Genomic DNA, 72089 nt, shown 5'->3' on the forward strand with positions numbered 1-72089 from the left:
TGACAGCATAATAAGGCGCCATGTTGACCAGATCATAGGGTCATCCACAAAGAGCCAACCTACTCCACAACCTTACACGGCTAATGTAGAAACAGAGATACCCAGAGCACCTACCTCCGATCTGGTAATACTGGAATCAGATGATCCTGACACTGTCTTTCAAGCTGAATCGGCCTTGCCGGAAGAACCTACTACCCCGCCGAAAACTACTACACCACCGAGGCGTTATCCGGACAGAGTCAGGAGACCTCCAGAGAGACTGAATCTGTGAACTGTTTTACATAATTTGTATATATGTTCTAATGATATGGTTAATGGGGAATAAGTATGTTGTAAGCTAAAAAGGGAGGATTGTAGTGTATGTAACTGTTCTACCTTTAAGAGAACTATCGTATGTAACCGTTCACCTTTAAGAGAACTATTTTAGGTGTGGCACTAATTTATCTTGGCTGCTGTATACTGTAATACCGACGGTGACCACACCAGTATATAAGTGCTGTGTCAGGATTTATTGGGCAGATTCGCCCTGACCTTCGAATAGTAAAGTCCTGTTTAAGTTACTCTTGTAGTCTGTGTATTACTTCGCTATACAACCCACAGACTTTACACAAGGCTTGCTGTGGACCTTAAAAGCAGCAGCAATGATGACGTCATATTCTGCGACTTTCTGACTGGAAATACTCAATTGCCAAGGCTTCCCACACGCTGGAAATCAATTGGCCATTTGTGTTAAATTTGCATCAATCTCACAGACCCATTTACAATCGTGTCGGAATCACTAAATTCGGGGAACCCGCCAATTCCCGGCACCTGAGATAAAATCGACCCCATAGAGTACAAAAGCAAAGAAGTTATGCTAGACCTTTATAAAACACTGGCTAGGCTCCAGCTGGGGTAATGTGTTCAATGTGTTCCAATGGCAGAAGGGTCGGTAACCAGAGGACACAGATGTAAGATAATTGTCAAAAGAGCCAGGGACGACATGAGGGGGAAAAAAATCACAGCGAGTTGTTGTGATCTGGATTGCACAGCCTGACAGGGCGGTGGAAGCAGATTCAATAGTAACTTTCAAAAGGGAATTGGATAAGTACTTGAAGGAGAAAGAGTTACAGGGCTATGGGAAAAGAGCAGGGGAGTGGGACTAATTGGATAGCTCTTTCAAGGAGCCGACACAGGCAACAATGGGCCGAATGGCCTCGTTATATATTTTTGATGTCATGCATTGCAGCACCTGGTAGTTTCACGTGTATGTTGTACACGTGACATGTTGTGTTGTGTGTGCTGTGTGTGCCTTTCATTTGTGTTTTGGTTCTGTGTGATATAAATGTGGTATGTGTGTGCTGTGCATTTGTGAAGTATAGGTAGCCTCTCTGTGCCTGCAAGTTGTATATGTAGTGTGTGCTGTGTGAGCTTTGTATATACATGTGTGTGTATAATGCATAATTGGGTATATGTGCTGTGCATATGTATGTGGGGTGTATGTGTGTAGTGCATGTGTGATGCATTAATGCTCTTCCTGGCCTTATAAAAATTGTCCGTCCTGCAGAGGACCCTCTGCGGTCACCCTCTGCCTCCCACCAGGATCGCCTCCCTTCCTCGTTAGTCAGAAAGTGGTGGTTCTCTCGGGACTTTCGCTAGCGCCATTGGGCTGGTAACCCGATCGCTCTGCCCACCACCCGCCTGATGTGGTCCACACATTGAAAATCCATCCCGTGGTATTTGGAAAGTTGCAAATAATGTCACAATATGTATTTGCCACAATTAAGGAAATGCTACATTTTGTGCCTAACAGAAAATGGGCATTTTAAAGTCAATGGAGGTAATTTTGACTTTGAGCGATAATGTAAAATGGGCAAAAGCGAATCGGCTCAATGGAGATGAAAATCGGGAGATATGTAAAATGGGCTGCCGATTCTCTATTGCCTATTTTACCCTATCAACCAAAGTCACAATGAGCCTCCATTAATCCTGAAAACCCTGCAAATATCATTGCATGTCGATCAAAATCATCGCCACAAAGAGCAATGAGATAATGAGCAAATAGTCTGTTTTAGTGACGTTGCTAGTGGGATAAATATTGACCAGGACACCGGGGATAACTCCCCTGCTCTTCTTCAAAATAACACCATGGGATCTTTTACGTCTACCTGAGAGGGCAGACGGGGCCTCGGTTTAATGTCTCATCTGAAAGACGGCATCTCCGACAGCGCAGCACTCCCTCAGCACTGCACTGAAGTGTCAGCCTAGATTGAGTGCTCAAGTCCCTGGAGTGGGACTTGAGCCCACAACCTTCTGACTCAGTGGCAAGAGTGCTACCTCTGAGCCCAGGCTGACACTTAAGTCAGATGCAATTTTTATTACAGGGCATTTTGTGATTTTTGCAGGTACTTTGGGGATTGAACTCCACAATTCTATCCATTTTTCCACAAAAACCATAAATCTGTGGTCTTGCCTATAGGGCATTCATAAGGTTTGCATTCAAATGGCCATAAATGAATTTCTGTGCTCACTATAAATTCACCACCAACCACATGGTTGATTATTAGCAGGAATTTCCTCTTTGCAAGCACGAAAAAAATCCAATGTACAAAACTCCTTATGTGCAGGCATATGTGTTTAATAATAAAAAGGATGGCAAAAAACACAGATTGACTTCATGGCAGATTTTGTTGGTTCAGGAGAACGGCTAATTCTGGTCAAACCAGACTGTCAAGTCGCATTCCTTCAATTTTTTAATTTCCCCCATTGACTATGACTCAGCTCAGGTCCCATTGGTTATCGCGTGCCCTCAGGAACAGTCTGCTTTGACTCGACCCGCCCTAGCTAAAAAAAACAGGTATCAAAACTCACCAGCTAGTACATACAAGTAGATGCTGATGTTTTTGACCTATGCGGACACAAAACAGCGAACTATTGGAAAGATCTTTCTATATTTTGGCCAATAATTCAGTAGTAAATGTTGTCACGGGGGCATCTGCTCTCTTTTTTTTGCCCCCTCGCCCTTTCTTATTGTTGCACTAAGTGCATGAAGAGTGTCAGAAGCATAACCTAAGACAGTCTCCAACACACAAAGCTTTAGAAAATATGTCGCTAGGAAGATCCTGCTCTTGGAACTTTGGATGTTAAAAACGCTGTGTGCCCTGTACTGCCATTTTCAGACTAAAACTCCCTGCCCTGCCAAAGCGCCGTGCAGAAGAGGTGGAGTTGACATATCAGCACTTATGCCTCATTTTGCTCTCTCATGGATGAGCAGTTGTCCATTTAGCGGGGCTCCCAGAAGTTGTGGGCCTTACGCTCTCCCCCCAGCCCCACTCAGATTGGGATATCTGCGCAGAGCCTGGGGACCAATGCTTGCTTAGTTCCCAGGAGTGTTTGCTATTAAAACACTTACTCTGCTGAAATGAGTTGCTATGCTTTCATAATTCTTACACAAAAGCTTTGCTTGGGGAAATTGTCAACATAAGAGACTTTACCAGCTCGCTGCTCCTGGACAGGTGCAGTGATGCAACTACTGACACACAACATCACTGAGCCACGGGTCACACGTCTATCATGGGCAGCTGTATGCCGACTGGGGTCGAAATGGTGAAGCTGAGCTGCCCTGGTGGTGTGACTGTGTTATACCGACCAGGAGCCTTATTCCCGGGTATGCTCTGAGCTTGCTGAGTACAGCCAGGTCGCAGTTAAAGGTGCTAGAATTGGCCTCTGCCCCTTGAGTTAGGGCATGTAAAAATAAAATCAGACAGGGTTCCTGTTCCTGGTTATTATCCAGTAACTCCTCCTGTGTATGTGGGCATTAGGTGAAGAGAGGAACGGGCTTGCCTTGGATGCATCCCATGTTAAATGGCTTGCCTACACATTCCGTCTGGCTCACATATGGAAAATGGTCACTTAAGTGAGCTCACTGGAGGGCAACTGGAATCATACCCAAGCCTGAGTCAGTGCCTTCAGGAGAGGAGTCGGGCCAGAACCTGAGGGGCTATGAAAAGTGCATTGCAAAAAAATATAAAGGGTAATTCTGCAAAGGTTCCACTGCTGGCATGGAGCCTTGCATAGATATAAGCATGAGTTGGAAATAGGACAACAACATTATAGCCCTGATTCTCCAGCCCACGCTCGCCATGAGCGAGACTGCACTGGCAACAGGGCCTTACAAAAATATTCTTATAGTATCTGCTGCAGCATGAAGGCACCATGGTGGTCAATGTTGCAGGGTTGCAGCCTGATGTGCCATCGATAACTCAAAGACAAGGGCCTAGAAATTCACTAGCCTTAGCGCCGCTTTTGAGGCGCTAGAGGGACTAGCGCCAGAGTTATGGCCAGTTAAAAAATTCCCTGGGGCCCTAAATCGGCGTTGCACCGGTAGCGCTGCGCCGGCACCGATGACGTCATCGGTGTGCGCAGCGTCCCGGTTGCCGTGGTAACCCGCCCGAACTCCGAAATTGAGTTGCGGCCGCCTCGCCCGTGGCAGCCGCAAGCAACGTTCTGGCAGAGGTGCCTTACTCCAGTTTGCGCCGGCGCATTAAAGGCCCCGTGGCGGCCGGCCACTTTCCCGCCGGCCGCCTGCCCGCAGCTCCCTCCCCGGACTTCTCCCCCCCCCCCCCCCCGGAACAGATGCAAGCCCGGCACTTGTCCGAGGTGCCGGGCTCATTTTTAAGCTGATTTGCGCGGGCCGCGGCCGGGTGCAGGCAGCTCCTCCTTAACGGGAGGAGGAGGCCTGCACGTCCCCAGCCTGCCGCACCGCATCGGGTGCCGCAGCGCCGGAATTGCGGCGCGAAACGGCAGTTAGCGCCGATGTACCGCCGCAAAGACCCTTCAGTAGCGCCGGCAGCCGTTTGGGCGCGGCGCCACTGAATTTTTGGCGCGCGCAGGGGACTTAGCGCCGGCACTAACTTCCGGCGCTAAAGCCCTGGCTAAGCCAAAACCCAATTTCTAGGCCAAGGAGTTTAAAGGATTCAACTAAAGGCTTTTAATCACTAAGAACATTGCAGGTCTTTACACATCGGGTTCGTCTGATAGAATGACTCATACAGCTCTTGAGACCTTTATATGACAAAAGACAGGGGCGTAGCCAATACACACAATAGGAAAAAGGGGGCGGTACACACAATACAAAGCAGGTAAAACACAAGGGCTGATGAAGGCATATATTTCATCACACAGCCGACCTTCCCAGGAGTTGAATCTGACCCCAAACCCCTGCCTACCCCTCCTCTTCTCAAGGCACTGACTCAGGCTGGAGTATGATTTCAGTTACTCTCCAGCCTTAGTAACCATTTTTCTTCATATGTCAACCCAGACAGTGAACCTAGGCAAGGTATTCCCATCGAGTAATGCATTTGCGGCCAAGCCCCATCCTCTCCTCACTGATGTCCACTTAAGGATACTTTCCATCAGGGGTCATTGATAATAACCAAAAACAGCAACCCTGTCGGATTTGTTTCTTTTACACACACTCCCTAACCTAAGGGTTCAGAGTTAATGAAAGTGACACAGAACTGGTTTTAATAAAGGAGACGTGCAGCAATCATTCTGGTAGCAGTTGTGGAATTATACAATGGGTATAAAACTGATAAGATCACATATAGCGTTAAATCACAATTTCAACCTATCGTAGTGATATCAAGCCTTTTATATATATTATATACATACTTGTGATTAATGTTTCTCTGCATGTAATGACAGAAAGGAGCTTGTTCTTCACCCTCATTTAGTATTTGATGAATCAAGTGCAAAAGTCCAAAAGCAATGCTGAGGAAGATTGAACTTGAGAATGCTAAAGTGCATCCTTGATTTCAGTAATAAAACAGCAATACTGACAGATCTGGCCAGATCATGAATCGTATGAGGTTAATCCCTAGCTGATTATTTAGTGTTAAAAGAAGAGATAGAGCTGATATAGCTGCCCGTGCACATTCCCCTCATTGTTCGGCAGGCTCCCTCGCTTAATTATAGCCTTCTTTTTGACCACGATGGAGGTGACCTTTCTGAGTCAGATAAGGTGGGAAAGTCCTATGTTTGACTGCTAGGCATTTCCCTGAGGTCATTCCATGCACTGAGTGGGAGGTTTGATCCCAGATTTGGCGCATTGTCTGCTGCGAGGAGGGAACTATACATGAAAGGACATCTGTCACCATTGAAACAGTTTGCCCTCCAAAAGACCTTTGTGTTTGGGGAGCTGATCTGAACTGTACTGCACAAAATTAAGAGTATTGCCTGAATAGGGTGTGCAGGCTCAAGCATCGCTGTTATAAATGTATGTATATATATATATATTTTAAATGTTCTTGCTTTACATTCCAATCCTTAGATATTTTCACCTGTTCTCAAAATAGCAGGAACAGTCCAAGGCCAAATATATGCAAATCCCTTCATGCCTTCAATATTAGTGCATTTGTAATACAAGTAAATCCCAATTTACTTTTGCCATAGCTGTCTGCTCCAGTGGAGTTTTTTTTTCCAGATTAACGAATGCACATTTTCCCACAAATAATGGGATCTTTCCACACACAAAAAAAATCAGCAAATGATTATTCGTGGCAAAAATTTGCAGACGCTGCATTTTTGCAGAGCTGCGAGGGCTTTGCAAATCGCACCATTATGTTTAAGCCGATCCTATCACATGCCAATCTGATTATAAGCACAGGGTCTGTGCGTCTCATGCCTTATACTTCCACTATCCACTCTATTGTGGCAGCTGACCATTCTGTGGGTGAGCAGCAGGCTCATTTCACAGTTTGCACAGTTTTTGAAGTTCCATCCTTTCAATCAAAAGGGACAGGGAATCGTTCTGCAACCACCAAGCTGTAGGAAGCAGGGTCTCCCAGAGATGTCGGGGAACATAGGGTCTAATGAGAGGGAGGAACTGAATGAAATCAGTGTTTGTAGGGAAATGGTGTTCGGAAAATTGATGGAATTGAAGGCCGATAAATCCCCAGGGCCTGATAATCTACATTCTAGGGTACTTAAGGAAGTGGCCCTAGAAATAGTAGATGCATTGCTGGTCATCTTCCAAAATTCTATAGACTCGAGCACAGTTCCCATGGATTGGAGGGTAGCCAATGTAACCCCACTATTTTAAAAAGGTGGTAAAGAGAAACCGGGGAATTATAGACCGGTAAGCCTGACATCGGTAGTGGGGAAAATGCTAGAGTCCATTATAAAAGATGTAATAGCAGAGCACTTGGAAAACAGTGACAGGATCGGTCAAAGTCAACATGGATTTACAAAAGGTAAATCGTGCTTGACTAATCTACTGGAATTTTTTGAGGATGTAACTGGTAAAATAGTTAAGGGAGAACCAGTGGATGTGGTGTATTTGAACTTTCAGAAGGCTTTCGATAAGGTCCCGCATAAGAGATTAGCGTGCAAAGTTAAGGCACATGGGATTGGGGGCAAGGTACTGACTTGGATAGAGAACTGGTTGGCAGACAGGAAGCAAAGAGTTGGAATAAACGAGTCTTTTTCTGAGTGGCAGGTAGTGACTAGTGGGGTACCGCAGGGATCGGTGCTAGGACCGCAGCTATTCACAATATATATAAACTAGCTGGGGGGAGCCCGGCTTTGCCAGGGCTGTTTTGGGCCGGGCGGTTTAAATCGAGTGCCAGGCTTTGGGGCCTCTCTGTGTCCCTCTGTGAATCTGGTGCCGGGCAACATTTTAAATCGAGTCCCAGGCTTTTGGGCCCTGTCTGTGTCCCTTTGTGAATCTGCTGCCGGGCAACATTTCTACCTTTTAATACCTTGAAAGATGAAAGTGAAAGTACTTATAAAACGTTTTTGGTAAATCTTATGTTATTTTTAAAAGAGATACTAACTTTCAAAGTAGTTTGAGCTGGAAGCTGCAAGCACTGAAACAATGGCTGCCAGATCCCCGAGATGAAAACGATTCGTCCCGCCCACACACACACACACCGATTGGCCAACCATCAGGGGACCGTACTGTAGGATTGGTCAATCGTGACGGCACAGGATTGGTCGAACCTTGACGTCAGTCAATCAATGCTAGCAGATAATGAGTTTAATTTTGAAGGTTTTTTGCATAAGGTGTGAACAATTTTCGTCCTACCGAAAAGTAAATACGCTTCCCAGCGTCCCGGAAGCGTAAGCTTTCTTCGGAGGTAACGCGCGCGTAGGTACGCTGTATAACTTTAGAGCGCATAGCCGGACAGACGCACACCCGAGGACAGACAGAAGGACAGACAGACAGACAGATCGACCGCTTTATATATAGATAGATAGATAGATATATATAAATAAGTATGTCTCTCTGTCTGTCTCTCTGTCTGTCTGGGCCCTGTCTGTGTCCCTCTGTGAATCTGCTGGCGGGCAACATTTCTACCTTTTAATACCTTGAAAGATGAAAGTGAAAGTACTTATAAAACATTTTTGGTAAATCTTATGTTATTTTTAAAAGAGAAACTAACTTTTTCAAAGCTGGATAAGGAGAGTAGTTTGAGCTGCAAGCAGTGAAAGAATGGCTGGCAGATCCCTGAGATGAAAACGATTAGTCCCGCCCACACACACACTTAATACCTTGAAAGATGAAAGTGAAAGTACTTATAAAACATTTTTGGTAAATCTTATGTTATTTTTAAAAGAGATACTGACTTTCAAAGTAGTTTGAGCTGGAAGCTGCAAGCACTGAAACAATGGCTGCCAGATCCCCGAGATGAAAACGATTAGTCCCGCCCACACACACACACCGGTTGGCCAACCATCAGGGGACCGTACTGTAGGATTGGTCAATCGTGACGGCACAGGATTGGTCGAACCTTGACGTCAGTCAATTAATGCTAGCAGATAATGAGTTTAATTTTGAAGGTTTTTTGCATAAGGTGCGAACAATTTTTGTCCGACCGAAAAGTAAATATGCTTACCAGCGTCCCGGAAGCGTAAGCTTTCTTCGGAGGTAACACGCGCGTAGGTACATTGTATAACTTTCGAGCGCATAGCCGGACAGACGCACACCCGAGGACAGATAGAAGGACAGACAGACAGACAGATCGACCGCTTTATATATATAGATGATCTAGACGAGGGAACTAAATGTAATATCTCCAAGTTTGCAGACGACACAAAGCTGGGTGGGCGTGTGTGCTGTGAGGAGGATGCAGAGAAACTCCAGTATGATTTGGGCAGGTTGGGTGATTGGGCAGATGCATGGCAGATGCAATATAATGTGGATAAATGCAAAGTCATCCACTTTGGTGGCAAAAACAGGAAGGCAGATTATTAGCTGAACGGCAATAGATTGGGAGAAGGGGAAGTGCAACGAGACCTGGGTGTCCTTGTGCACCAGTCGCTGAAGGTAAGCATGCAGGTGCAGCAGGCGGTTAAGAAGGCAAATGGTATGTTGCCTTCATAGCGAGAGGATTCAAGTACAGGAGCAAGGATGTCTTGCTGCAGTTGTACAGGGCCTTGGTGAGACCACACCTTGAGTATTGTGTGTAGTTTTGGTCACCTTATCTGAGGAAGGATGTTCTTGCCATGGAGGGAGTGCAGCGAAGATTCACCAGACTGATACCTGGGATGGCAGGAATGACGTATGAGGAGAGATTGGGTCAATTGGGCTTATATTCGCTGGAGTTTAGAAGAATGAGAGGGGATCTCATTGAAACTATAAAATTCTAACAGGACTAGACAGACTAGATGCAGGAAGGATGTTCCCAATGGCAGGGGAGTCCAGAACCAGGGGTCACAGTCTAAGGATAAGGGGTAAGCCATTTAGGACTGAGATGAGGAGGAATTTCTTCACCCAGAGAGTGGTGAACCTGTGGAATTCTTTACCACAGAAGGCAGTGGAGGCCAATTCATTAAATATATTCAAGAAGGAGTTAGATATATTTCTTAAAGCTAAAGGGGTCAAGGGATATGGGGAGAAAGCAGGGACAGGGTACTGAATTTGGATGATCAGCCATGATCTCATCAAATGGCAGAGCAGGCTCGAGGGGCCAAATGGCCTACTCCTGCTCCAATCTTCTATGTTTCTATGACATACGTGTACCATTTAACAGGCTGCTACATACAGATAATATTATCAGGACTGAACACTGCGAGCTTTTGAAGTTTGAAACTGCAGTAAATGTAACATAATTCTACATCCAACGGAACACTTTTCTTTTATGATGATTTGTGATAAAGTGCTGGCATGACATGAAGGAACGTGACCATAATACCGTAAAAATATCTTTGTGTGGTATTTTTAGGCTCATATTTGGATTCTTCAGTTTCTATATTGGGGTGGCAGATGCACACTGTTAAGGTGCGACAAGATATATCTCAGTTGAATGAAGTAATAAGTTCTCCTAAATATATATTTTACTGTTTTACATAGAATTATATAGAATTTACAGCACAGAAACAACAACAACAACAACTTGCATTTATATAGCGCCTTTAGTAAAACGTCCCAAGGCCATTCAGCCCAACTGGTCGGTGATAGTTTATGCTCGACCACGAAAGCTACAATGGACGACCAGGAGACCTCATGCGGCAACTCATCCCCGTGTATACAGCAGTACTTGTGGAAAGCTGTCCCAGTCATAGATGAAGTTTGTAGGTCAGACCGCATGAAACAGCAAAGTTCCAAGACCGCCTCCCTGGCGAATCTCCACCTCTGCCATTATCGTTGCAAATAATACTTGGAATTTTAAAATAAATCTATAAACAGAATTTGCTCATAGGCCTGGCGAACAGAATAACAGAGCAGCTTCAATGTGTTCTCCTTTGTGGGCCTATGGATTTATTTTGCTAAGTATTTTGCAATAATATTTTGGTATTTAATAAGTGTTCAACTAGAGCTCTTAAATGACAGTGCTAGGCAATTTAAATAGAAAGAAAGAAAGACTAACTGTACCTTTTGAAGGCAAACAGCTCCATAAATATTTTCCATGTATAATTCACTTCTGTTTGAGAAGGTGAACATTAACATTGTCTGGGTTCCAATTCTTAATTGACGAAATCCCCAAGGATATTATGCTAAATAGGCTTTTTGTTCTTTCTTTTCTAGCCGGTTATGATATTTAAATGTTTTCTTTACTCCAGATAGCACAGCTAATAAATAACCATTTATAATGTTGTTTAATTTAATGTCATTTTATATATTAGGTGATAAAAAATAATGTCCGCAGGCTTCAATATGCAAAATAAATTTGGTATATTTAATCTGGTGATGGTGGCCTCTGACATCTCTGCCTGAACCCAAAGGAGGGGCAGCTGTCTCTAAAGGATGAAATCATAGCACCTGCAGACTCAGTCCTTCAAAGGCACATATATCATGTGTCTATTCTCTCTATAGATCATATTTTAAAATGTCTTACTGCACCAAAGAGCCCCTATTGTTCCCTCATAATGGAGTGCATTGTGCATTAATGATTGTTCTATATTGTAGCCTATGGGAGATTTTGAGATTGAACATCTTAGGTTACATGGTTTATTTATCATCATCTCCTCTGTTCACATTCATGATGCTTTCCTCTTCAAGGACGGCGAGTCTGTCTAGGCCACGGATATTGCCTCTGAGTCTGTCAACTATTACTCCTTGACCAGCCCACCAGGAGACTTGTCGGATCAGTGTAGAGAAGGTGGCATCTGTTAGGCAAAGCTCCTCCCGTCCGTCCCATCTACAGATGACCTGATCAAAACTGGCACAACTCAACCGCCACCCCCACCTCTCCCCTCTCCCACCCCCACCCCCTACCCAAAATCAGGATAAACCTAAATCTGACTGCAGATTACAAATGATTTTCTGCTGCTAAGCACCAGGATTGGAAAATTCGGTGGAGACTTGCTGCCCTGAAAAGACGGTGGGATTGCATTGCCCAGTATTTCTGACCAGGCTATGCTGGTAATGCAGGAGGCCCGTGCTTTTGGTATGGACAGCTGTCATGGAGGGAGCAAAAGACATGCAAATGAGGGCAAGGCATCCTTCCCCCCACATTTTCCATTCTTTTGATCTTAAACCTTTCTGCACTAATTTTTCCAACATTTCATCCCCTCTCAATTCCATCTTATCTTTTTAGTTCTAATTAATGTATTGCTCTTCGCTTGATATCAACCATTCTTTCTTTATTCTTTTTCTCCTTAGAGCAGAGAAGGCTAAGGGGAGATTTAATGGAGGCGTTCAAAATCATGAAGGGTTCAGATAGAGTGAATAAGGAGAAATAGTTTCCGGTGGCAGAAGGTTCGGCAACCAGAGGACACAGATTTAAGGTAATTGGGAAAAGTGCCAGAGGTGATATGAGGAGAAATTTTTTATGCAGCGAGTTATTATGATCTGGAATGCACTGCCTGAAAGGGTAGTGAAAGCAGATTTCATAGTAACTTTCAAAAGGGAATTGGATAAACACTTGAAGGGGAGAAAATTGCAGGGCTATGGGGTAAGAGCAGGGGAGTGGGACTAATTGGATAGCTCTTTCAAAGAGCCGGCACAAGCCAAATGGCCTCCTTCTGTGCTGTAAGATTTTATGATTCAATGATTCGTAATGAATCATCACTGAAGTATCAGCATGAGCAGCAGTCTCTCCCTGCCCAATTGTAAACAACATTCTTTAACTCAGCCCCAGTCTTTTTCACAATAACTAAATCCAATTACTCTGCTTCCCTTGGTGCTTGTTTTTGTGCTGCTTGTCTCTCTGCATCTCAAAAGGCAATTCGATCATTTTTTTCTCCCCAAGTAGAGCTGGAGAGTTGAGATAATAAAGTTGAAATGTGGGATTTCTTTTAAGCAGAAGCAGGAGCCTGGGAGATGCGTATGCAAGAATGAGAAGCTCCTGTTAATAACAGGAAGTATAGTCTGTCCAAAACTTTACTTCAATGTAAAATATTGCAGTTTAATTTTGTTTTAAATTCTATAAAAGATCAAACCCTACTTAGGAGCACAATTTGTTACCCAATGATCATATAAAATTACATTTCCCGCCCTCCCTCGTACGCTATAGTACCTTGTTAATCAAACTAATACAATAGGGTCTTCATGGATGTAAATCAAGAGTCCGATTTGCAGAGACTGGCACTACACAAGCTGCATTTGCTTTCATTATTAATTAAAACATCTTTTATTTTCAGTATCTTTTCACTGCCAGGTGTATGTGTGCTCCTGATTAATATGACAATTTTGGTCAAACGCAAATAGGGAGACCGAAAAATATTGCACAAGAAGGTGGGCAGTAAATGTGCCCCCAAGCCTCTGCTTTACTACTCGACCATCAGCCAATAACAACTGCATGGAAGCACCCCGAGCTGATTCTGCCCTGATTTACTCTCTGTTCCCAACCTTCTTGCACACTGAGGGTAATTTTGACTTTGGGCGATAGCGTAAAACGGGTGATAGCGAATCGCAGCCCGTTTCACCATTGACTTCAAGATGAGTCAATTACTAAATTGAAATGTAGTCTACCTCTCTCTCCTCCTTTAAGTTGCTCCTTAAAACCTACGTTTTGGACCTCGCCTGTCCTAATATCTCCTTATGTGGCTCCGTTGTCAAATTTTGTCTGGGAACGCTCCTGTCAAGCACCTTGGGACGTTTTTACTAGGCCAAAGGCGCTATATAGATGCAAGTTGTTGCTGCTGCAGTAAACCGGGCTGTCGATTCGCTAGCACCCGTTTTACGCTAGCGCGCAACCTCAAAATTATCCCCATACTGTGTAAACAAAAGCCACCAGGAAATCCAGAGAATAAATACAAGTATTGTTTATTCCTTGTAAATATCTCATTTGTAAAATTGGTCCCAAATCTGGGCTGAAAAATTCACCTCGGGCAGTGGGGCAAGATGGGTGGTATCGAGCCGGCCGCCCGTTTTATGCAGCGCTGGATATTCAAATCCATTATCAGGCGCTGCGTGTAACATGCGGCCGATCCAACGCTGCCCGTTTCGCGTCACCGCCCGAGACAAATGGCTCGGCCTTGATTTCTGACATTTAGCTTTCACTTCCACATTGATCATTGGGCACTAGAATATGTGGCTGTTGTCATGAATCTTACCATTCATGTAGAAATGACTCATGAGATAACACTGGGCGGCCAGCTGGTGGCGCCGTCCAAGGAAAGTATAAAGTGGGTCCAGCTTGCTCAGGACGTTTTTGTAACCAGGAACTAGTGATGTAACTAGAAACTCATGGTTGTGAAACAGTTGATTAAAGCCTTGTTTTGTACTCAAACCACGTGCTTAGTAATTTTCTTACATCAGCTTTTATCAACACAAGACTAAGCACAACGCCGAACAGCACCAATTCTATACTTTTACTCAGTTGCGAGTTACAGCAACCCACCTCCACCTCGGGGGAGGTTTCACACTGACATCAGTTTGGAGGCAGCACACTGTAAACTGTCAGAGGGGACTGCAAGCCAATCCTTGCATCACCCCAGCCTCTGATGTCCAGTTACACTGTCAGGATAGACTGATGCAGGCAGCATCTATGTGTGTGTGTGTGTGTGTGTGTGTGCGTGCGCGCGCGCGCGCGCTGGGGTCAGTGTGTGCGTGTGTTAGGGAGAGCAACTCGTAGACTAGCAGTGGAGGTGCCCAGTGACCACCTACTCACGTCAACGGAGCCTGAGTTCCAAGAAGCAGATTGCACACTGTTTTACAATGTAAATAAAGCCTCAGTTTGAACAAAGTGACGCGATGTACCAATTCAAATTTAGACTGTGACTCATATTTACACAAAGCTATTTGATTTCTTTTTTGTGGAAATGATGAATCCGTGAAATAGTGAGGAGCTTTATGAATGAAATATCCAATAAACAGAAGTGAGCTTCCTTATAGGTTAAAGGCACGAAGCTGATTTGATATGGTACTCATGAGGCGTTTGCGCCACCAAGGCTAACGGAGTCAGCCGCAGGGTATAACCATGCCGGATTCTCTTTGGCCGGTGAACATTGCCTGTGATGCCCTCTCAGGTGCAATAGCTTGATGACTCTCACGGTCCAGGCTCATATGTGAAGAGAGGCCACTTGGGTGCAGCACTGCCAGTGTCTGTTAGGTTGTACCCCATCAGGATTCTTTTGTCGCCATTGCTATTTTGCTGGGGTCCTCTGTGTAGAAACATAGAAACATAGAAAAATAGGAGCAGGGGTAGGCCATTCGGCCCTTCGAGCCTGCTCCGCCATTCAATATGATCATGGCTGATCCTCTATCTCAATACCATATTCCCGCTCTCTCCCCATACCCCTTGATGCCTTTTGCGTCTGGAAATCTATCTATCTCCTTCTTAAATATATTCAGTGACTTGGCCGCCGCAGCCTTCTGTGGTAGAGAATTCCACAGGTTCACCACCCTCTGAGTGAAGAAATTTCTCCTCATCTCAGTCCTAAATGTCCTACCTCGTATCCTGAGACTGTGACCCCTCGTTCTAGACCCCCCAGCCAGGGGAAACATCCTCCCTGCATCCAGTCTGTCTAGCCCGGTCAGAATTTTATACGTTTCAATGTATATAGGCAGCCTGTAATACAATTTGACGTGACAACCATTACGGTGGCGATTTTAATGTTTAAATACAACGGGCTACAATCAGTAAGAAGGGTGGTGGAAGCAGATTCAATAGTAACTTTCAAAAGGAAATTGGATAAATACTTGAAGGGAAAATTTGCAGGGCTAGGGAAAAGAGCAGGGGAGTGGGACTAATTGGATAGTTCTTTCAAAGAGCTGGCACAGGCACGATGGGCTGAATGGCCGTCTTCTGTGCGGCATCATTCTATGATTCATTCTATGAGTCAGCATCGTCAGGAGAAGGGGTAAACAGAATGAAGACCGTAACATACGTCAACAATAAAACTCCAAACCCAGCTGGAACTCTGATATGAGGCATTTAGCAAACACAATAGGCTTGTAAACAGGGCGATCTATATAACGTGGCATAGCTGGACAGAAATAAATAAGGTGAAAATGTACAGATCCTGTAAAAGGAATTCGATGAAAATAGAGGCAGAGGTGATGCCCTTCCTCCCCCACAGAATGTCAATCAGATTGATGATTCAGAGTTATCACTTCCTGGTGATATGCTGTACAGCACCAGAGGCAGCTGCTGTGAGCTTATACCAGCGCATCACATGACTCTATACAGACAAGATACATTACAGGTGACATAAGGAGAGTAGGCACAGCTCGAGCATGGGCTCGGGACGATTTCCCCAATGTAAAGCTGTCATCTCACTTCAGCTATCAGCATGACAAAATGAAGCAAAATAACATTTTGCAGGAAAATTGAAACCTTGACATCAGTTTATAAGTTAAGCAATGATAAGATTTGAAGATTTTTTATTGAATGTTTCTTTTTGTGCTCATCGGGGCGAGGGCCGGAATCTTACTCATTTCAGTATCAGCATCAAGCACTCCCAGGACAGGATTAGCACAGCCAAAGGCAGCGCAAAGTAGAAGGTAAATGGAGTGTTGGCCTTTATTGCACAGGGAATGGAGTATAAAAGCAGGGAAGTCCCATTACAACTGTACAGGGCGTTGGTGAGACCACACCTGGAGTACTGCGTACAGTTTTGGTCTCCTTATTTAAGTAAGGATATACTTGCATTGGAGGCAGTTCAGAGAAGGTTCACGAGGTTGATTCCGGAGATGAAGGGGTTATTTTATGAAGAAAGGTTGAGCAGGTTGGGCCTATACTCATTGGAGTTTAGAAGAATGAGACGGGATCTTATTGAAACATATAAGATTCTGAGGGGGTTCGACAGGGTAGACGCAGAGAGGATGTTTCCCCTCGTTGGGGAATCTAGAACTCGGGGGCATAATTTCAGAATAAGGGGGCACCCTTTTAAATCGGAAATGAGGAGGAATTTCTTCTCTCAGAGGGTCGTGAATCTTTGGAATTCTCTTTCCCAGAGAGCTGCGGAGGCTGGGTCATTGAATATACTTAAGGTGGAGAGAGACAGATTTTTGAATGGTAAAAGAGTCAAGGGTTCTGGGGAGCGGGCAGGGAAGTGGAGTTGAGGCCAAGATCAGATCAGCCATGATCTTATTGAATGGCGGAGCAGGCTCGAGGGGCCAAAATTACCTACTCCTGCTCCTACGTCTTATGTTCTTATGTACCCTCTCCTCTCCCCCCAACAATATAATCTCAGCTCCTACATCAGGAGCGCACCCTCTCCTGCACCAGAGTGACCGTTTTCACTTTCCCACGCTAGTAGCCATCCTGTGGCCTCACTGGGGCGATTTTGAGTTTGGACTCAGGTAAGGTTAGAGAGTAGAAAAATACTTTTTATCCCCGGCAGGATAGTGAACATGTGAAGCAGATTCCTAGCTAGGATAGTTGATGCAGGTCTTAATTCACACCTTTAGAAGTTAGCTGGATCAATATCTGCTGAGGCAGGGGGATTGAGGGTTGTAGCGATATTACCAACACTGCTTGATTTTTTTTTCAGTCACAAGGAAATGAAGTCATTGTTCCTTACGGTGGGGAACCAACAGGTGCTGGTCAGTGGGGAGAAGCCTATGGTTGGGAATCTCCTCGGAGCAGCTCCTGTTCTACTGCCATAACTTTGCGGAAGTGAGGCAGAAACTCCATGGACGGAATTGGCTTGATGGGCCGAATGCCTTTTCTCACTCTGAACCTTCTTATATTCTTATGCATCGGCCATGAAATCTTTGGCCTTGTGGTTGCGATGTCATCAAAATGCCTCAGCTACGGCGTTCCTAAGAAAGCATGGAACAAGAAAAAGCCATTGAGCAGATCAGGCTCCTTCCTTCCACAGATCACGGACAAATTGTCTTGTCATGGACTGCACCAAATTCCTGAGGAAGATGAATTCCCAGCCGTTGTTTATTGTCCACATAACGATTTTGCATTATAATCAAATCCTCTTCACTGAAATTCTATAGTTTGCAACACAGCAAATTGGTTCCCTGGTACAAGATTATTTTCAAGCTTACATGCTGACATACCATCCATCTGCTGTTGCTTGCAGTATTCATGTCTGTCAGCGCTGAAAACTGTGAAACAGAGAGTAGGGACATCATGTCTATCAGATTTGCACAGCCGAGTAGTTCTGATAATGTTTGCCCTGCAACAGTAGACCGTGAAGGATGCTACCTCTTGCGATCAGGGAGTACACAAATCATAAATATCTCTTGCTAGTGTTGAAAACATTACAGTCTCTTGCTATTCATTGCTTCGCAAATAACGTGGCCAAACCAGCTTGGAGGACACAGGCTTTCTGAGGGGGGTTTGAAAGCATTTTTTTTCGTGGTGTCTGGGGGGAAATAGGGAGGGAAGGTCAGTATATTATCTGCTGCATGTATGTATGTGGGGTGAAGGGAGGTCAACGCGATTAGGCTTCTCAAGGAAATAAATATCTCAGACGCTTGAAAGTTCAGAGGTTAATTTTTGACAGGAAGTCAATAAAATCCTAAAATAGGGACGTTGTGTAAATGCAAAGGGTAACAGAATACTATTGGAACATTTTGAAACTGTAACAAATGGAACACACCACATCGAGTGGACTCCAGGCCACAGTTATTCTGAAATGTTTATCTCTTGCAATAAGAAATCTGCTTTGTCGCAGGCTGCTGTTATACATTATAGATACTGATCTCAGCAAACCCAAGTTACAGGACTGGAATGCTGATTCCATATCCGGGGAGGCTTTTTTCCAGCAAGCTCGCTCACACTCCTGTATAGCATACAAGAAACATGCTTGTCTTCCGACTGGCGATTCCTTTCTCACCGCTAGCTTCACTCTCTCCGTGACAACCTCCGCTACCTTTCTCTATTTTATGGATACTGCGATGGTCAGTGGTCCTCTGATCGTTCCTCTCTTGTTCCTTCCAAGCTCCGAATATGCCATCCTCCAAACTCCTCCTCCTCCTCACTATGTTTAAATGTCTTAATCTAAATGTACACTCTCGGGAGCTGCAAGCCTACATTTCGTTGTACTGCACTTGTGCACTAACAATGACAATAAAAGTTGATTTGATTTGATTTTGATTTGTGTTGAAAACATTACAGTCTCCTGCTTTAACCCACAATCTCAAAACTGCAGAACTCTCTGCCTTCCTCTCCTGTTACAACGTTCAGACTTTCAACACCCAAAGCTGATGTCCTCTAATGACTACGGGCTACTCCTCTTGATTCAGAGTCACTTAATTCAAATTATCTGACAATCATTTTTTTGCACGAGATTCCCACATTCCTGTTATTTATGTTGCTTAGGTCATATTTTGAATAATTCAATTTTTTTTAGCACAAATAAATCGCTTTAAATGATCTGACCTAGTCTGTACTTCTCGATTTAGCTTATCTTTCCTTTGAAGGGTAAACACACCAATCCCATGCTCCCAGTGAGAACCCATTCTTCAACAGATCACGAGTCGGAGAAAGGGTTACAACGTTGTACTTTGTGAGCAGCTTCCCTGCTGGAAGTACGGGATTGATGATGAGTTCATCCTTTCACTTTTTTTTCAATCTTCCCATTGTCCTGCACAGTAACCCTTAACCTTACACTTGGATTTCGTCACAAAAAAAGGGCCCCTGCTGACTGCACCTTGCTGTAGGCTGCACGCTCAGCGACAAGGGAGCACTTTGTACATGTGCTCAGATACTTACTCGGAGCCCTGCTCCCTCAGTGGCATATTTTTAATGTTAGGAGAAAGCCTTGCTTCTACTGTAATCATATTACAATTAATCAAAAGTAAGTTTATACAGTTCCCAGGACATTCAATGCACTTTTAAAACGTGCTTTTGCACCGGGCTGGTCTTATTTTTTTATTTGTTCATGGGATCCGTGCATCGCTGGCAAGGCCAGCATTTATTGCCCATCCCTAGTTGCCCTTGAGAAGGTGGTGGTGAGCCGCCGCCTTCTTGAACCGCTGCAGTCCGTGTGGTGAAGGTGCTTCCACAGTGCTGTTAGGGAGGGAGTTCCAGGATTTTAACCCAGCGACGATGAAGGATCGGCGATATACTTCTAAGACAGGATGGTGTGTGACTTGGGGGGGAACTTGGAGGTGCTGGTGTTCCCATGCACCTGCTGCCCTTGTCCTTCTAGGTGGAAGAGGTCGTGGGTTTGGGAGGTGCTGCTGAAGAAGCCTTGGCGAGTTGCTGCAGTGCATCTTGTAGATGGTACACACTGCAGCCACGGTACGCCGGTGGTGGAGGGAGTGAATGTTTAAGGTGGTGGATGGGGTGCCAATCAAGCGGGCTGCTTTGTCCTGGATGGTGTCGAGCTTCTTGAGTGTTGTTGCAGCTGCACTCATCCAGGCAAGTGGAGAGTATTCCATCACACTCCTGACTTGTGCCACACCCAATATGAACCCTAAGCAGAGCAGTGTTAGACCACCTGCTAGAGGTGGTACCACATCTCTTGCTTCAGTACACTCGGGAGCCAGATCACTGACCTAACCCGTGTGTTATGCTGTCACTACCACACGTATGTCCAGCCAAAAATTTGCACTGAATGCAAATATGGCCATCTAGCAACAGCCTCCAATACAGTGCGGTATAATTTTCTATCGTCACTGTTCCCATACGAATGCTCAATGAACCGAGACTGCACCCCTCTACTCTTTAATGGCGGCAATTGCTCTTTTTTTTTTTAAACACGGCACTAAATAAAGTGCACAGAGTGATTTGGTACCAGCAAGTTACGTGCTCATATGGGAACGGAACCGGTTGGAAAGTACACTCCAATATTTCCTGATTTTTGGACTGACTTGTGCCTGGGTAGACTGGAATTTGAGCATTCGCTGTAATTACAGTGAGGTTGAATTTCTGCTGAGGACTAAAAATAACCCATTTCAAATAAATGGGTAAATACTCTGATAAATTAGCAAACGTAAGAATATTATGGGAACAAGTTATCCAGTGCCCAATGGTATGCCAATTGCAGTGAGTGTTATTTGGCAATATTCCTGGGATGAGATTCCACTCATCGGTTTTTAGTTATAATGGCCCAGAAATTCAGGTCCTCACGGGTGAGTATGCGCTGGGTACTCACCCATAGGCCCAATGGAAGTGCCAGTTTCGTGCATGCACTGCGCATGCGCGGGAAACCGGAACTTCCATTCCCTTAAAGGAAGGGGTTCAGAGGTGGAACGTGTGCACCAGAGAGGCAGCGCGTACGTATCGAACTTACGTTTTTTTTGCAGGTTTCTCCGGGAGGGTAAGTCTCCAGGAGCTACACATGTAAAAAGCAGGCGCAAGGCCTGCTTTTAACAAGGTAAGTCGTGAATTAATTAAATTTAAAACATTTTTTCCACAGGTTTATTATTTTTAAATACTTTAAAGAAAGGTAAGTTTATTTTTAGCCCCGTTAGAAAATGTAATTAATTTTTTCAAAAATTTAAGTTATTGTTTAAAATAGTTATTTTATGTAATTTATAATTATTTTTAAAATGTGATTAAAAAAAAAAATATTTGAAGTTTTAGTGATGTTTTGGGGCTTATAGTAATTATAGTTTTGACAGCTCTTCCTGTCAATTTTATGAATGGGCATTTCCCTGCTACCATTGGCTCTCCATGGCCCACGTGATCCCAGGGGACGCATCGAACTAACTGCGCCCCTAGGATACGCAAGCACTGCGCGCCGGCAGTTGGAGGTGGCCCAGGAACGGAATACCACGCGGGCCCACAGCTCAACGGCCGGCACGCAAGGTAAGTGCAGGTCACAGAATTGCATCCGCGGGAAGCCTCCGACCCGAATTTCTGGGCCAATAGCGCACATAAGAAGTGACCCAAAAAGTGCACTCAATATAGCGCTCCGTGGAATTTCAGCAGTAAGATGAAGGAAATCTACGACTTTCCTCAGTTTTCCCACACAGTTTTGGGAGGTATTTGGCAGCTAAAAGACAGGGAAATTAACCTTTTACATATTGAAGTAATGGGCAGACAGCAATTCTGATTGTACGTTGGACTTAGCTGAATATTTATGCTGTTGCAGCAGAAGTAAATGAGTTTGTGTAATTATAGTTATTAGGATAATAGTTTGGAGCTTATTGTGAGAAATGCATAAAATGTTCACCTGGAATGTTGCTGGCTCAATCTTTACCACACATAAAACACAAACCAAATTGCTTTTTACAGTGGAAGTTCTTCCCGTGTCTCTTAAATGAAGCAAATTGCCTTAGCGCAGATCAAAATTGCTCAATCAAGCACCTAATGTATCTTTAACATGACGAGTTCCCCATTAATGACAGAGGACTTGCATGCTGCCAGTTGATTATAATAGTGAACAGATCAGCACAGAGTGGAGAGAGTCAGGACAAAGTCTAGTTTTCCTGAAGCAAATGTTGATTGGAGTTCCCAAGAGCCACCTTCAGCTGTTGGCGCTGCCAGCATTGCCGACAAGTGCCCCAACTCAGCCGAAAGATTTGGGACAAAATTGTTGCTAAAATCGAGATAGCCGCCTGTAGTACATCACTCCACTCCATGTTTTGTATCTGACACTGGTACAGTCTGCCCAAAAATTCCAACGAAAAACCAGAAGCAACGGGAGACGGTCAAAGTACAGAGTCCTGCAGAAACTGGGCAAGCACAGACTGTGAATAACCCCACCATGACGGGCGGGAGAGGGTCGGGGTGCGTGGGGTAAAAAAATGTTAAATGGGGAACGCGACCCCAACCCGCTGCGTATGCGCCTGCCGCCATTTTCACAGCGGCGGGTTTCATGACATGCGTGTGTCCCGCTGTGGAGAGGCGGGGCACTTCATTAACATATTTAAATCAGGCTCCCACAGTGCAATTGGGAGCCTGATTTAAATTTATGTTGCTGCGCGGGTTTCCCAGGGCTCGGGAAACCTGGCAGTAAAAGGGAGGCGGGAGCTGCCGGCTCAAGAAGGTAAGTGCCTTTTACAGAACTCAAACTCCTTGTGGGCCAGGAGGAGCAGGTGTGCTCCCCCCACTCGGCCCCTCAAGGAAACCTTCGGCCTCCCCTCTGCTGATTGCGGCTTCTCTCATCCTGCTGCCATGATTGCAGACCTCCCCCTCCCCCCCGCCCCACCCCCAGCACTAATCTCTGGCTTTCCCCTCTCCCGATTGCTTCTCTCTTCCTCCCCTCCCCCTCCCCCCCACTCTCAAGCCCCGACTTCTAGCCATCCCCTTTCCACATTGCTGGGACTGTCCCCAAGGGTCCACAACTGCGGCCTCCTCCCGCTGGTTTTCCCACTCGGCAGCCGGCCAAGCCTATCAAATTGGCGGGCCAGAAATGGAAGAAAAAAAGATAATGAGGTCCTGCCATTAAATTCATCAGGACCTCTGTGTCCCTGGGAGTATTTGTCCTCCTGTCAGCTGTGGCTCAGTTGGTAGCACCCTTGCCTCTGAGTCATGAAGGTTGTGGGTTCAAGTCCCACTCCAGGGACTTGAGCACATAAATTAAGGCTGACACTCCAGCGCAGTGCTGAGGGAATGCTGCACTGTCAGACGTGTCATCTTTCGGATGAGGTGTTAAACCGAGGCCCTGTCTGCTCTCAGGTGGATGTAAAAGATCCCATGGCACTATTTCGAAGAAGAGTAGGGGAGTTCTTTCTGGTGTCCTGGCCAATATTTATCCCTCAATCAATGTAACAAAAACTGTTTATCTGGTCATTATCACATTGCTGTTTGTGGGAGCTTGCTGTGCACAATTGGCTGCTGTGTTTCCCACATTACAACAGTGACTACACTCCAAAAGTACTTTAGTGGCCGTAAAGTGCTTTGAGACGTCTGGTGGTTGTGAAAGGTGCTATATAAATGCAAGTCTTTCTTCTTGCCATCCTGTAAATATCAGGGCCTATATATCTGAACAGTTCTTTGCGGGTCCTGAACTGTTACTCATTACAATGGCCAGGTTGAGAGAACAACAGGGGACATGTTATCCCCATGTGGGTGAAGGAGATGCTGGGCAGCCAACAGAAGGGCAGTACAGACCCCAGAAACAGAGGTGTTCTCCAGAGTACCTGACTATGAACTGGTCTGCCAAGTGGATGATCAACAAAAAAATTAATAATAAAAGGGCACCGCAACATTTAAATCCACACTCTTTTGCATTAAAAATTCAAATGATTGAGCCGTACAGACCTGAAAGGTAGCAGGTTCATTCTTTGGTCTGTGCTGAGTTAGATGATCTCAGCTCAAGCCATGGTAGGTGCCATGATTGCTTTCAGCATCTCTGTACTAGCGAGGGGAAAACCAGCCATGGGTTCTGTTTCCGAGTGTTATTCTCAGTGACCCCTGCTGGATAATGTAGGCATGTGGGCATAGAGTGAGGGACAGAAGCAGGCTCATTCCAGATGCCTTCAATGTCAAATAGCCTGCCAAAGCTCACCACCTAGATTGAGATATGAAGCATAGAAATTGGGCAAAGTGCTTCAATTTTTAAAATTATACTAAAATAGAATGGGTTAGAAAATAGTCTGGGCCCTGCTTGCTGATTCTTATTATTATTAATAATAATTATTATTAATAAGAATCTTATTAATAATAAGAATCTATGTAATAAGCATGTGAACATGCAATGGTATTCCTAGTAACACAAATTATACAGATATATCTGTTAAACAATCCCCGTCTGGCTGGGAGTGATTCTGTTCATTTAAAGGGCATGTAGTTCTACATGTATGCAATCAAGTGCACCATGGACCCTAGTGAAATCTGATTATGTTTGCTGTTACTACTCCTGGGTCACAGATACATTGACCTACTCGATCAAATAATGCAGCAGTAACCCAATACAATCACACAGGGGGCTGGCTGATACCTGCCTCTTCAACAATGGGGAGTAGAAGGAACATTGAAGCTCAGCACAGCCATTAGCTTAAAGAATGAGAAACCATCTGATTCAGTCTCTAAATCCATCTGTAATCCAACATGTAAACCAGCTGTTTCGTGGGGCAAACGCAGCCATTGTGCCAGGCCAGGATGTCACATCTGGGCTGCAGCACACATAGGTTACTTTGCCTCAATCGCAGTTGTGCTTCAAGCAGCGTCAACGCAAAGCTTTTGACTATCCTTATATAAATGCAAACTCTTTCTTCACTTTCTGTCAGAAAGTGCCATTAGTTACACCAACCACCAAGTACCCTAAATAATAAAAAGGGGAACTAACATGTGGCGTGAACTTTTACACTGACAATCTCCAACTTTGAGCAATTCAGAGGGAACGATCACACATGGAGCAGTGACAACTCAGAACAAAGTAAAAATGGAAAATGCAGTTACTGACTAGAACAGCAAGCCTATCCGTATCAATGCAACAAAGTTAAAAGGTAAATTTTGCTCATGTGCGTGAACACTTATAATACATACAGTATCTAATTTGAAATAATTAATTATTTGCAGTGATCAAAATATATTTTTATTACAAATTAACATTCGAAGGCAAAATATTTAATCTACAACAGATATCAGGAATGACATGGATTATTATATTATTCTGTGCCAGTTGGTTGGACCACTGTGTTCAACATCTGTTCCAGGGGTTCAAAACCTGATTGGCAATGTAGCTAATTTACTCCACCCTTTATTTTTACTTCAATTTAATTACCTGTAATGAAAATTCTTCTCAGTTTGTTCTTTTCGTCAGAGCTGTGTGCTTACTTATACTGGCTGGTTGGGTATCTATGGCATCATTCGCTACTTTTAACATAAAACTCAAAGACCACAAATCTTCATTACAGCTAGTTCTAACAGTCAAAATAATACGTACTGTAAAATCTGTATATAAGCATGTTAGTAAAACCTCTGAAAGTCTCTAAATCTGAATGTTATTGTTTCTTGTTATTGGAAAGGCAACAGAAATAGGATTGTGTTTTATACTGTGGATTTTATAGCCGTATAAAACATTGTGACACACACACACACATATAAATTTGCTGCATTCTTGTCTACAAAATCGTTCCTCCTGTTGCTACACTTTTAGTTACACTTTTGTGTCAACTTTTACTGCTATAAATTCCCATTCCCACATTTATAATGGGAATGACATATGTAAACTTGTCATGCTGTAAATATACCCTCCTACCAGTGATGGTGCTGTAGGGCCACAGTTTTGTATTTTGCTGTATGTCCACTGGCAGGATGGTGTAATTACAGCGTGACAAACAACATAGACAGCTTTCATTTTCAGTGTGGTCCTAGAAATTTATAAAGGAAATAAAAAAATAAGGGCAAAATTGCTGACTTTAAATGGGTACAGAATTATGTCTGTGTGCCTTGAAAGAAAGAGAAAGAAAGACTTGCATTTATTCAGCTCCTTTCATGACCTCAGGATGCCCAAAGCACTTTACAGCCAATGAAATACTTTTGAAGTGCAGTCACTGTTGTACTGTAGGAAACGCGGAAGCCAATTTGCGCACAGCAAGCTCCCACAAACAGCAATGTGATAATGACCAGATGATCTGTTTTTGTGATGTAGATTGAGGGATAAATATTGGCCAGGACACTGGGGATAACTCCCCTGCTCTTCTTCGAAATAGTGCCACGGGATCTTTTACGTCCCCCTGAGAGAGCAGACGGGGCCTCGGTTTAAGGTTTCATCCGAAAGACGGCACCTCTGACAGTGCAGCACTCCCTCAGCACTGCACTGGAGTGACAGCCTAGATTTTTGTGCTCAAGTCTTGGTCCAATAGCCCTGCCCTCTAACTCCATTTCACCTGAAGACTACACTTGGTCTTGACTCTGCGGGTGTAACGCCGCAGGAAATTGATCAGTAGTAATCTTCTATATATATAAATCGGTACTTCTGTCTGTCATTCTGTCTGTCATTCTGTCTGTCATTCTGTCTGTCATCGCGTGTGCATCTGGCGGGCTATGCGCTCGAAAGTTACCTCCAAAGAAAGCTTACGCTTCTGAGACGGTTTTAAGCGTATTTACTTTTCGGCCGGGCTAAAATCGCGCCCGCGGTATCCCAAAAACCTTCAACATTCCGCTAATTAGCATCTCATTATCCGCTCATTAGCGACAGAGTGACCTCGAGGTCGACAAATCGTACGGCGGCTTGCTGCCGCGTGCGGCCAGGCCCTCCTACGGTCGAGTGACGGGACGATTGACCAATCCTACGCTTTGGTGACCTGACGGTCGACCAATCGGTGCGTGTGTGGGCGGGCCTTATCGTTCTGAACTGAGGTGAGTCGCCGCCATCTTGCTTCCATTCTTTTCCCTGCTTTCTGCGTCTTTCTTTTCAAATATACATTTCCACCAAAATAAAATTGAATTTATTAAGTTGTTTTTAAAAAAATCACTCATTTGTTAATATTTTCTCTAACCTGAACATTCTTTTTCCTACCTTTCCCCGTTTTTTTCTTAGGCCTCAAAGCCTGCGCCTTTCTTGCTCAACCAGGCCCGAGCTAGGTGATTGCGCTTCTGCTAAGCTCCTCACGCCCCCCCCCCGACCCCCGTGTCACGTTACCCAGGACAACGGCATCAGCCACGAGGGTCAGGGTGCGCACGCAGCAGGAGCAGGTGAGACGCGGCGTCTCTGTTCCGCGCTCGGGGGGCGGCGGGGCTCGGCCGCCGGCCGTCTCTCAGAGCCGCAATCGGCCTCGGCCGGGGGGGGGGGGCGGGGCTCGGCGGGGGGGGGGGGGGGCTCGGCCGCCAGCCGTCTCTCAGAGTCGCAATCGGGCTCGGGCGGGGGGGGGGCGGGGCTCGGCCGCCGGCCGTCTCTCAGAGCCGCAATCGGGCTCGGCCGGGGGGGGGCGGGGCTCGGCCGCCTGCCGTCTCTCAGAGCCGCAATCGGGCTCGGCGGGGGGGGGGGGCGGGGCTCGGAGAGCGTGGCTCTCGGCCGGGGGGGGCGGGGCTCGGAGAGCGGGGCTCTCGGCCTGGGCCTCCCCCCGCCCCTTCCCCCCCCGCCCCCCCCCTTCCGCCCCCCCTTCCGCCCCCCCTTCCCCTTCCCGCCCCCCCTTCCCCCCCTTCCCCCTTCTCCCCCCCCGCCCCTTCCCCCCGCCCCCCTTCCACCCCTCCCTTCCCCCCCGCCCCTTCCCCCCCTCCCTTCCCCCCCTTCTCCCCCGCCCCTTTCCCCCCCTCCCTTCCCCCCCTCCCTTCCCTTCTCCCCTCCCTTCCCCCCTTCCCTTCCCCCCTCCCTTCCCTTCCCCCCTCCCTTCCCCCCCGCCCCCTCCCCCCCGCCCTCCCTTCCCCCCCCGCTCTCTTCCCCCACCCGCTCTCTTCCCCCCACCCGCTCTCTCTCTTCCCCCCAGTCGCTCTCTCTCTTCCCCCCAGTCGCTCTCTCTCTACCTCCCAGTCGCGCTCTCTCTCTCTCTTCTCCGCCCCCCCCCCAGTCGATCTCCCTCCCCCCCCCCAGTCGCTCTCTCTCTCTCTCTCTTCCAACAATAACATGCCCTCGAAAAAGCCTCGGCACCGCCGGGCACTTCAGCTAGTATTAATATATAATAATACAAAGCAGTCATGCTTTAGTGAAGTGACTGCTTTTTTGGTGGTGGAGGTGGAGAAAATACGTTAAAGAGGACAAAAAGGTTTTAAAGATCCAAGGTGAATCTGATCTATTTGCTCTCTATTATTTGACATGTCCCTTTTAAGGACATTTGCTGCTGGGTTTTGCTTTGTTAAAATTCGTTTATGGGATGGGGGCATCGCTGGCAAGGCCAGCATTTATTGCCCATCCCTAGTTGCCCTTGAGAAGGTGGTGGTGAGCCACCTTCTTGAACCGCTGCAGTCCGTGTGGTGAAGGTACTCCCACAGTGCTGTTAGGGAGGGAGTTCCAGGATTTTGACCTAGTGACAATGAAGGATGGTGTGTGACTTGGAGGGGAACTTGGAGGTGGTGGTGTTCCCATGCGCCTGCTGCCCTTGTCCTTCTAGATGGTAGATGTCGCGGGTTTGGGAGGTGCTGCCGAAGAAGCCTTGGTGAGTTGCTGCAGTGCATCTTGCAGATGGTACACACTGCAGCCACCGTACGCCGGTGGTGGAGGGAGTGAATGTTTAAGGTGGTGGATGGGGTGCAATCAAGCAATTTCCAATGACTTCTAACTAAAGCCTGAGCAACCAAACACATTTACTGATGGAAATACAGACCTAAACATTAAAATACTTTGCTTTGAAGAAGGGTCAAACCCGAAACGTCAACTCAAATTTCTCTCCACGGATGTTGCCTGACTTGCTGAGTTTTTCCAGCATTTTCTGTTGTTATTTCGGATTTCCAACATCTGCAGTATTTTGCTATCGTACTATTGCTTTGATAATGTTGGAGCGAATAGTTTATCGACAAAGTTTGCTCCCTTTCGAGTAAAGAGTTGCTGAGACTTTATGGATTATATCATTTGAATTCTTTTGTTAACCAAGACTTTTTTTTTAATGTAGTCTCTCTATTTAAAGATGAACCACACTTTGCAAAGCTATTCTCATTCACAGAGAATGATTTGAGCTCATTCATCTGAAATAAAAATCAATCAGGGTTGACATCAGCTTTAGCAGGGAACAGACCTCCTCACTGTGCTTCTTATATGGGAGGCTGAGACTGCAGACTGCCCTGCAGCGAATAATTTATCCATTCATTTTGCCATCTGTCTATCCATTATTCATTCATCCATCAATTTAGCCATCCTTCTTCCTGTCTCTCTGTCAGTAGATACATTTAAATACATTTAAATATGCTGTTCAAGTTCGCATGATGAAGGAACTAAAAATGCAGGGATTGCCTCACACATCAGCATCAATAATAGGACTGTTACATTTTTATATTGTGTTTGTTTCTCTTTCGTTGCAAAGGATCTGTGGAATGACCGTGTGGCCCAGTGTTTTAGATAGTAACATGCAGGCTTAAACTCCCAAATTACCACATGGCCAATCGCATTCTCGGAAATGTAATCCAAGTGAGCTGCTAAAGAGAAAAGTGACGAGATTCTCACAGGGAAAGTAGAAATCTTTGAGCAGCCAGCTATAAGGGCTGATTGCCCGATGGGGCACCTGGAGAGGAGTGGACAACACAGGACATTCTGGGATGAGGTGTTGGATTTCCATGTCCATTATGTTAAATGGATGAATAATCAAGTCCTGCAGGGCCTGTGATATCTCAGTGAGTGGCGGCTCGGCCCTATTGTATCATTGGCAATGGTCTAGAAACAGGTCATCTGAGCTGGTTCATTGCCTGTGTATAATTAACATGGAAGCAAGTGCAGCTTTGCATAGACAAGTTCCACCGTTGGCACGCTATGGGACAGACTTTCTGTTGGCATTGAGTTTGGCGGCAATGAGAGGGGGTAAGGAAATTGGCACTCTCGATTTCTTAGCGGACAATTCTGTGGCCACAAATTAGGCTGTGCTACTAGCATGCACAGGCCTCAGTTCAATTGAATGCCCCTGAAATTCCATGGTTGGTGGGGGGGGGGGGGGTCTCCCGGCTTCCTGCTGTGACTCTGGCAGGAGACTGGCGGAACTCCCAGAGAAATGGCATAAACGGCTGAAAATGACCATTTCTCTAGGAGTTCTGGCGTTTCGGTGGGAGACCGATCGAACCCCCATGGAATTTCAGGGCTAATATTGATTCAAATTAGGTCTTTCACCTAAATTCCTGACTGCTCATCCACTTTAAATAGGAATATCTGGGACCCTGGATCCTAGCCTACTCAAGCGGATGTCTTAAAGTCAGTAGATGTCATGGTTAAGCCCCAAATTTATTATTTTGCATTTTCTGGTAAATATTGTTGCATATTGCTAATTGCATTCATTATTTTTGCCAAAAACTCTGCTATGTTTGAATTTTTTTTGTGCTGTCAACACTTTGCTTCAGTTGTTGCAGGCATTGAAATTGTCCCATACAAAGTGCTGAGCAGAAATATTCCTTGCCAGCCTTCCAACTGGCAATTTTGTGCCACAAATGAGGCCATGCTACTGCCTTTGAATGGTCCTGAAACTTTGCCAGAATTCTTCCAGTTTCCTGCCCTGATTCTGGATGCTTCAGATAAGTAAAGGGAGCAAACCAGCAAAGGATGAGTAAAAAAATAATAAAGAGAGAAAAGTTGAATTATGAGAGTAAACTGGCAAGAAATATCAAAACAGAAAGTAAGAGCTTCTACAGGTATATAAAAAGGAAGAGAGTAGCTAAAGTAAACATTGGTCCAATAGAGGATGAGAGTGGGAAATTAATAATGGGGAACGGCAAAACTCTGAACAAATATTTTGTATCTGTCTTCACGGTAAAAGACACTAACAACATCCCAATAATGGATCATTAAGGGGCCACAGGGATGAGGGAACTAAAGACAATCACTATCACTAAGGAAAAAGTACGTGGTAAAATAATGGGACTAAAAGATGACAAGTCTCCTGGACCAGATGACCTGCATCCCAGGGTCTTAAAAGAAGTGACTGCAGAGATAGTGGATGCATTGGTTGCAATATATCAAAATTCCCCGGACTCTGGGGAGAGGTCCCAGCGGATTGGAAAACCGCAAATGTAACACCCCTATTTAAGAAAGGAGGGAGACAGAAAGCAGGAAACTATAGACCAGTTAGCCTAACATCTTTGGGGAAAATGCTGGAGTCCTTCATTAAGGAAGCAGTAGCAGGGCATTTGGAAAATCATAATGCAGCCAAGCAGAGTCAGCATGGTTTTATGAAAGGGAAATCATGTTTAACAAATTTGCTGGAGTTCTTTGCGGATGTAATGAGCAGGGTGGATAAGGGTGAGCCAGTGGATGTGGTGTATTTGGATTTCCAGAAGGCATTCGATAAGGTGCCACATAAAAGATTACTGCATAAGATAAGAGCTCACGGAGTTGGGGGTAATATATTAGCATGGATAGAGAATTGGCTAACAAACAGAAAGCAGAGAGTCGGGATAAATGGATCATTTTCCGGTTTGGCAAACTGTAACTAGTGGGGTGCCACAGGGATCGGTGCTGGGGCCTCAACTATTTACAATCTACATTAATGACTTGGATGAAGGGACTGAGTGTAATGTAGCCAAGTTTGCAGATGATACAAAGATGGGTGGGAAAGCAAGGTGTGCAGAGGACTCAAAGAATCTGCAAAGGGATATAGACAGGCTAAGTGACTGGGCAAACATTTGGCAGATGGAGTATAATATGGGAAAGTGCGAGGTTATCCACTTTGGCAGGAAAAATAAAAAAGCAAACTATTATTTAAATGGAGATTACAAAATGCTACAGTTCAGAGGGGCCTGGAGGTCCTTGTGCATGAAACACAAAAAGTTAGCATGCAGGTACAGCAAGTAATCAAAAAGGCAAATGGAATGTTGGCCTTTATTGCAAGGGGGTTGGAGTATAAAAGCAGGGAAGTCCTGCTACAACTGTACAGGGTATTGGTGAGACCACACCTTGAGTACTGCGCACAGTTTTGGTCTCCTTATTTAAGGAAGGATATACTTGCATTTGATGGCAGTTCAGAGACGATTCACTCGGTTGATTCCTGAGATGAAGGGGTTGACTTACGAAGAGAGGTTGAGCAGGTTAGACCTACACTCATTGGAATTTAGAAGAATGAGAGGTGATCTTAGTGAAACATATAAGATACGGAGGGGGCTTGACAAGGTAGATGCAGAGAGGATGTCTCCCCTCGTGGGGAAATCTAGAACTCGGGGTCATAGTTTCAGAATAAAGGGTCACCCTTTTAGAACTGAGATGAGGAGGAATTTTTTCTCTCAGAGGGTCATAAATCTGTGGAATTCTCTGCCCCAGAGAGCTGTGGAGGGTGGGTCATTAAATACATTTAAGGTGGAGATAGACAGATTTTTGCAAGATAAGAGAGTGAAGGGTTACGGGGAGCAGGCAGGGAAGTGGCTTTGAGCCCAAGATCAGCCATGATCTTATTGAATGGCGGAGCAGGCTCGAGGAGCCAAATGGCCTATTCCTGCTCCTATTGCTTATATTCTTATGTTCTTATGTTCATAAGGTGCCAGCAAATCCAGGCAAAACGACACCAGAGTCCTTTAGTCTGTACTTAACATTACCCTGGCACCTACGTTTTCAAATTTATCAGGACATATCAGAGGAGACTTGTCTTCGCCGAGCTCAACATACAGCTGTACATCTGCTGCAGGACAACCAGCAGACAACATCTGGATCAAGGACGGCTCTTTCTACTGATGTGAAGGTTACAGTAGCATGATGACAGATGCTGTGTTTGCAAGGAGCAACAGCTTCATCACTATCCCTGTGAAGAGGAGGCTTCAGCTGGAAGGGACACAGAACTTTCACTCGGTGGGAGACTTCCCTTCAGTGCAAGGTGTTGCAGTTGTCAGGGGCATCACAATTCTTCACATCAACCCAATGACTTGCATGCAAAGAAAGAGTTTGCACTCAATCAATAATCAGATGGTATCTGACCATCGAAATTTGATTACATATCCTAATGTGTGATATCTAGGAAGTGGCCATGATGCCATCAGTAAATGGCAATCCATGGTAGCCACATTTTTAGAAAGAGAGAAATCGAAATGAGGGGTGGGGGGGGGGGGGTCGGCGGTGCAGGGGCCAGGGGGCGGGGGGAATTGGTGGTGGTGGCAATGGCTCTTATGTAACTTTTGCTGATGTCACTGAGAAACTCTCATATTCAAAGGAGAGCCTTGGGCTGGACGCCTGAGAATCTGTTTGCTAACCCAGGACTAGCATTTGTACCTGCAAGAAAAGTATGCCATGTAGCTTTAGCACCATGAAAGAGAGTTGACAAAAGGACAGTGTCTGTAATGTTACATCTCAGAGGGTCTAGGAGCTCCAACTGCTGGATTTTCCAATCTCCAACAAAGTGTGCTACAGGCCAAGGTCTCGGGGCAAGCTGTTCCTGCACTTGTAGTCTATTGTCTTAGACAGAGGGATTCCCGTTGGAAAATTGGGCCAGACCAATCCTCTGCAATGCAGCCACAGGCTAGCCTGGGCACACTGGGGCCAGATCAGTCCCATTTTCCCCACATCATAAAATTGGAGCCTTAGATCCATATGAATTGCTTTGGGGTGTCAACACCCGACTCCGCTCAGTTCTGCACGCAAGCTGTTACAAGTGTTACATCCTGGAAAACCACTAGCTCCCAGAGAATAGCTCAATGCTCATTAGCAAGCCCTCAACCTGACATTGTACTGCTAAGATGTCAACTGGTACCTATTATTCATTATTCTCTCTTCAAGCTGTGGCAGTGTGAGATTCCCTTTCTTTATCTATGTGAGCTCTGTATTTAACAGAGTTTTAAGAGAGGAATAAATATTTAGTGAACAAGCAATCTAATTTTTTATCTTGGCATTATCAGAGCAGTATTTTAACATCTTCTTTTGTATTCTATTATTATTGATTGATTTAAGTAAGTTTAACATAAAGGGAAGCTGTGTACCATTCCTGTATCAAGCAACCTTAAAACTCAGATGGTCATGGAATCTGCCAGAATTGTAGGTTGCCATTCTGATTACTCATAGCCATCATTTTAGATTTAATAATTTGTTAATCTTCTAAAGACTGAAGATCCCCAACCACTAATCTTTAAAGTGATGGTATCACCATAGTCTTGAAATGATTAATGTTGATATCAGCAGATGAATGCTTAACACAAAAGTATATATTTGTGTAGTGGACACGTTAAACCATTTAATGCCTGCATTAAACTATCGGGTGAAAGACATCATGCAAATCCTTTAAGCATCCATCCATTGATATTGCCCAAGTAATTTCTAAGCGCATATGGGGATCGGACGGGAAAGTGGAGTTCAGGTCGAAGATCAGCCATGATCTTGTTGAATGGCAGAGCAGGCTTGAGGGGCTGTAAGGCCTACTCTTGCTCTTAATTCTTACGTTCTTATGTAAGAGTTTTAGGGCAGACTCCATTCTTTGAGCAGTCAGGAATAGCCCATTTTGAGAAGTCCACTTGTAGTTCTGCCATACAGCCTGCTGAGGTAAATTTGTGCTGCAAAGGACACAATGGGGCAGATTCTCCTCTGATTACACTTGGGCATGTTGGATCACTTGGGCACGAGGGCTTAGAGGAAAATCAGGTGGGGGAGATCACGGCCCCGATTTTCGGCTTGTGTGGGGAATGGTCGGATTTCCCCGAATGTGGGGTTTCTGACACACATAAAAAAGTGTCAGCCAACTCCACGCAATTTTCCCTCAAGTGGCCAATTAATTCCCAGCATGTGAGAAGCCTTGCTAATTGTCCAATTCGAGTCAGAAATCCCCACACTATGATGTCATCATTCGTGGTGCTTTCAAAGTGTCCAGCAAGCTTCTCCACCTCTGCAGGCTTCTCAACCACCCTTGCACAATGGCAGAGGAGCCTGCACCAGCTGCTGCCAGCGGCAGAGGCCGAGCTGCCTTCAAATTCGACGAGGCTTCACTGCCGGCATTATTGGATGGGGTTAGGGCCCACAGGGAGGTCCTCTTCCCTAGGTCAGGGAGGAAGAGGCCTCCCACTGAGACCAAGGCTGCGTGGATGCAGGTGTCAGCAGGTGCCAACTCGCTGGGAGTCACCAGAAGAACCTTGGCATTACATCTCTATCTCCTTCCTTTACTCCCCCACAGTACCATCCAGAGCCCCCGTCCTCACTGTGGAGGAGGAAGAGGCTGTGCAGCCAGAATCCTCAGAGGAAGCTCCAACCTCTGAGGGCGCAGTGTCAGAAGAAGTAAGCGCACCCAGCACCAGCGCAGACACTCACACCTCGGGGGGACCTTCGGGACATAGAGTAGTGTTGTCACCTGGTGTTTCACAGCTCACAAGTGAGCCTCAGCAGATTCTGGAGACAGGGACAGCAGCGGAGAGTCCTCGTCGGAGGGCGCAGGACTCTGCCAGCTCAGCTCAGCTGTGCTGCATGTTGACCCTCTGCCTCTGGGTCCATCCACAAGAGAAGAGGTGATGGATCTCCATGCACAGATGCAGGAGTCTCTGGCAGGTTTTGTCTCCAGGGTCGCTGCGAGTGTGGAGCGAATGGAGGAGTCCATAGCGACCATGAGCAGAGCCTTTGTGGTGTCATTGGCGCATGAATGCATCACCATGGAAAGGTTGGCAACCTCCATGGAGGAGATAACTCACCAGGGTACGGAAAACATGGTGAGTGCTCATAAGAGAATGACATCTCTTGAGGAGCATTGGTCATCTATTGAACAGAGAAACCAGACCTTCATGGAAGTCCTTCTGAGTAGGACTGCCAGTGCAGATAGGGGTCCCCATGGCCCCCTAAAGCGCAGCAACGTGCTCTCAAGCCACTTCCAAGCGCTGGCCCCTTCTGGCCTGTGCAGCTTCAGGTGAGTGAGCAGCAGCCTGGTTCTCCTGTTGCGGATCCTGCTGTTCCTGGTTCTGCTGCTGCTGCCTCTGCTGCTGGAGATCCTCTAATGACAAGAAGGGAAGGAAAAAAAGGCATCCCATGTGTAGTGTATGTACCTTTAAGAGAGAACTACTTTTACAGCTCCTGTATACTGTAGTACCGGCAGTGACCACACCTGTATATAAGCCTTGAGCATGCCTCTGTACCCCCAGTCTTGAGACTACCCTACTCCAGTAAATACCTGTTGATTGTTAAGTTACAGCATCCGTGTAGTTATTGAAAAACATCATACTCTCAGAATCACGGATCTAACAGGGGTGACGAGTGGCGATTCGAATCTGCCTGCAACTCTGCATTTCCCTTCGAGGATTCGCTCCGGGAGGGCAGTGGAAGAAAGTCGAGGCCAGAAGCATGGGCATCGACCATGAGGAACCGCCCAGTCGTCCGGCAGAGAGTGAACATCGCAGGGGAGGCTGTGGAGAGCCGGGCTTGGTTCCCCAGCCACGACGATCAGCAACAGACTGACGACAGGTACAGCGCAGACCCTTCCCAGACAGCAGCGGCTGGAGCCGACCGACGGCAGAGAAAAAGCCGAGCAGCGTCGACGGGGTAAGATAGAGGGTGAAGCGCACAGCGCGCAGCCGGGGGTTGAAAACTGAGCGGCGTCGAGGAAAAACAAAACGGAGAGAGAGAGGGTAAAGCAGCAGCCGGGTTCAGGACTGAGCGGCGGAAACGGGAAAGGCGCACAGAAAAAAAAATGCGCAGAGCACAGCCAGGGCTCAAGGGCTGAACAGTGTCCGCGGGGAGAAGAAGGGAGAGCGCGGGAGATGCCATTGAGCCGCGGAAAAGAAGGAAGAGCGCGGGAGACGCCATTTTTAGAAGCTGCAGCGGAGAAGAAGGGTGAGCGCGGGAAGAAAGGAAAGCGCGGGAGACGCCATTTTGTGCCAGCGGAGAAGAAGGGAGAGCACAGGAGATGCCATTTTTGACAGTTAAATCACACCCAGGGATGCCAAAGAGTGGCAGTATCTCTACGTTCGACAATGAAGTCGAAGATTGGGCGACATATGTGGAACGTATTGAGGTGTACTGCAGGGCGAATGAAGTGCCAGATGCTAGGAAAGCACTGGTTTTGTTAAATTCCATGGGTGCAAAAACTTATGGGTTACTGCAAAACCTAATAACCCCAGAGAAGCCCGTGAATAAGAATTTCGAAAGCATAGTAGAAATCCTACAGGACCACTTAAACCCCACACCGCTGCTGATAGCAGAACGATTTAAGTTCCATAAAAGGAACCAACACAAAGACGAAAGCAATGCTGAGTACTTAACGGAACTGCGCAAGCTATCGAAACACTGCCAGTTTGGAGTGGGACTAGCAGATACGTTAAGGGACAAGTTTGTGTGTGGGCTTCAAAGTGAAGGAACCCAGAAACGGCTTCTATCAGAAAAGGATCTTACGCTGGACAAGGCTTTCAGTATGGCAGTATCACACGAAGCAGCCGCAAGGGGCGCTGCAGAGATACAACAGAGACCGCAAGAATATGGCACTAATGAAATGTTCTATGGAACAGGGAAGTGTTATCGCTGCGGCAGAACAACACACGACCAGAAGGATTGTTGGTTCAAGGACCAAGTGTGCAGACAGTGTGGAAAAGCAGGACACATAGCAAGAGTCTGCAGGTCTGGGAAGAAAACCAACAGCAAGAAACCTCCACAGGAGAAGTACAAAAAGGTACATAAGGTGATGGACAGTAGTTCAGACGAACAGAAAAGTGACACAGACTCCGGAAGCAAGGAGCTGGGTTGTCTGAAACTACATAAGGTAACCAAAATGGAGTATCACCAGACTATCTGGGTTACACTCAAGATAGACGGAGTCCAAGTGAAAATGGAATTGGACACAGGATCAGCCCTAACAGTCATAAACCAAAGGGACTACAAGCGGCTATTTTCACATATACCCTTGAAAGCTACAGAGATTGTCTTGAAGATGTACATGGGGCAAAAAGTCTACCCCAAAGGAAAAATAAGGGTGAAAGTGATATACAAAGGCCAGGAAATACCTAAAACGGACTTATATGTATTGCCAGGTGGAGGATCACCACTGCTAGGACGTGAATGGATCCGGAAGATACAATTAGATTGGCATTCCATACAGGCACTGAAGGTTGAGGCCAAAAAGGATGACGACGTCACACCTGGACGACTGTCAAAAATGCTAACTGACGCAAAAGAAGTGCTCCAGGAGGGACTCGGAACACTAAAAGGCATAACAGCAATGATTAAAATAGAGGAAAATGCAAGCCCAAAGTTTCTTAAGGCCAGACCAGTGCCTTATGCGATCTGGTCAGCCGTCGAAGCAGAGCTGGAAGGGTTGGAACGTTCAGGAGTACTGTCCAAAGTAGACTGGAGTGAGTGGGCTACACCCATCGTTCCTGTAATGAAGAGGTCGTAGAGTAATATGCCTGGGGAACCAAAGAAGGTCCGCATCTGTGAGGATTTTAAGGTGACAGTGAACCCAGTCCTTCACACGGTACAATATCCGCTTCCATGAATTGAGGATATTTTCGCCTCGCTATCTGGAGGTAAACGCTTCACCAAAATTGATCTAGCCCGGGCATACTTGCAAATGGAGGTAGAAGAAGCCTTGAAACAATACCTCACGATCAACACTCATAAAGGTCTCTACCAATACAACCGGCTGGTGTTCGGGGTAGCATAGGCTCCGGCTATTTGGCAAAGGGCGATGGATCAAGTCCTGCAAGGGATTCCAGGGACCCAGTGTTATTTGGACGACATCCTGGTCACGGGCGAAAATGACAGTGATCACCACGCCAACTTGGAGAAGGTGCTCGCCAGATTAAAGGAATATGGGCTACGTGCTAATCGCCACAAGTGCGAGTTTTTCCAGAAGCAGATCTCGTATTGTGGCCACGTCATCGATGAAGAGGGGTTACATAAGTCCCCTGAAAAGATTGAGGCAGTAGTCAAGGCTCCAGCACCAGAAAATGTGTCACAACTGAGGTGGTTCCTCGGGCTGGTAAGTTCTTACCAAATTTGTCTACAGTATTACACCCACTGAACACCCTACTGCAAACAGGGGTACCATGGAAGTGGAATGACGAACGTAAACGAGCTTTCCAGAAGTGCAAAGAATTGATCACATCAAAAGAGGTGCTGGCCCATTTCAACCCAGCACTACCAATTCGTTTGGCATGTGATGCATCACCCTATGGTATTGGAGCGGTGCTGTCGCACAAATTCCCAGACGGGCTGGAGAGGCCAGTAGCCTTTGCGTCTCGGTCACTAACCTCAGCCGAGCGCAACTACGCCCAGATTGACAGGGAGGCCCACAGCCTAGTATGGGGAGTAAAAAAATTCAACCACTATCTGCATGGGCAGAAGTTCACCTTGCTGACTGACCACCAACCACTTGTCTCCATCTTTAATCCTAAGAAGGGCGTTCCAGTGATGACTGCACAACGGTTACAAAGATGGTCCCTGTTTCTAGGGGCAAATCAATATGAAATAGAATATAAAGGCACGAAACAGCATGGAAACGCTGATGGGCTATCATGCCTGCCACTGGCTACTGTGGAGGAAGCACCAGCAGTGGACCCTATCGAGATATTTTATTCGTCAATAATTGAACGATTGCCAGTAATGAACGCGGATATAGAGAAGGAGACCCGCAATGATCCGACGTAGTCTTGGGTATATGATTTGACGGTGAGGGGATGGCCAACACATGGCGACTCACTGTTGCCAGCATTCTCATCCAGAAGAGAACAGCTGTCAGTATGCCAGGGGACAGTGATGTGTGGATCCAGAGTGGTGATTCCACCCAAGTTAAGGGAGAGAGTGCTAAATGAGCTTCATGAAGGTCATCTGGGGGGAATGAAAATGAAAAGCCTAGCTAGGGCTTATGTGTGGTGGTCGGGAATCGATCAACAAATCGAGGACCTAACCAAGAGCTGCTCAGGATGCCAGAAGGTCCAAAATGCACCACCACATGCCCCTCTACACCCATGGGAGTGGCCCTCCTCTCCATGGCAACGGGTGCATATTGATTTTGCTGGTCCATTCATGGACTCAATGTTCTTAATAGCAGTAGATGCTCATTCGAAATGGCCTGAGGTGATAAAATGTCCTCAACCACTACAGAGAAAACGATTGCAGTCCTACGGACCATATTTGCCAGGAACGGCTTGGCAGAGCAGATTTGCTCTGATAATGGACCACAGTTTGTGTCCGAAGAGTTTCGGAAATTTATGAGAAGGAATGGGGTAAGGCATTACACATCCGCCCTGTATCATCCAGCCACAAATGGATTGGCTGAGAGGTTCGTACAAACCTTTAAAAAGGCGATAAAGGCCATGTGTGACGATGAAATTCCACTACAGCATAAGGTGGACAATTTCTTATTGGCCTACCGAAATGCGACACATGCAGTTACCAACCAGACCCCGGCCATGATGTTCTTTAACCGAAGGTTGAGATCTCGTCTGGATTTGCTCAGACCAAATGTGCGAAGAAATGTTGAGGATAAACAATTCCAGCACATCAATGAGAACCCGACAAGGAGCTTCAACGTAGGACAACCAGTCTTGGCCCGTGACTACTGAACAGAGAAATGGCAACCCGGAACGATATGCACAAGGCAGGGGCCATTAATGTACACAGTGGATGTCGGGGAGAACATTGTGAGACGCCACATCGATCAGATTTTAGCGTCACAGGAACGAGTCAACCCCATGTCTCGCGTACCTGGGGATGAACCCGACATACCGGTAGCATCTACCTCTGAACCAGTAGCAGTGGAAACCGATGAACTAACTGACGAAAAGGGGCCAGAATCGCCTCCGTACCAAGAACAAGAACCTCAGGAAAGGCGCTATCCCGAAAGGATCAGGAAGCCGCCCCAAAGACTAAATCTATAAATGGACTATTGTTGTTTAATGTACATGTTAAATTGTTAATTGTTATTTGAATATTATGGGTACTGCTAATCTAAAAGGGGAGGAATTGTAGTGTATGTACCTTTAAGAGAGAACTACTTTTACAGCTCCTGTATACTGTAGTACCGGCAGTGACCACACCTGTATATAAGCCTTGAGCATGCCTCTGTACCCCCAGTCTTGAGACTACCCTACTCCAGTAAATACCTGTTGATTGTTAAGTTACAGCATCCGTGTAGTTATTGAAAAACATCATACTCTCAGAATCACGGATCTAACACCATGCTTCTCGTAGATGCCTCCGCTGAGGAAGCGCTGAGTGAGGGTGGCGAGAGGGGCTTCCCAGGAGATCGCTTTGGAGAAGTGTGTGAGGCTGCAACCTTCCACAGCTGTGCCTAAGCCTTGAAGAAGTAGCCCCAAACCTGCAACAACAAGGTCCTTCAACATACAAGTGCTGTCCCTTTAAATCGCAGCTTCTCCGATTGACCTGCAGCTGACAGCAAGCAAGCCGGCAAGCTTCACGCCAGGTCTCAGCAGCGGGGTTCCCAGCAGGCGGGTTTGATGTGGGGAAAGCCCCAAAGTTGCAACGGCCCCGGAAAAACTACCTCAACAAGCTGATAATTGCTTGTTAGTGCTCCGACGACCAGTCTCGCCAGCGGCGGCCGGGACTGAAGCGGGTCGCGGGGAAACGGCGGTCCGAAAGTTGGACGGGGCAGGGAATCAGGCGGGGGGGATCCCAACCTGCTTTTTCGCCAATTTTCAGCCCCTGGCCGCATGAAAAGCTGCCCGACGGCGGCCAGAATATTGACCCCAATGTTTCAGGTCGATGACCCTTCGCCAGAACTGGGGTGCTACTGTCGGTCTCGGCGCAGCGAGTTGTTGTGATCTGGGCGGCGCTGCCTGATAGGGCGGTGGAAGCAGATTCAATAGTAACTTTCAAAGGGGAATTGGTTTAAATACTTCAAAAGGAAAAAGTTGCAGGAATATGGGGAAAGAGCAGTGGAGTGGGACTAATTGGATTACCATTTCAATGCTCCGGCACAGGCACGGTGGGTCGAATGACCTCCTTCTGTGCTATATAATTCTATGGGGAAGAGAAAACTGGCTACGGTCCTTGTTCCTTATCAAGGAACCCTGCCCAAGGACTGTGTATGTGGACATCAGGTGAGAACAGAATTAAGCTGGGTTGTGATGCCACTCATGATAAAATAGCCTAACACCACTCATTCATGGATGAATAATGAGCATTTGGGCAAGGTACCAGAGGATAACCGCTGCCTGTGGAACTGTACCCCAGTGATGGACAGGAGGAGTGGGGGGTGGGGGTAAACTGTCAGAGAAAATTGACACGGCTCACAAAATATTTTAGCATATTGAGTCTGGTACTTACCAGGAACAACTCATATGCCCAAGCCAAAAAAGAAATTAAGTCCCACAAATTCCCCCTTAAAGAGGCATATCATATTTGAATATATTGGGCCGGATATTCCGATCCTTACAGGTGGGTACGCGCTGTGTACTCACCCGTAGGGACATCGGAAATGCCGGTTTTAGGCATGCACAGTGCATGCGCTGGAAACCGGCATTTCCGATCTGTGATCCTCCAGCTGCCCTGGAGAAGGGCCTCTACGGGTGGATAATTCCGCTTTTTGGAGACCCTCCGCCCGCAGAAAACCCTTACAATCCTTACGCCTGGTAAAAGCAGCATAAGGCCTGCTTTTACCAGGATAAGAGTTGAAAAAAGTTTTAAAACATTTTTTTTCCACTGATTTATCACTTAAAAATACTTTTAAAAAAAGGTAAGTTTATTTTTAGCCCCGTAAAAAACTTTAATTATTTTTTTGAAAAATTTAGGGCTAGATTTTCAGTTGCTTGCGCCAGCAGTTAGCGCCTTAAGAGAAGTGATTTCCGGGCGCTATGCGTGTAGCGCCCGGGCGCAGCGCAGTTTGCGCCTCGCCCCACATTAAGTTGGCCGTTAGCGCCGGCACAAAGTTTAGCGCCCGCCCGGATGCGCGCGCAGAAAATGACGTCACATCCTCGTGCAACGCCCTTTGGCCGCCCCGATTCCAAACTTCAGTCGGACCGCCCCATTGTGCGGCTGGCGGCCGGAGCATTTGAAAAAAGGAACGCAACACAACCAGCGCGGGCCCCGGGGGGCGCAAATTAAAGGGGACGTGCCCTCCAGTATAAAGGCCAGCCATTTTTCAGCAAACACTCTAGTGCAACGCATTTCTGGACACACAACAAGGAGGATAGCTAACTGGTTTCAAGCAGCAACAGCTCAGGTATTTTTGGACTCAGGCCAGAGCGCTGCAAGTGGCCTTTTGGAAATTTGAGTGTTTGCCAGGATTTGATGGGGGTTGCATGGGGTGCCAACACGGAGCTGCAGCGCCATGTCCGTAGGGCTCGCAGACGCATTGTGAGAGGGGCAGCCCTGGCTAGAGGCAGAGGGGGCTACAGGCGTCAGCCACGTAGGCCTTACCCAGTCAGGCTATACCGCCAGCAGCGCTCCTACCTAAACATGAGTGCCGCGCGATGTGTTAGAAGGCTCCGATTCCGAAAGGAGGTGATTGCAGAGATCTGCCACCTGCTTCGCAGAGATCTGCGGCCAAAGCTCAGGTGCAGGACGTCTCTGTCGGTGGAAGTGAAGGTGACGGTGGCATTGAACTTCTATGCCACCGGCTCCTTCCAATCCGCTGCTGGGGACATAGCAAACATCTCCCAGTACGGCGCGCATCACTGCATCCGCCAGGTGACCGAAGCACTGTTCAGAAGGAGAAGCCAATTCATCTCCTTCCCCATGGCCCTGGAGAGCCAGCATCAGCGCGCATTGGGATTTGCCAGACTCGGGGACTTCCCCTTGGTGCAGGGCGCCATTGACTGTACGCATGTGGCTTTGCGGGCCCCTCTGGAGCATGGCGAGCAGTATCGCAACAGGAAGGGCTACCATTCTCTGAATGTGCAGCTGGTGTGTGACCACAAGCAGCGCATCATGGCTGTCAATGCCAGCTTCCCAGGCAGCAGCCACGATGCCTTTATCCTGCGGCAGAGTACTGTGCATGACATGTTCGAGGCACAGCCTCCCCCAAGAGGATGGCTACTCGGGGACAAAGGCTATCCTTTGTGTACCTGGCTCATGACCCCGCTCCGCGCGCCCAGGACCGCTGCTGAAGAGGCCTACAACGAGAGCCATCAAACCACCCGCAACATCATCGAGCAAACTATTGGGGTCCTCAAGCAGCGGTTCCGCTGCCTTGATCGCTCCGGAGGAGCTCTCCAGTATTCGCCGGACCGGGTCTCCCAATTTGTGGTAGTTTGCTGCATGCTACACAACCTGGCTCTCCGCAGGACTCAGGCACTGCCACCTGACATTGGAGCAGCACCTCAGGAGGAGGAGCAGGAGGAGCATGAGGAGGAGGAGGAGGAGGAGCAGGAGTACGTTCCCAGGAGGGAGCGACCAGGGCCAAGGGCCGCACGATGCCACCTTATTACACGGTACTTCTAAGCCCCCTGTCAGGGAATGCCTTGGGGCCATGAGGGAAGATGAATGCAGCCGCTCCGCAAGCCCTCAGCCGGCGAAGCCAGCAAACACTAACAAGAACAACCATGGAGACTGCATGAATAAAGATAAATTTTTATTACACAAAAATGAAAACCCCTTCCCACATGAATCCCCAAAAACAATCAACGGGCCCAACAAAAAGCCCAACAAACGACTCACTCCCACAAACTGGGGAGGAGTCACTCCACATTTGTACAACCCGGGCCTCAACCTCGGCCTAACGCAAAAAAAAAGCCCATGAACCAAACAACCATGGGCAAAAGAAAGATGGCCACCGCCATATAAAGCGAAAGCTGGCCACACCCTCTACTGAGTGGCCCGTGAGGGCGAGACCTTGCCCAGCCTTTTGCCTCCCCTGCCCGGCCTGCTGCTCCTTCGCAAGCTCTGCCCAGTGGCTGCTGCGAGGCTGGGGGAAGGCGCCTGAGGCTCAGATGTCCTTCCGCCAGATGCCGCTGGGGGGCGGCCTACATGGCCTTTGGGCCTCGAGGGGCCGTCTGCTGAGTGGCGCACCTGAGCCTGGCCAACATCAGCTCCAGCCGCTTGCCCTTGACGCCCCAGTGGGGGAATGGCGGCGACGGATGGCGCAATGTGGGCCAGCTGGCGTCTGGGATGGGCTGCCTGGTGCTGTGGCGCGCTGGCACTCGGCCGGGCCCGCACTGCAGGATCCGCAACAATCAGCCGAGGGGCGGCTCGCTGGGATGCTCCAGCGCGGCGACTGCCCTGGCGATACCTGCCTGAGACAGCGCGTGTGGCAGCAGTGAGTGCCCCTGTTGTCCTGGTGTGCGCCCGCATCACACCCGCCAGGGTCTTGACGGCATCAGTCAGCATGCGGCCACTCACGGCAGTTGCTGCCCCGAACTCGCGCACACTGGTCGCCAGCGACTCGATGGCCTCAGGCATGCGCCCCACCACGCTCATGAGCTCCGTGTGGCGCCGGTCCGAATCCTCGGCCATCTTATCCAGCTTCCGCACCTCCTCCGAGGTGAAGGTGTCCGGACTGGAGTCGCGACTCTCCTGCTGGGGAGGAGGGGGCCGAACTAGGGGAACCTTGCCACGTTGGTGGCGGCGAGTGTGCCGATCAGCAGCACTCCCCTCTGATCCTTCCCTGGGGGGAAGGCCGCGGGCCACGCGCACGGCTCCTGGGTGGCTGGATGCCACTGGTCCCAGAAGCTGCATTCCCCTGCGACAGTTCCTCCAGGCACTCGTCCAGTGAGGACGTGTCAAGCCTTTCGTCCTCTCCGGCGGGACCTGAGTGTTCCCCCGATGGTCCGGCTTGCTCCTCCTCCTCCTCCTCCTCCTCCTGCTCGGAGGGGCTGTCACTGGCAGCTTCAGGGTCCTGGTCGTCACCAGCTGAAAGCAGGAATGCACAAGAGTAGCTTCAGAGTGAGGAGACGGCGTCAGCGAGGGAGTTAGGACTGGTGGCATTCAGCGCATTGGTGGGACAGTGGCAAAGGAGGTAGCTTGGATGCGCAAGTGCGACGCGAGAGGGCCAAAAGGCGAGGTCCTTACCATTGCCGGGCAGTGGAGGGTCGGCTACTCCGCACGCTGTGCGCACGATCAGACGGGCTCCCATGAGCACACACACGCGCTCCTCCAGCCGAGTGAGCTTCTGCAGCTTTGCGCGGCCTCCCCTGGCCCTGGCACGGGCCTGGCGATTATACGCAACTTTAGCCTGCAAGAGAAAGGACGGGCTGTAAGTGCGCAGTGTAGCCCTGATGTAGTGTGCACTGCCTCCCATGGTGGAATAGCTTGGCCAGAGTGTAGCCCTGATGTCGTGTGCACTGCCTCCCATGGTGGAATAGCTGGGCCAGCGTGTAGCCCTGATGTAGTGTGCACTGCCTCCCATGGTGGAATAGCTTGGCCAGAGTGTAGCCCTGATGTAGTGTGCACTGCCTCCCATGGTGGAATAGCTTGGCCAGAGTGTAGCCCTGATGTCGTGTGCACTGCCTCCCATGGTGGAATAGCTGGGCCAGAGTGTAGAGTGCAGAATGGCCAATTGATGCTCATGACTGTCCCAATGCTGCTGGCTGAGGGCTGGCCATTAGGACTTTCAGTTCCCTTTGCCCATCATGTCAGGTGTACATGCAAGAATGAGGAGGAGACTGGAAAGGGTACTCACCCTGACAATCCTGGTCAGGTCATTGTATTTTTTACGACATTGTTTGTGGGTCCTGGGGGCATCGCCGGTGAACGTCACCCTCTGGGCGATCTGCTTCCAGGCTCTGGTGTAGTCGTGGTGGTTCGGATTCCTCCCACTCTCTGGGAACAAGATCCTGCGCCTCTGCTCCAGAGCTGTGACCATTATGTCCAGATCACCCTCTGAGAAGCGCAGGGCACGCTCATGGGCCTTCTCTGGCGTTGCCATGACTCCCTGGGGCTGAACAGCAGTGTTGAGGCCTCTTTGCAAGGCTGCAGTGTGCAGGGCATGGCAGCAGACCAATTCGTCCCTTCCCCCTTTAAGAGCTGGTCGGCGCCACGGGGTCTGCTGTCAGTCAAAAAATGACCGCACCCGCGCTGCGCCCCGCCTGGGCGCTATCCCTCTGGACCGCCAGCTTAGCGCCTAAAGATAGTAGTGGAACGCCTCTTTTAGCGCTCCAACAACCTCTTAGGGCGAAGCCACTGAATTTCCGGCAACGGGGTGCTACTTTGGGGCGGGCGCTAACTTCGGGCGGGCGCTAAGGTTAGCGCCCCAAAACTGGCTATACTGAAATTCTAGGCCTTAATGTTTTGTTTAAAATAGTTAAATTATTGTACTTTCAAGTCATTTTAAAAATGTGATTAAAAAAAAAAAATTATTTAAAGTTTTACTATGTTTTGGGGGTGATCTCCATTCATATATTTGACAGGTCTTCCTGTCAAATGTATGAAGGGAGATTCCCTTCTTTGATTGGCTCCCCATGGCCCACGTGATCCCAGGGACGCTGAGAACTACCTGCGCCTCTGGGCCCTGCGCACCGGCAGTTTGGAGAGGCCCAGCAGCGGAACTGCTGTGGGAGGCCTGCGATTGGAAAATATGGGTGATTCTCTTTGTCCCTCCGTTCCCTAGCCACTGACTCCATCCCTCTCCCTAACATCTGTTTGAGGCTGAACCACACTGTTCGCAACCTTAGTGTCATATTTGACCCTGAAATGAGCTTCCGACCACATATCCGCAGTATAACAAAGACCGCCTACTTCCACCTCCGTAACATCGCCCGTCTCCGCCCTTACCTCAGCTCATCCGCTGCTGAAGCGCTCATCCATGCCTTTATTACCTCTAGACTTGACTATGCCAACACACTCCTGGCTGGCCGCCCACATTCCACCCTACGTAAACTTGAGGTCACCCAAAACTCGGCTGCCCGTGTCCTAACTCGCACCAAGTCCCGTTCACCCATCACCCCTGTGCTCGCTTGTAATGTATGTACCTTTAAGGGGGGAACTACTTTTTACAGCTCATGTATACTGTAGTACCGGCAGTGACCACACCTGTATATAATGCTGAGTAGTAATCTGTACAGATCAGTTGCCGTCTGAGCCACGTTGAGTAAACACCTATTGTACCGTTCTCCGCAGTCTGTGTCTCATTATACACGGACACAACATTGGCGACGAGGCAGGTTCGAACCTACCTGCAACTCTGCATCACCTCCCGGGGATTCGTTCCTGGAGATCAGTGGATTGGAGGTCAAGGCCAGAGACTCTGGTGTCGACCATGGGCAACCGCCCAGTCATCCAGCAGAGACTCGAGAATTGCGGGGGAGGCTGTCGAGAGCCAGGCTTGGCTTTCCAGTCGAGGTGGTCCAGCGAAACGGGCTGGCAACAGGTAGTGCGCAGACCCTTCCCAGACAGCGGCGGGCTAGAGCCCGACCGAGCGGCACAGCAAAGGGCCGAGCAGCGTCGACGGGGGAGAGAGGGGGCAGAGCGCACAGGGCGCAGCCGGTGTTCAGGGGCCGAGCAGCGTCGGAGAGAGGGAGAGGGAGACACGCAGAAACCCGCGAGGCGCCGCCATTGCCATGAGGACCGCCGAGAGTGGCGTTGGCAAAAGCGCAGGAGAATCGCGCAAAACCTACAGGGCGCCACCATTGCCACGAGAACTGCCGGGAGCGGCGTCGGCAGCAGCGGGGGAGGAAGGAAAGCGCGGGAGACGCCATTTTAAGCCATTGGGAGACGCCATTTTAAACCACACCCAAAATGCCGAAGAGTGGCAGTATCACCGCATTTGACAATGAAGTCGAAGATTGGACTACATATGTCGAATGAATAGAGGTGTACTGCAAGGCAAATGAGGTGTCAGATGACAAGAAAGCGTCGGTATTGTTAAATTTAATGGGTGCAAAGACGTATGGTTTATTACGAAATCTAGTAACCCCAACAAAGCCAATGGAAAAGAGTTTTGAAGACATAGTAATGATACTAAAGGAACATTTAAACCCCACACCGCTGCTGATAGCAGAAAGATTCAAGTTTCACAAACGGAACCAGCATAAGGATGAAAGCAATGCTGATTAACAGAACTGCGCAAACTATCGAAACACTGCCAGTTTGGAGCGGGACTGGCAGATACCTTAAGGGACAAGTTTGTGTGTGGGTTTCAAAGTGAAGGAACCCAGAAACGGCTTTTATCTGAAAAGAACCTTACGCTGGAAAAGGCTTTCAGCATTGCGGTATCATATGAAGCAGCAGCATGGGGCACTGCAGAGATACAACAGAAACCGCAAGAATATGGCACAAACGAAATGTCATATGGAACAGAGAAGTGCTATCGCTGCGGCAGAACAACACACGACCAGAATGATTGCTGGTTCTGGCCTAGAAATTGGGTTGGTAGCGCCGGCGCTGAGCGCCTAAAGAGACCTAGAATTGGGGCGAAGCCCTATGTTGGGGCGAACGCTATGAGGATAGCGCCGACTCAGAAATTAACTATACATTTAGCGCCTGCGCTAAGTGTTTGCGCGCGCCTGCCAGCGCAAGCAGCTCACGATGTCATTTCAGTGTGCAACGCCTTTTAGGAGCGCCTGAGCGCATATTGGGTGGCGCCCGGAGCCTTAGCGCCCAGCGCTATTAGTGACAGTTCGAGGGAGGGCTAACAGGCCCTTCTCGGAGTAGGGCGGCGCTATTTAAAGGGGACAGCTTCAGTGCAGAATCTTCTGACACTTGGCCTGCTCATTGCGCTCGCTGCTAGAGAGAGTTGGCGAGCTAATGTGGAGCGGAGTTCTGGGATTTGAGCTTTACAGTACTTGGGACCTTCAACCCTGTCCGAAGCACTTGCACCACTACACCTAAAAGCCTTTTGACCAACTGGCATCGGAATGGGAGCTTGTTTGGAGGGTGACGGCCTCATCGCCCAACACTGTGAAGGGGCAGAGAGACGGCCGGGATTGGCCAGAAGGAGGAGGCGCAATGGAGGTTGGCCAATCCGACGGGATGCTGCGAGGGTCTTTAGGCAGCAGGTGACAAGCCTTGACATGTCGGAGGAGCAGTGTTTGGGAAGGCTCCGAATCTGGAGGGACATTGTTACTGATCTGTGCCACCTGCTTGGTCAGGATCTGCAGCCGCGTGAACGCTGCAGAACCTCTCTGTCCGTGATGGCTACACTGACTGATGGCCTCCATTTTTATGCCAATGGATCCTTTCAGTCAGCCATTGGGGACAATGCGACTGTCGCTCAGGCTGCAGTCCGCTGTTGCATCCGGCAAGTGACAGATGCCCTTTATAGGCGAACGCGTCCATTCATTACCTTCCCTCGGACCCTGCACAAGCAGGCGGAGGAGGAGGAGTATGAGGAGGAGGAGGAGGAGGAAGAGCAGGCGGAGGAGGAGGAGGAGGAGGAGGAGGAAGATGGAAGGGCTGCTGAAAGTGGAAGGGCCATACGTCAGAGGCTCCTCTGGACTCGTATCGACACCCCTGTGGCGGAATGATGGGAGTCTTAACTCATGCGCACTTTGGATGTTTGAGGGCCTCTGCACGCCAGCATCACTGAAAGTAGTCACATGCACCAAGCAACATTGAAACTTCTGTTTATTGACACAAAAGTCTTTCATTACAGCTAAACAACGTAATGTGAGCAGAAACCATAACTTTCAAAATAACTGACCTGACCGGCAAAGCCGCAAAACTCAACAAACCTTCTGCAACTATAACAGCAGGTGAGGGTGTCCTTGAATTTGGACAAACAAACGTCTCAGCACCTCCCTCTACAACTGGCCCCTTGAGGGAGAACGACTTCTCTTTCGCGCCCGGCCCCTTCCCTCCCTGCTGCTCCTACGTAATTGCACCCCAGTGGCGGGCTCAAGGCTGGGGGATGCTTGCTGACTGTCTGGAAGCGCAGAAGCCCCTGAGGTACGGCCTGGCCGACCTCTGGGCTTGGAGGGTGCGGACGCAGGATGCTTGCTGTGAGCATGGCTGGAAGCAGTGTGGCCTGCAGGTGGTGGCAGCTGCAATGCAGGCGTCCCAGCGCTGGCATGTGCAATGGTCTCCTGACGAGAGAGGACACCTGCACCATGGTCGGATGACACACTGGCTATCTGAGGGGAGCGGCTCGGCTCATCCGCCACAATCGCAGGCTCCACGGATTCCTGGCCTTGTACGGGAGTGGAAGGGCCCGGGGTGATCCTATCTGATGCAGAGAGGGTGGCTGCAGTGAGAGATCGCGTTGCGTCAATCTGGCTGTGGAGGAGCCCAGCAAGTGACTGCGTGGCAACAGTGAGGACCTGTGTGCCAGGTGCCAGTGCCTCGGAGAATGCCTGGACAGTTCTTCCCATGGCTTCGGACAAGGCAGGAGCCGACCGCTCCACTGCCTCGGACAAGCCCTGCACAGACCTTTCCAGGGATTGTCCGAAGCCCTGAACAGTCCTTTCTATTGCCGACTCAAAGCCGTGGACAGTCCTCTCCATTGTTGGGCCGAAGCCCTGGATAGTCCTGTCCATTGTGGCCCCGAAGCCCTGGATAGACCTGTCCATTGTTTCCCCGAACACCTGGAGAGTCCTCTCCATTGTTGCCCCAAAGCCCTGCAGAGTCCTCTCCATTGTTGCCCCGAAGTCCAACATACTCCTAGCCAATGAATCTATTGACTCAGGCATCTTCTCCACTGCAGCCATCAGCTCTGTGTGTCTGACCCGGGCCTGTTTGCTCATCTCTGCCAGGCGACGGACCTCATCTGCACTCTGTGCAGCAGTCATGACGACCTGCCTTGCCCTGCGGGGAGACGGTAACCGAACTTGCCTATCCCCCCTGCGTTGCTCCATGCCGCTTGGTCCGGCAACTGTTTCATCCTCAGAGCCACCCCCCCTCCCCTCCAGGGGACTACTATCCCCAGTCTGCAGATGTCTCCGCTCCCCGGATTCTGCAACGGCTGGTCCGGATTCCTCCTGGTCCTCGCCTCCAGTGGCACTGGCACTGGCAGCTTCAGTGCGTTGAGCCCGAGTTGGTGCTGCTTCATCTGAAAGTGGGAGGTGGAAGAGTGGCTTTAGCAAAAGGACAGGTTTGCTGAAAGGCATGCCAGATTGCGGCAAGGCTCTGACATGGCTGCACACTGAGGATGCATGCTGGCGGGGGGACCAAGTGGAAGGCAACAGGTGGAAAAGGTGAGAGTCTTACCCTCGCTGTCGGTAATGGGGTCGGCAGATGCAGTGGTCACTGGACCAGACAGACGACCTCCAAGTATCTGGTGCACTCTCTCCTCCAGATCCGTGAGAGTGACCACTTGTGCAGGTCCGCCACCGGTTCAACGCTGCTCCTTTCTAATCTGCGCCATCTTGGACTGCAGGGGAAAGAAGGGGAGGTTCTGTTACATGAGGCCTTGAGACCTCATCGCATGCCCCCCATGGTGCAAGAGCCCTTACATGAGGCCTTGAGACATCATTGCATGCCCCTTATGGTGCAAGAGCCCTTACATGAGGCCTTGAGACATCATCGCATGCCCCCCATGGTGCAAGAGCCCTTACATGAGGCCTTGAGAGATCATCGCATGCCCCCCGTGGTGCAAGAGCCCTTACATGAGGCCTTGAGACATCTGTCCATGTGTGTGTCCAGAAAGGGCCATGGGTGCATACTGACAGATGGCCATTGGCGCATCATTGCAGCAGGGTGCCCGAAGTCAGCTGCAGATGGAGGGAAGCACAAGTTTGGTAAACCATCACTCACCCTAACGATCCGTGTGAGGTTGTTGAATTTCTTCCTGCACTGAACAGGGGTCCTGGTCGCCATGCTGCTGGAATTCACCCTCACAGCAACCTCCCTCCAAGATCGTCGATAAGCCTTCTGATTTGGCCTCTTGCCATTATCCAGATACAGGACCTCTCGACGGTGTTCAACTGCAGCCACCAAGTGGTCCAGAGCCTCAGTGCTGAAGCGCTCTGCTCTCTGCCTAACCTTCTCCATAATGCACAAGTTTCTAACGCCAGACAAGGGCGAGCGCCAAATCTGAGGCCTACAGGGTGTTGGGTGTTTTAAACTCAGTCTGACTGACCCACCCCTTTAAGAGCCGGCCGGCGCCTGTAGGTCTCGTGCTTTCCCGTAATTGAGTTCACCTGCACTGCGCCCGTCCGCGTCGAAATTGAGTAGCGCCTGACCTTTTGCGCCTTAAGAGCACCGTGCAACGGCTGATTTAGCGCCTCAATCCCCTTTGGGGGCGATGCAACCCAATATCGTGCCAGGCGGCGATAAGTTTCGTCTGGCTATAAACTTTGCGCATGACCAGTTCTAACGCCTCAAGCGGGGCTATACCCAATTTCTAGGCCAAAGTGTGCAGACAGTGTGGAAAAGTAGGACACATAGCACGAGTCTGCAGGTCAGGAAAGAAAACCAGCAATAAGAAACCTACCAAAGGAAAGTACCAGAAGGTACATAAGATGACAGAGAATAGTTCAGACGAACAAAAGAGTGATAACGACTCCGAAAGCAGGGAACTGAGTTGTCTGAAACTACATAATGTGATCACAATGGAGGATCACCGAACCATTTGGGTCACTCTGAAGATAGCAGGAGTCCAGGTAAAGATGGAATTGGACACAGGATCAGCCCTAACAGTCATAAACCGACGGGACTACGAGTGGCTATTCTCACACATACCCTTGAGAGACACAAAAATTATTTTGAAGACGTACACGGGGCAAAATGTCTACCCCAAAGGAAAAATAAGGGTGACCGTTATATATAACGGTAAGGAAACACCAAAACTAGACCTGTATGTATTGCAAGATGGAGGACCACCATTACTGGGACGTGAATGGATCCGGAAAATACAACTGGATTGGCATTCCATACAGGCACTGACTGTGGCTGACAAAAAGGATGACGACGTCACACCTGGGCGACTGTCAAAGATCCTAACTGACGCAAAAGAAGTGTTCCAGCAAGGACTCGGAACACTAAAAGGCATGACAGCGACGATTGACATTGAAGAAAACGCAAGCCCAAAATTTTTTAAGGCCACACCGGTACCTTATGCGATCCGCCCAGCCGTCGAAGCAGAGCTGGAGAGTCTGGAATGTTCAGGTGTACTGTCCAAGGTAGACTGGAGCAAGTGGGCTACACCCATCATCCCTGTGATGAAAAAGTCATTGAGCAGCACGCCTAGGGAACCAAAGAAGGTTCGCATCTGTGGGGACTTTAAGGTAACAGTGAACCCGGTCCTTCACACCATACAATATCCACTTCCGCGGATTGAAGATATTTTCGCCTCGCTATCTGGAGGGAAACGCTTCACTAAGATTGATCTGGCCCAGGCGTATCTGCAAATGGAGGTAGAAGAAGCATCAAAAAAATATCTCACAATCAACACCCATAAAGGTCTCTACCAATACAACCAGCTGGTATTCGGGGTAGCATCAGCTCCGGCTATTTGGCAGAGGGCAATGGAACAAGTCCTGCAAGGGATCCCAGGGACCCAGTGTTATTTGGACGACATCCTGGTCACAGGCGAAAATGACAGTGATCACCTTGCCAACCTGGAGCAGGTGCTCACTAGATTGCAGGAATATGGGCTCCGAGCTAAACGCCCCAAATGCGAGTTTTTTAGAAAACAAATCTCGTATTGTGGCCACGTTATCGATAAAGAGGGGTTACATAAGTCCCCAGAGAAGATTGAGGCAGTAGTCAAGGCTCCAGCACCGGAAAATGTGTCACAACTGAGGTCGTTCCTCGGGCTGGTAAACTACTACCATAAGTTCTTGCTAAATTTGTCTACAATACTACACCCACTGAACACCCTACTGCAAACTGGGGTGCCATGGAAGTGGAGTGACGAATGTAGACGAGCTTTCCAGAAGAGCAAAACACTAATTACATCGAAAGAGGTATTGGCCCATTACAACCCAGCATTACCAATTTGGTTGGCATGTGATGAGTCACCCTACGGCATTGGAGCGGTGCTGTCGCACAAATTCTCGGACGGCTCAGAGAGGCCAATAGCCTTTGCGTCACGATCACTAACCTCAGCCGAGCGTAACTATGCCCAGATTGACAGGGAGGCCCTCAGCCTAGTGTGGGGAGTGAAAAAGTTCAATCACTATCTGCACGGGCAGAAATTCACCTTGCTGACTGATCACCAGCCTCTTGTCTCCATTTTTAATCCGAAGAAGGGCGTTCTGGTGATGACTGCGCAACGACTACAAAGATGGTCACTTTTTCTAGGGGTGCACCACTATGAGATTGAATATAAGGGCACGAAACAGCATGGAAATGCTGTTGGGCTATCACGCCTGCCACTGCCTACTGCGGAGGAAGCACCAGCAGTGGATCCTGTCGAAATATTCCATTCGACTATCGTTGAATACCTACCGGTAACTAACGCTTGTATCGAAAAGGAAACCCGAAATGACCCGACACTGTCTCGGGTATATGATTTGACGGTGAAGGGATGGCCAGCACATGGCGACTCACTGTTGCCAGCATTCTCGACAAGGAGCGAACAGCTGTCAGTGTGCAGGGGGACCTTGATGTGTGGATCCCGAGTGGTAATTCCACCCAAGTTAAGGGATAGAGTGCTCAATGAGCTTCATGAGGGTCATCTGGGAGGGGTAAAAATGAAAAGCCTAGCCAGGGCTTATGTGTGGTGGCCGGGAATCGATAAACAAATCGAGGACCTGACCAAGAGCTGCTCAGGATGCCAGAAAGTCCAAAATGCACCACCACAGGCCCCTCTACACCCATGGGAGTGGCTCTCATCTCAATGGCAACGGGTGCATATTGATTTTGCTGGTCCATTCATGGACTCAATGTTTTTAATAGCTGTGGATGCGCACTCGAAATGGCCTGAGGTCATCAAAATGTCCTCCACCACCACGGAGAAAACTATTGCAGTCCTACAGACCATTTTTGCCAGGAATGGCTTGCCAGAACAGATTTGCTCCGACAACGGACCACAGTTTGTGTCCGAAGAGTTCCGGAGGTTCTTGAAAAAGAATGGGGTAAGGCATTACACATCCGCCCCGTATCATCCAGCCACAAATGGATTGGCTGAGAGGTTCGTACAAACTTTTAAGAAGGCAATAAAGGCTATGTACAATGACAACATTCCGCTGCAGCACAAGGTGGACAATTTCCTGTTCGCCTACCGGAATGCAACACATGCAGTCACCAACCAGGCCCCAGCCATGATGTTCTTTAACCGAAGATTAAGATCTCGCATGGATTTGCTCAGACCAAACGTACGAAGAGATGTTGAGAGTAAGCAATTCCAGCACATCCATGAGAAGGCAACAAGGAGCTTCAATGTAGGGCAACCAGTCTTGGCCTGTGACTACCGAACAGAAAAATGGCAGCCAGGAACGATATGCACACGGCAGGGCCCACTAATGTACACAGTGGACGTTGGGGAGAGCATCGTGAGATGCCATGCTGACCAGATCCTAGAGTCACAGGAACAAGTCAACCCCATGCCTCGCCCATACGTACCTGGTGATGAACCCAACGTACAGGTAGCATCTACCCCAGAAACAGTAGCATCGGAAGCTGATGAACCAACCGACGACAGGGGGCCAGAATCGCCTCCGCACCAAGAGCAAGACACTCGGGAAAGGCGCTATCCAGAAAAGATCAGGAAGCCTCCCCAAGACTGAATTTATAAATAGACTATTTTCAGCTAATGTTGCATGTTAAAAGTGTTAATTGTAATTAGTTTGATATTTAATTGTTAAATGAGTGTTATGGTACTGTTAATTTAAAAGGGGAGGAATTGTAATGTATGTACCTTTAAGGGGGGAACTACTTTTTACAGCTCATGTATACTGTAGTACCAGCAGTGACCACACCTGTATATAATGCTGAGTAGTAATCTGTACAGATCAGTTGCAGTGTGAGCCACGTTGAGTAAACACCTATTGTACCGTTCTCCGCAGTCTGTGTCTCATTATACACGGACGTAACATCGCTGACCTCCATTGGCTCCCGGTTAAGCAGTGCCTCAATTTCAAAATTCTCATCCTTGTTTTCAAATCCCTCCATAGCCTTGCTCCTTCCTATCTCTGTAATCTCATTCAGCCTCACAACCCCCGAGATATCTGTGCTCTTCTAATTCTGCCCTCTTGAGCATTGCTGATTATAATTGCTCAACCTTTGGTGGCCATGCCTTCTGTTGCCTAGGCCCTAAGCTCTGGAATTCCCTGCGTAAACCACTCCATCTCTCTACCTCTCTTTCCTCCTTTAAGACGCTCCCTTAAAGCCTACCTCTTTGACCAAGCTTTTGATCACCTGCCCTAATTTATCCTTATGTGGCTCGGTGTCAAATTTTTTGTCATATAATACTCCTGTGCAGCACCTTGGGACGTTTTACTACGTTAAAGGTGCTATATAAATACAAGTTGTTGTTGTTGTTGTAATGATTGTTGCTATCTTAGATTAAAATATAAAAATAGGCTTTCCACCTTCCTTCAGTGTAATTGAATATGGATTATCTGCATCATTTAACCAACGTTCCCGGTAAGCTGTGGAGTCGTGCGGCCGTGCAGTAGTCTGGAGCTTCCGCGCAGGCCGCTCGCTGGCTATTCAGTTGGCGTAGCCGTGCATGCCTGAACATCTGAATGTGCCACGCAGCCACTTAAAGGGGCCGCGCACCCAAAGTAAAATGTCAGGGAACATTGCATCTAACCCTCGCTGTTTGTTGTGTTCTGCGAAATTTAAAAAAAATCACATTTTCGCGGAAACGCTTTTATGAAAAGTGAAAAAAAAATCTCCTCCTCTGGCGGTTCAATGGTTAAAATTCTATTTAGACACTTTTTTTTGGATGTGAAAGATGGATAATTGATAACGCCTCATATCGTCCAAAGATCAGTGATTGCTGGGTGCTGTGGTTCAAACAGCTGCAGATGCCTGTCAACAAAGTGGGAAGCGGATGAACCACAATGTGAGCTACTGAGAAATATTTCACAGGAGAATCTGTCTCTCCCAGACATTGTCTAGAAGGCGTATTTAACCTGGAATGTAGTAGGCAGAGAGAAGTAAAACACAACTGTTTCCTAACTGATTTTTTTGCCTTGTATCGATTAACCCTGTGTGCACCAACTATTTTTACAGTGTGACAAATTTGCACGGATTATTAGCAAAATAAAGAAATACAGATCACTTCGTAATTGTTTATATAAACTATGAGAAAAAAAGTGTCTTAAATGCTTTTATTTTCCATCAGACCTTCCACCCCTTTTAAACAGATATTATTTGTACGATAATTGTGAGTCTTCTACCCAGCTCCGCCCCACTCCGCATCTACAGACAGCAAGTCTGGAGGCGTTTCCAGGTGTTCCAGGAATTCCACCCATTATCTCCTCCTCCTTGGGCTCAGCAGAAGACCCAATGGCTGGGAGCTGACGTGAGTTTCATACTTGACCTTCCATAGGCACCAGAAATGCTTCCCAGTGAAGATAATAGATCCTAAAGAGGATCAGTTACCTTTACAAGGCAGGCCCTGGTGTCCTTTTGGGGCAAAGAAGTTAAAAATGTCACCAAACTCTTCGGCCCAATCAGGACCTCTGACTTCCCTCTTCGAAGCAGCTGGATTTTCTGCTAGCCAGTCGAGGTGGGCACCTCTGTTGTGCCAGTACAGATGTGAGCCACCTTCTCTGACTATGTAAATGACCCCGTTCTTATAGTTTGGGATGGAGTCAACTCCAAGCGACAGTGGTGGCCAGTGATCCTGCCTCCTGCACTTCCAGTGAGAGAGCAGGGACCCCAAAACATTGGTCTAGGGATTTCATATTTTACTGACGTGGGTCTTCATCAAATTCTATACCTCCTCCCTGTCCTCCCCTCCCTTCACCCTTTACTTTTCTTTTTTCCAACCTCATTAAAGTCTTCAGGTCTGATGAATTGTCATAACCTGCCTTTTCTCTTTACAGATGCTGATTGACCTGCTGTGTATTCCCAGATTTACAGCAAGCACCAAATTTTCTTTTTCTCAGTGAGATATGAATGTGTCTGGTATGGTGTCAGCCATGGCTCTGTTGGTAGCACGCTCATCTCTGAGTCAGCAGGTTGTGGGTTCAAGTCCCACTCCAGGGGCTCGTAGAATGGCAGTGGGTGGAGGCAGCTCTCAGGACAGCAGCACATGCCAGGCCTCTGGCCTTCACCTCATAGCACCATTCCAATGGTGCATAGGAAGCGACACCAAGTGCCAGGCAATGACTATCTCCAACAAGCGAGAGTCTAACCACCTCCCCTTGACATTTAACGGCATTACCATCGCCAAATCCCCCACCATCAACATCCTGCGGGTCACCATTGACGAGAAACTTAACTGGACCAGCCACATAAATACTGTGGCAACAAGAGCAGGTCAGAGGCTAGGTATTCTGCGGTGCGTGTCTCACCTCCTGACTCCCCAAAGTCTTTCCACCATCTACAAGGCACAAGTAAGGAGTGTGGTGGAATACTCTCCACTTGCCTGGATGAGTGCAGCTCCAACAACACTCAAGAAGCTCGACACCATCCAGGACAAAGCAACCCACTTGATTGGCACCCCATCCACCACCTTAAATATTCACTCCCCCCACCACTGGCGTACCGTGGCTGCAATGTGTACCATCTACAAGATGCACTGCAGCAACTCACCAAGGCTTCTTCGGCAGCACCTCCCAAACCCGCGACCTCTTCCACCTAGAAGGACAAGGGCAGCAGGCGCATGGGAACACCACCACCTTCCAAGTTCATCTCCAAGTCACACACCATCCTGACTTAGAAGTATATCGCCGATCCTTCATCGTCGCTGGGTCAAAATCCTGGAACTCCCTACCTAACAGCACTGTGGGAGTACCTTCACCACACGGACTGCAGCGGTTCAAGAAGGAGGCTCACCACCACCTTCTCAAGGGCAATTAGGGATGGGCAATAAATGCTGGCCTTGCAAGTGACGCCCACACCCCATAAACGAATATAAAAAAAGGCTTCCCAGGCACAAGCTCCAGAGCTCCCCCAAATCTCTCAAAGGACTGCTCACGGTAAGTCAGAGGATGCTTTGTTTTATGACTGTGGCCCGGGAACATCCACTGAGCTGGCCCATTGTCTTGTATAAATTTGCCATCATGGCTCAATTCTGCTTCATGACTGAAATGTTGAGCAGGCTCAGTGTGGTTAGAAAGCCAAACTCCAAGATGGAAATATTGGCTGCAGATCCAGAGATCCAGAAAAAACTGGATCTTTGCCGTCTCCGGTTGAAGAAACGCCAGCGAATTTATATTTGGCAGTGCTATTAACTGTGCAGGGCTGTGCATTGGGAGTCAATGAAATTGTAATAGCCTTTAACACTTGTGGGTTAATGAAAATAATAGGGATGTACAGTAGTCTTTAGCCCTCAAGTACAGAGTATATAGCCTTTATTACATATATATACATGTATAAATGTATATACAATTGGACTCCATTAATGGAAAGGTTGACTAAGAAAAGGTCAGTCAGCATGAAACAGACCTTTTCATTTTGGATCTACCTTTGAGGATATGATAAAATACAAGTGCTTGTCTAAAGTAGTGGAGGAGGGTTTGACATATGACAGGAAAGGCTTAGAGAGAAGCAGCATTTATCTATCACAAGTCAACAGGCAGCATCCTGTGCTCCATAAAACTTTCAGCTACTGTGTGAGTGACACTCAGATAGATTGGTCGCCTGATTCAACAGAACATTGTAAAATCCAATTTGGACCTGATGGCCTGCCAGAACCTGCAGCGTCCCGTGTGCATTGCGTGTGATGTCATTTTCTTTTCAGATAAACAGGCATGCTGTATGTATCGAGATTGAATATCAGGAGACCGTGTAACATTTATCACCAAATAGTTAAAGACACACCTAAGTGCCAATGAATGCTCAAATGCCAGTAATGGGACAGAGTTTAACATATTATAAAACATAATCGACATCTATCCTCTTAAAAACTTTGTGAGTTGCAGTGAATCATTTGAATAGGTTGGAACATTGCTTGAAAGAGCTCATTTTAAGAATTACAGAAGGCTTACTAAAGATTTGTTAGGGATTCTGGCTTCAGATCCCAATAGGCTTTGAACCCTCAAAGGAGGGACATGCTTCTACTGTTTTTGGAAAGACCAGCATATAACACATATCCCCAGCGCAGGAATTTTTCATGGCCACAATTTTATTTGTGCTATGGACACTGACATTAACACTGTTGTGACTGGAAACTAAACACATCCCCATGTTTAAAATGTATTTCCAGGAGCGGTACACTGGATTACATGCGGCCTAATAAAGAGACTACTGGATATCAGGAAGCGATTGCAAGACAAGAGTCTTATTCAAGGGCCTAGATAAGGTCATGAACTACAAGAAAGAAGGTCAAGCATATTGTAACGCCTCATACGGAGGTTCTCCCGATGTTTAATGAATTTATCGAGTGAATAACTGAGCCGTACAGACTGGGTGAGTTCTAGGTTTGATTATAAGCTTGCGCTAAATTCATCAGCCCAGTGATCTCAGCCAGGGTGGTGGCAAGGTGGCAGAGTTAACTTCATCACCTCATAGGGAGGGGGGAGAAAGCAATCCAAGTTTCAGTTCCAAAGACTAGAAACTTTTGTTGGTGATATCAGCAAACAGCTACTTACAACACTGCTCCTTGCCACTGTGTTTATTTTCAATATGCTAATGCCTGGACCGAGGAATGTTGCACAAACTAAGCATTTATCTGCTAATTTTGCCAACATAAGAACATAAGAAATAAGAGCTGTAGACCATACGGCCCCTCGAGCCTTCTCCGCCATTCAACAAGATCATGGCTGATCATGGACCTCAACTCCACTTTCCCGCCCGATCTCCATATCCCTTGATTTCCCTAGAGTCCAAAAATCTATCGATCTCAGCCTTGAATATACTCAAAGACTCAGCATTCACAGCCCTCTGGGGAAGAGAATTCCAAAGAGTGAAGAAATTCCTCCTCATCCCGGTCTTAGATGGCCTACTCCTTATCCTGAGACTATGCCCCCCAGTTCTAGACACTCCAGCCAGGGGAAACAACCTCTCAGCATCTACCCTGTCATTCCCCTTCAGAATCTTATATGTTTCAATGAGATCACCTCTCATTCTTCTAAACTCCAGAGAGTATGGGCCCATTCTACACAACAGTCATTTCTAGGCTCTACTCATTTTGGAAGTGCAAGCCTTTTCATTGAACGATGATAGGATCGGGCCCTATTGTGATTTCGCCCCCATGGAAGAATTGCCTGCCAGCACTTACTGTTGCTGAATAATAGCAACATGGTCAGGATACCAAAAAGCAGCTGACACCTCATTGCACTGAACCACAGCAAAGAGCCAAGGAGCAAGGAGAGAAAACTGGTAAGGAGATAAAAAGAAAATGGCCGGTATTTTCCGATGCCTACGGGTGTGTATAGGCCGTGTACACACCTGTAGGGACATCGGAAATGCCGGTTTCAGGCATGCGAAGCGCATGCGCTGAAAACTGGCATTTCTGATCTGTCAAGAGTGCTCCTGACAGATCGGACACCTGCCCTGGAGAAGGGCCTCTGCGGGTGGAGAGTTCCGCTTTCTGCAGAACCTCCGCCCGCTGAAAACCTTTAAAAATCTTACTCCTGGTGAAAGCACGTGTAAGGCCTGCTTTTACCAGCATAAGAGTGGAAAAAAGTCCAAAATTTTTTTTTTTTCGCTCATTTATAATTTAAAAACTTTTTAAAAAGGTAAGTTTATTTTAGCTCTGTAAATAAACTTTAATTTTTGTTTAAAATATTTAATTTAATGTAATTTTATCTCATTTTAAAAACATGATTAAAAAAAAAATTTATTTAATGTTTTAGTGTCTTTTTGGGGTGACCTCTATTCATATATTTGACAGGTCTCTCTGTCAAAAGTATGATGGAAGATTCCCTTCCTTTATTGGCTGGCCTGGCCCACGTGATCCTGGGGAGGCTTGCGAACGACCTGCGCCCCTGGGATACCTGGGCCCTGCGCATTTCGACTGTGGAGAGACCCAGGATCGGAAGTGTCCAGACCTCGGGAGCCCTCAGGTAAGTTCATAGATCTTTTTCCGATAGGAGGCCTCCACACGCAGGAAGCCTCCTATCGGAAAGTACGGGCCAATAACTTTAATCTAAATCCTGATGTTCGATTACAGGCTTGACATTACTTAGATCTATCCTTTACTTTGTATAATATTAGCGGACCTCCTGCACTGTTACTCGTGGTAAGTAGACAATACGATGTTTTGTAACAATAGGAGAACAGCACGTAGTAAAGACCAAACCTCATAAAGCGGTGTGTTTGGGTGCAGACCGATTTTAGATTCTATTACTTCTAGTTGGGCAGTTTCTCAACAAATACTGCTATGTTGGGTAGATACCAAATAATGACGGTGATATGCTAAGAACTAGCTGCTCTTTAATGGCTTTGATTGAGTGCATGATAAATTGTTGTAAAAAGTTTCCCATGTTCAGCAATCAATCGGACACTTAATCCTGGGAGTTTAAAATAGACAAAAGCACCAGGGTAATGCTTTATCTCTTCCACTTATTTTGATCAGTCAAAACTGTCCCAACGTTGACATTATTGGGACATTATTGACACCTGTGAAGAATAGGATAGCGTGAGAGTAATCACTGACAGTTAACTATACTAGTCTTCATGGCTATCCGTGGTGGAATTCCAAGATGGCAATATGTATTTTTGAAAAAAAATCAGTAACACATTTTTCTGGTATTTGTTGTATAGCATAGAGATTTAAATACTGCTTTTGCTGTGCAGGGAACTCATCAAGAACCCACTGTGCTTTTGAAGTTAGACTGTATTTTCTTGTGTCAATGTAGTTACTGTATTATTCAGTGACAAAGGCTTAACTGACAGACAGTAACAACTCCAGGGAAGAGATGCACTGCAGAAAAGGAATAAAATTTAATGGGGTGACAGGCAGTTATGTTGCTTTTGGATCCATCAATCAAGTAATTTGCCAGAACTTTGGCTGTGCGTTAGATACCATTTACAGTGGGCTGCAGACTCGGAGAGATTGCTTGGAAATAATTCTACTCCTCAGGTTTTCAACTCCTGATTATCTTTGCGTATTAGGATCTGCAAAAATAAATGCTGTACAGAAATTTTAACTCCAAATTAATTTTGCAGGTTTTTATGAACAAATATTATTTCTCACAAATGCCATTCAGTCATAAGTTAACTCTTTCTGAATCTTGTAGTTATAAATCCCAATAAAGCAGTTCAAACTGGATTTAACTACAGCTAACAACAGAACTGAATTCTGTAGCATAAGAGACCCACATTCGGCCATTTTGTATTACTATGGGTTCAATGGACAAACCGTTCCATGGCACTATTCAAAGAAGAGAATGGAGTTCGCTCAGTATTCTGGTCAACATTCCTCCCTCAACCAACACCACAAAAAACAGATGAACTGATCATTCATCTCAGTACCATTCATCGGATCTTGCTGTGTACAAAATGGCTGCCATGTTAGCCTACATAACAGAAATTACTGCATTGTGAGGTAACTCAATGTATATCAAGTGCTTTGAGGTGTTTCTGACAGACATGATAATGTTCAAATGAATACAAATCTTTTTTCCAGATCCTTTTCCAATTCATTTCTGAACAAACAATGTTTTTAATGTCACTATCCACTAACCTCACACCTTAAGTTACGGATATATTTTGTGTTAAACAGAATAAACGAAGGGCTTGTGAAAACCCAAAGCTTTTGGTGCCCTAAAGCAGCCGCCCCCTGAACTGCCAATGGTTTCAGCTACATCTTGCACCTTTAACACATGGCTGTGTCAGAACATTTTCCTGTGGTTGGGAGGTTTGAATACAACTTTTCCCATGGTACTATCAGATATGTGGAGGAACAAAGTTCTCTGTGTATGTATGCCTCTGCATTTCTTGCATTTGACCATAATTATTGATGTGGGAATGTAGGCACCTGTCATTTATAGCTGGAGCGACAACAAAAAGAGCTGTGTTCCTTTTAAATATTCTTTTTATTTTATTAATGTGTACTTTCTGTTAGTCTAGACTAGGGGAGAGCACATTTATATCTAATCTCTGGCAGTATAGCACTGACTAGTTCAAATATCTACCAGTGTAAATATAGTTGTGCATTTGTATTTACAGGTGCTATCAAGGGGAAGTGGGTGTTCTATGTTCCTATGCTAGCTAGGGCATTAGCCTGCAGGTTTGGCCATGGACTTTGCCCCTGTGAATACTGAGATTTTACAGCCAAACCTGAATGCTTGTCCTTAATCCTGACTGGTGCATTACCAATTAGAAGTATTAGGACTGTTTGCTTGCTCGTAGTCCCATTTTGAGTTACATTCGTTACTTGAACTAGTTTGCACTGGTATGAGAACAGTGCAATATCATTAAGTAAGCCCATATTTCCCAGTGGTGGTGTTGTTTTGACCTGAGTAGTGGGTTTAGAGAGATGCAAAAGGTTCTGTCCCGATTGCTCCCAATTTGCTGAGGTTAGCTCATTTCCTTAGTTTCAGCCGTAGATTTGAATGGATGGAGTGGGAACACTAGTCGTGGGAGTGGAAAAGTGTAACTGATATTTAACAGGAAGGGATAATTAAAGGGGAGTGTCAGAATAGGGAGACAAAGGGGGTTATTTTGGTGAGAGGGTGAAAACAGGCGCTAAGTGGGTGCTAATAAGACACGCCTGTTTGAGTCTGGTTTTAGCAGGCAATTTTGGGCCTAATTGCTGATTACCATAATTTGAACTAGCCTGGAGGGGCTAAAACAGACACCTGCAGGTTTAGCACTCAAGCGTTGATTAGAAGCAATTTCCGTGGAACAGTATATGTGGCCTCCAAGCACCCACTGCCACTGAAGGTGTGGAGTGCGCTGGCTGACAAACAGCAGCAGGTTTCAGGATGGCTCAGGGACCGAGGGAGAGGGCACACAGGTTCTCAGACGCGGTGGCATTGGAGGTCCTGGTGGAGGAGATCCAGAGGAGGAGGAATGTCCCGTGCCTGCAGTGTGGGAGGAGTCTACCTCACACTCCTTTCCTGCCTGTCCTTCTCTCCTGCAGCAGCTGGTGCTGCTCTGCCTGGCTTCATGTCCTCCTCCCATTCCTTCTGCAGACCAAGGGGGACCCCTAGCAAAACGCCCATGACCAAGCACTCCCTTTCTCCTGGTGACTCAGAAGATAGAGTAGCACAGCACTTACTCTTTTTAGGTGAAGTCTTCAGAGAATTTCCTGTTGATAGAGTGTTGGTGAAGTCTTGACAAAACTGTCCCAGAAAGTCGCCCGATGTGTTTCAAAAGTCCTCTTCAAACCTGCAGCAGCAAGTGAACAGTGAAAGCTGAGTATACATTTAAGCAGCACTTGAAATCCTCAGCAACAACTTGTTTACTCCCAATCAGCTGGTCACTGTTAGGAGAGGGTGTTAATAGAAACATAGAAGATAGGAGCAGGAGTAGGCCATTCGGCCCTTCGAGCCTGCTCCGCCATTCAACGAGATCATGGCTGATCATCCAAACCCTAGCACCCGGTCCCTACACCGACAGCCATCCCACCCAAACCCTATCCCCGTAACCCCGTAACCCCACGTATTTAATCCCCCCTAACACTAAGGGTCAATTTTTATCATGGCCAATCAACCTAACCCGCACATCTTTGGACTGTGGGAGGAAACCGGAGCACCCGGAGGAAACCCACGCAAACACGGGGAGAATGTGCAAACTCCACACAGACAGTCACCCGAGGCCGGATTTGAACCTGGGTCCCTGGCGCTGTGAGGCAACAGTGCTAACCACTATGCCAAACGTTATCCACCAAAACACCGTGCAGCCTCGTTAATGTGCACTAGCAGGTAAGTTAAGTGGCACTCAGTCCCTTAATGATCCTCCAGGGGGCCATACCTAGCACGTGCTTCAAATCCTTTACCAAGATGGCGCCTTGCACTAAATGCGGGCCAAACCGGTGTTTCAGCTCGAGACCTCACCAGCTCTTTAGCACCTAAAGGAGCCGGCAAAAATTGCCCCCAAAATTTTGTAAGCCTTTGGAACAACTCAGAAGGCATGTCAACTCATTGGTTGTCTTTGCCAAGTCGAAGAAGGAAGAGGATAAAAAGTGATAAACAAAAATGAAGGGAAAGGAAACTCAAAACCCAAGCATGAATCTGCAGTCTTCACCGATGGAATCTGTAATGGCATAAACTTAGGCTAATTAGCCACTATTCTTGCTCTAAAGACAGATGAAAAGGTTAGAGCTCGTACAATCAGGAGTAACTGAGTTTTTAACAGAGTAATAAGTGATAATTACTGTTGAGCAACCTCTCTGGCCCTGAAAAATTAATTTTACAAGTGTGGAGTCTCATTCCCTCAGAAGAAAATTTATGTTGCAGATTTTTTAAATTAAAATAATTTTGTTTTATAGCTTTTCTGTTTTTCTCTTTTATGTCTCTTCCTTACACCCAAGTGTATGTCCCAATCTTTATTTTGCTTCAATGATTTAAATGTAATTTATATTTCCTGTATTTTACTTCCTGCATTGCAGTCTGCGTGGCTCAGTGAGGATTCTTCAATCTGATTGACTGAAGAGCCTTCCTGCTGTTTTTCCTGCTCACAAATGCCACCGATCCCCTGTAGAGGACGCCACACTGGATTAGACAGCTGATGTCAGGAAGTCTCTGCTGACAAGCCTGCAAAAAGTCTCTGGGCAACTATATGTGAGGTGAACGGTGAAAGCCATTCCTTCAGCGCTCACAGCAAAATCCAGGCCAATATCTAAATGAAGTACCTGCCTGTTTGAGGCTTCGCTTGTCCTTCCCCTGGAAACTAGACCAAGGGACATTTTCTACATCCATTTTACACCAGTAAGACAGACAGCCAGAAGTAAAAAATCCAGGCATGTGTGTGAATCAAATAGAGGGAGGTAAGAATTCCTATGCTTGGTATTTCTAGCAAAATCTTTCTAAACAAACATGTTTGCAATTTCACTAATATTACTAAACGGAGGAAATCTTCATAAAAGGGCAAATTGTGGTCCTGGGGAGCAGTCCCATGAGAGGGAAATGTGAGTCAGAGAACTGGGGCTACATGCGCCTGTCTAGTGAGGCTCCAAACTTACTGAAACCCCCTTGTATTTACAATGTTGCTACACACAGAGATCAAAGTAGCTCCGACCCTAAAATGTGCCTGCTAGTTCTGTCAACACTGGTAACGGAATCACCCCCCTTTCAGCACCTACCCTGGTCAACATGTTTGCAGCAATTGAAGAAACTTGACATTAGAAAAAAAAGAAAATTACTGCCAAGACTACATATGATCCCCCATACCAATATTCAGCTATGAGAGAGCAGGAGTGCTTGAAGGAACCAGTAATCACTTTTCTTCCTACCTGCTGGTTCTTTCTACCTCCTACCCCGAGAATAACATATTTTTCCAATGAGCAGGAATGTAAAGGTTGGAATCATATGCAAATTCTCTCAAGTTCATTATCAATTTTCCACAGCAAATTGGGTATAAAACAAAGCTAAGTCAATTTGGACTGATTCCAACTGGATGTAAAATGAAAGCATACTTCTCAAGGAGACACTGACTATTTTTACTTTGCCTTTGACAGCTTTGAATGTGTGTGGCATTAATGTAATGCAGCACAGTTTCAAGCAGCCTAGAGCTTATCCCATTAGTCACTGTAGTGCTTGTGGACCTGCTGTGAGTGCTACATTACAAGGTCTTGCACATTTACATGATGGTGTGATGATGAACAGATACTGACCAGCAGCACCAACCAAATGCTTCGCCTTTGAGGATTATTGCCTTCAATTGTTTGTGTCATGTACAGTACCCTTATAGTGGCATAATAAAGGGTTGGTACCAACATGTTTCAGGTATTCAGAAAATACAAGAACAATAAACATCATATTCCCTTATTAAAGAAAAGTAACCTCATCTTGTTAAAGTAGAAGAATACACTATAAAATTTTAAAATCCCTATCCTCCCTGCCCACCCCCCCTCCCACCGCATGTAAGTTTTTGAATGTACCTTCAACCAAAAGTCCAACTGTTCCTTGTGCCAAACAATGGATGGACAATTCAACAATTTCAGATCATAACCTCGGCCCCTGTTACTTTTTTACTTATATTTTTTTCCACCCCTTTGTTTTGGGTTCTCCTTCCCCCACCCCCCGCCACCGCCCCCCACCCCCCACCCCCCGCCTTTCCTTTTTTTCTCTCTCCCACCTGGCACCTGCCAGTACAATTCACACCTAATCTCAGCTGCCTTTGTCTCCACTGGCCTATTACCATCTCGTCTGGTTTTGAATACCTTTTAATGTCTCTTTTACTTCTTTTGTTCAATCGCAGCCCTGCCTTCGATCTATTTTATTTCCTTTCCAGTTCTGAAAAAGGGTTTCGACCCAAAACGTCAACTCAAATTTCTCTCCACGGATGTTGCCTGACCTGCTGAGTTTTTCTAGCATTTTCTTGTTATGTATTGTGTGTTCTGTTGTGTGTTCTCCTCCCACCTGTGGTGGCGCTGTCACAGGAGATAAATGGTTGGGTGTTCTCTGTTAAGTTTAGCTCTCTTTCTTCGGAACTTTCAAGAACTTCCTTTCCTTCCAATAAAGCACTTCATGTTTGAATCTCTGAGTTCTGAGTCCTAAATTGTGTCTAGGTAGAAAGGTACCGACACAACAAGTGGCGACGAGGAGCGGATGAATCTGCGTACGTTACGGGTGCAGTGAGTAAACAGAAAATTTAACTTGAAACGTGAGATGGCTACTATATTAGGAAACATCGGTGATTTCGATGAAAATGTGGAGCAATGGAGCACTTATACAGAACGTTTTGACTATTTTGTATTGGCGAATGCGGTGGCAAATGAAAAGGTCGTGCCTGCCTTTTTGAGTGTAATCGGGCCGAAGACATTCAATTTACTTTGCAGCCTCGTGCAACCAGATAAGCCAGGAACTAAAACATATAAGCAACTAGTGGAAATTCTTGGAGCACATTTTTCACCAAAACCTCTGGTTATTGCTGAGAGATTAAGATTTCATAAACGGAATCAAGAGGAGGGGGAATCAGTGACGATGTTTATTGCAGCTTTAAAAAGGTTGTCGGAACACTGCCAATTCAAGGAGGTGCTGAATGACACCATTAGAGACAGACTTGTGTGTGGTCTGCAAAATGCAGCCACACAGAAGCGCCTTCTTACTAAGGACAACCTTACTCTTGAAAAGGCCATTGAAGTTAGTGTCTCCATGGAGATGGCGGAAAAGGAGGCTCACCAGTTGAGTTCAACAGGGAGAGTTCACAAGGTGTCGTTTGAGCCTAAAGGTGCGTGGAACGGCACATGTTACCGTTGTGGGAAAACGGGCCATCACGCTAATGACTGCTGGCGTACGGAGCTGGAATGCCGAAATTGTGGCAAAATGGGTCACATTGAACGCGCCTGTAGAGGTAAAAAAAGAACAGACAGAGCTGGGAAGCATGGAAGCAAAATGTCTGTATTTGGACAAGAGAGGAAAAAGAGTGTTCATTCAGTGCAGTATGATGGAACAAGCAAAACAGAGGGGAGCGACACCTCTGAGGAGGAAGAGGTGCACATACTGACGGTTGCAGGTGATTTAAATGGCTACTGGGTGTCACCACTGGTGGAGGGACAATCAGTGCGGATGGAGGTGGACACAGGCGTGGCTGTGTCCCTTGTTTCAGACACTGTCTACAACAAAATGCTAAAGCATCTTACCCTTCAGCCAACAAACACTGTGCTAAAGATGTATACCGGTGAACCTGTGGCCATGAGAGGCGTCATTGAGGTGACAGTTAAATTGAATGGACAGACTGCAAAACTGCCACTATATGTGGTAAAGGGATGTGCGTGGCTAGAGAAAATCACGCTGGACTGGCCTGCAGTCCGCATGATGTCAAAAGGGGAGTCAGTTCTGACTGCAGTGTTAAACAAACATGCAGAACTCTTCAATGGGGAACTTGGGAGCATGAAAAAGATCAGCGTGAGACTGGACATTAAACCTGACAGCAAGCCGAAGTTTCACAAAGCCCGACCTGTACCCTATGCAATTAGGCCAAAAGTTGAGGCTAACTTGGAGGCCTTAATCGAGAATGGAGTCCTGGAGCCTGTGAGCGTGAGCAAATGGGCCACACCCATTGTTCCTGTCCTGAAAAAGGATGGATCTGTTCGAATCTGCGGGGATTTTAATGTGACTATTAATCCAGTGCTGTCTGCAGAACAGTACCCTCTTCCCCTCATTGATTATCTTTTTACGGGCCTGGCCGGAGGGCAAAAGTTCAGCAAAATAGACTTATGCCAGGCAGCACGGTGGCATAGTGGTTAGCACTGTTGCCTCACAGTGCCAGGGACCCGGGTTCAAATCCGGCCTCGGGTGACTGTCTGTGTGGAGTTTGCATATTCTCCCCGTGTTTGCGTGGGTTTCCTCCGGGTGCTCCGGTTTCCTCCTACAGCCCAAAGATGTGTGGGTTAGGTTGATTGGCCATGATAAAAAATTTGGCCCTTAGTGTTAGGGGGGATTAAATACGTGGGGTTACGGGGTTACGGGGATAGGGCTTGGGTGGGATGGCTGTCGGTGTAGGGACCGGGTGCTAGGGTTTGGATGATCAGCCATGATCTCGTTGAATGGCGGAGCAGGCTCGAAGGGCCGAATGGCCTACTCCTTCTTCTATGTTTCTATCTACAAATGCATGTCGATGACAAATCAAAGGAGCTGCTGACAATTGTGACACACAAGGGGCTATACAGGTACTGCCGCCTTCCGTTTGGAATTACATCGGCCCCTGCTCTATTCCAAAGGGCAATGGATCAGATTTTGAGTGGACTGCCAGGAGTCCAGTGCTACCTGGACGACATCCTTGTCACTGGGACAAATGAGGAGGATCATCCTCTGAACTTGGATGCGACACTACAACGACTGAAAGAGTACGGACTCAGAGTTTGTAAAGACAAATGTGAATTCTTTCAGTCTTCAGTTGAGTACCTGGGGCATGTGATTGACGCTACTGGCCTGCATAAGGCGCCGTCAAAGGTCAAGGCG

At 47.3% G+C, this 72089-nt stretch overlaps 1 protein-coding gene across 1 annotated transcript; it reads right to left on the bottom strand.

Moving 5' to 3' along the window:
- Positions 1 to 29283: 29283 nt before the first annotated feature.
- Positions 29284 to 46388, bottom strand: LOC147108118 (uncharacterized). The gene is made up of 3 exons (XM_086005988.1): positions 46150 to 46388; positions 45775 to 45990; positions 29284 to 29291 (listed from the first exon to the last, which is right to left on the bottom strand). Exons 1-3 carry the CDS (start codon positions 46376 to 46378, stop codon positions 29284 to 29286), a joined length of 453 nt encoding a protein of 150 aa, XP_085862114.1. The 5' UTR covers positions 46379 to 46388.
- Positions 46389 to 72089: the final 25701 nt, after the last annotated feature.

Source organism: Somniosus microcephalus, chromosome 13 (assembly GCF_052327205.1).
Source record: "Somniosus microcephalus isolate GS21.2 chromosome 13, FLI_Smic_1.0, whole genome shotgun sequence".
Lineage (NCBI taxonomy): Eukaryota > Metazoa > Chordata > Chondrichthyes > Squaliformes > Somniosidae > Somniosus > Somniosus microcephalus.

Coding starts and splice junctions, on each gene's coding strand:
- LOC147108118 (XM_086005988.1), bottom strand. CDS start 46,378: ATGGGAGGCAGTGCACACTACATCAGGGCTACACTGCGCACTTACAGC. Junction 45,991..46,149: donor CCCTCCACTGCCCGGCAATG/GTAAGGACCTCG, acceptor TCCTGCTTTCAG/CTGGTGACGACCAGGACCCT.